At 36.5% G+C, this 69,967-nt stretch overlaps 9 protein-coding genes across 13 annotated transcripts in view; 3 read left to right on the top strand and 6 right to left on the bottom strand.

Moving 5' to 3' along the window:
• csnk2a2a (casein kinase 2, alpha prime polypeptide a) overlaps window positions 1-1,238 on the top strand; it is a 4,774-nt gene extending 3,536 nt beyond the window's left edge. Inside the window, exons 11-12 of the mRNA XM_043245915.1 lie at window positions 582-669; window positions 745-1,238. Coding sequence (XP_043101850.1) covers window positions 582-655 — 74 coding nt within the window. The 3' untranslated portion in view covers window positions 656-669; window positions 745-1,238. The remainder of the gene's footprint in view (window positions 1-581; window positions 670-744) is intronic.
• Window positions 1,239-1,885: 647 nt separating this feature from the next.
• On the bottom strand, window positions 1,886-9,117 carry LOC122349764 (uncharacterized protein KIAA0895-like). Its single transcript, XM_043245914.1, has 7 exons — window positions 8,933-9,117; window positions 7,270-8,047; window positions 6,152-6,295; window positions 5,938-6,070; window positions 4,693-4,998; window positions 3,568-3,665; window positions 1,886-3,465 (listed from the first exon to the last, which is right to left on the bottom strand). The coding sequence occupies exons 2-7, from the start codon at window positions 8,008-8,010 to the stop codon at window positions 3,304-3,306; spliced, it is 1,584 nt and encodes a 527-aa protein (XP_043101849.1). The 5' UTR covers window positions 8,011-8,047; window positions 8,933-9,117; the 3' UTR covers window positions 1,886-3,303.
• Window positions 9,118-9,697: 580 nt separating this feature from the next.
• On the bottom strand, window positions 9,698-14,026 carry nqo1 (NAD(P)H dehydrogenase, quinone 1). Its single transcript, XM_043243345.1, has 7 exons — window positions 13,871-14,026; window positions 12,295-12,425; window positions 11,377-11,544; window positions 11,130-11,260; window positions 10,939-11,052; window positions 10,733-10,834; window positions 9,698-10,387 (listed from the first exon to the last, which is right to left on the bottom strand). Exons 2-7 carry the CDS (start codon window positions 12,296-12,298, stop codon window positions 10,079-10,081), a joined length of 828 nt encoding a protein of 275 aa, XP_043099280.1. The 5' UTR covers window positions 12,299-12,425; window positions 13,871-14,026; the 3' UTR covers window positions 9,698-10,078.
• A 5,088-nt stretch (window positions 14,027-19,114) lies between these two features.
• Window positions 19,115-24,568, bottom strand: LOC122348149 (beta-1,3-galactosyltransferase 2). Of its 3 annotated transcripts, none has more exons than XM_043243415.1 (2): window positions 23,930-24,568; window positions 19,115-19,606 (listed from the first exon to the last, which is right to left on the bottom strand). In XM_043243415.1, the coding sequence occupies exons 1-2, from the start codon at window positions 24,000-24,002 to the stop codon at window positions 19,416-19,418; spliced, it is 264 nt and encodes an 87-aa protein (XP_043099350.1). In that variant the 5' UTR covers window positions 24,003-24,568; the 3' UTR covers window positions 19,115-19,415. The 3 variants fall into 3 exon arrangements, with proteins under 3 accessions (XP_043099350.1, XP_043099348.1, XP_043099349.1); XM_043243413.1 differs by lacking the exon at window positions 19,115-19,606 and adding an exon at window positions 20,894-23,566 and having other exon boundaries at window positions 23,930-24,072; XM_043243414.1 differs by lacking the exon at window positions 19,115-19,606 and adding an exon at window positions 20,894-23,510 and having other exon boundaries at window positions 23,930-24,054.
• Window positions 24,569-26,474: 1,906 nt separating this feature from the next.
• On the bottom strand, window positions 26,475-29,557 carry kcng4b (potassium voltage-gated channel, subfamily G, member 4b). Its single transcript, XM_043245359.1, has 2 exons — window positions 28,680-29,557; window positions 26,475-27,369 (listed from the first exon to the last, which is right to left on the bottom strand). Exons 1-2 carry the CDS (start codon window positions 29,541-29,543, stop codon window positions 26,563-26,565), a joined length of 1,671 nt encoding a protein of 556 aa, XP_043101294.1. The 5' UTR covers window positions 29,544-29,557; the 3' UTR covers window positions 26,475-26,562.
• A 3,672-nt stretch (window positions 29,558-33,229) lies between these two features.
• dpep1 (dipeptidase 1) lies at window positions 33,230-40,823 on the bottom strand. Its single transcript, XM_043243201.1, has 10 exons — window positions 40,551-40,823; window positions 39,886-40,012; window positions 39,660-39,792; window positions 39,146-39,296; window positions 38,597-38,666; window positions 37,798-37,974; window positions 34,842-34,926; window positions 34,589-34,664; window positions 34,305-34,440; window positions 33,230-34,182 (listed from the first exon to the last, which is right to left on the bottom strand). Exons 1-10 carry the CDS (start codon window positions 40,667-40,669, stop codon window positions 34,012-34,014), a joined length of 1,245 nt encoding a protein of 414 aa, XP_043099136.1. The 5' UTR covers window positions 40,670-40,823; the 3' UTR covers window positions 33,230-34,011.
• Window positions 40,824-42,625: 1,802 nt separating this feature from the next.
• Window positions 42,626-44,504, top strand: sult5a1 (sulfotransferase family 5A, member 1). Its single transcript, XM_043243522.1, has 6 exons — window positions 42,626-42,821; window positions 42,962-43,170; window positions 43,257-43,383; window positions 43,471-43,568; window positions 43,651-43,831; window positions 43,981-44,504. The coding sequence occupies exons 1-6, from the start codon at window positions 42,683-42,685 to the stop codon at window positions 44,163-44,165; spliced, it is 939 nt and encodes a 312-aa protein (XP_043099457.1). The 5' UTR covers window positions 42,626-42,682; the 3' UTR covers window positions 44,166-44,504.
• A 2,173-nt stretch (window positions 44,505-46,677) lies between these two features.
• LOC122349743 (haptoglobin) lies at window positions 46,678-49,846 on the bottom strand. 2 transcript variants are annotated; one of them, XM_043245886.1, is made up of 4 exons: window positions 49,705-49,846; window positions 49,457-49,545; window positions 48,792-49,060; window positions 46,678-47,579 (listed from the first exon to the last, which is right to left on the bottom strand). In XM_043245886.1, the coding sequence occupies exons 1-4, from the start codon at window positions 49,710-49,712 to the stop codon at window positions 47,019-47,021; spliced, it is 927 nt and encodes a 308-aa protein (XP_043101821.1). In that variant the 5' UTR covers window positions 49,713-49,846; the 3' UTR covers window positions 46,678-47,018. The 2 variants fall into 2 exon arrangements, with proteins under 2 accessions (XP_043101821.1, XP_043101822.1); XM_043245887.1 differs by having other exon boundaries at window positions 49,708-49,729.
• Window positions 49,847-55,899: 6,053 nt separating this feature from the next.
• Window positions 55,900-63,050, top strand: LOC122348224 (trace amine-associated receptor 13c-like). 2 transcript variants are annotated; one of them, XM_043243518.1, is made up of 4 exons: window positions 55,900-56,073; window positions 56,165-56,259; window positions 59,919-60,276; window positions 61,364-63,050. In XM_043243518.1, the coding sequence occupies exons 3-4, from the start codon at window positions 60,063-60,065 to the stop codon at window positions 62,236-62,238; spliced, it is 1,089 nt and encodes a 362-aa protein (XP_043099453.1). In that variant the 5' UTR covers window positions 55,900-56,073; window positions 56,165-56,259; window positions 59,919-60,062; the 3' UTR covers window positions 62,239-63,050. The 2 variants fall into 2 exon arrangements, with proteins under 2 accessions (XP_043099453.1, XP_043099452.1); XM_043243517.1 differs by having other exon boundaries at window positions 55,900-56,259.
• The last annotated feature ends 6,917 nt before the right edge of the window (window positions 63,051-69,967 follow it).

The following is a 69,967-nucleotide window of genomic DNA, read 5'->3' as shown; positions in this document are numbered from 1 at the left end:
TTACATGCATAATAATTCAAATTTGTTTAAAAATAGTTTTGAAAGAAGTCTGAAGGCTGCATTTATTTGGTCAGAAATCTAGTAAAATATAGTAATATTGTGAAATATAATAAATAAAAAAATTGTACCTTTAATATGTTTATTTCAATGTTTTAAAATGTAAGAAATGTAATATTTTTTAAAACAGATATCTTTAATATTAAATTGCAATTATATTTTATAATATTACCTTTTTTACTGTGTTTTGGTCAAATAAATAAGTCTTTGAGAGCATAAGATGCTTTTAAAACACTTTGCCTAAAGCCTTTAAAGGGTATAATGCATTAGTTATTCATGATGTATGATTATAATACATTTATATGTTTAAAACGCACACTGTAACAACGAGTTAGTAAGTGTTAAAAACTATTAACTGCGGTTATAATTATTCATCAAATTGTAAAATGTTTTATAAGGAGCATTACAAGGCTTTTACACTTTTAGAATGCATTATGCTTTGCAAAAAAAAAAAAAGTAATAGCATTTTAATTTCTCCAAATTTTCATCCTCTCTAAGTGAAATCGTATGACTTTCCTCTGCAGATCCTGTGCTGAAGGGACAGCCTCTGTCAAACTCAGAAGGCGCACTGGCAATAAGCAGCTCAACCACAACATGATGGGCTAAAAGCAGGTACGCGATGTCACAAAGCTATCTAAAATGCCCTTTTTAATCGTTTCACTCATGGTGTTCGAATCTCTCTTCTAGGAAAACCTTTTTACCTCAACGTGTCGTGCAGAGACATGCTGCCTTTCAGGTGTGATGCTTCAGTTTACTGGAGCAAGAAGTTATTAAGCAACACAAGACTTGTACAGAATGAACACAACGGGCCGTAGTCCCTCTCCTACATTCACTTTGTATTAGTGCTGCTTGCCATCGTTATCTAGGTACCAAACTGGTGTTATTCTCCCACACCCCCCTTTTTTGAGTTGGACATCTCCATTTTCATTTTTGGAACAACACTGAATTAAGCTATGATATTATGACTGGGAAAGAATGCCTGCTCTTTCCCCATGATTCTCAGGCTGTTGATGAATGATGGGGGGTTCCCAATCCTGGTTGCATTATGTACTGGAAGATTGTGTTGTTCAATGACTTGCCCTGCTGATATGAGCTCAGATTATAAACTATAGTATTGTCAGGTATGGAGGCTTTACTGCAATTTATTGAAAATAAGATATATTAAATGAAACTGTTTTTAATCCGTCTCACGTTTTTTTCCCCTCACCGTTTTCATTTATTCAAGTGATAATCAGCTGTGAATGATTGTGAAAGAAATATATTCGTATTGTTAAATACTTTTAGTAACAAATTTGTCGATTTTACTGGATAGAAATATTAATATATTGTTAACAATTCATACATTAAAGTGTATTAAGATACAGTGATAATTCAAAGGAATAAAAATGTGATTTTTTTTTTATTTATTTATTTCTTCGTCTGAGCCTATTTTAAGAAGCTTAGCTTTGCGTCATTTGCTCATAAATAAATGGGTGCCATCAGAATGAGAGTAATACGCAGGACTCCAGACCATCAAGTGGTCTCGCGAAGTAAAAACCATCTTTGTCGCTTTTAAACATTTCTTAGTAATTTGTGCTTGATGCATGCATACCTTCGCTGAAAAAAAAATCATTGTTTTCAATAGCAGTCTGACCTTTTAAGCTGGAGACACCGTTTTGACCTTAAAACATTTTGATGGGCTTTTTAGTTTTCAGCATCTGATTGTGAAGGCACCCGTTTAAAAGACATCTTCAGCAGTACTCATTTTCAGGTGAACCGTTTCTTTAATTACGACGCGCTTCGCAACGTATTTCGTCTTTGAAATTAAGCACTCAGTGATTTTAGGGACTTCAGTGTACAATTTTAATAGGATAACATCAACTTATAGTGAAGTGTGCAATTTTCGTGCAGTACTGACAATGATTATAAATACAAACGGATATGTAATTTCAAGCATATACCATGTAGCAATGACATGACGCATGAGTTTGGAACCCATATAAGGCACATCCACATGACCTCCCGTTTTTTTTTCTTCCTGAGTCCATCACAATCTTAATATGCACAGTGAGGAAGCTGGCCAGCTGGACTGCTTTAGACAGGTACAAAAAGCAGAGGTTGCAGTGGCAACTCTTCTACAAAGGTGTCACGTCACATTAGCAAAGGTAATAAAGACCACCAAGGGTGCTCTCAGAAGAACACTGATTATCTCCAGATAGAGTACTGGCCCTGATGAGGAAAAAAATAGTGCCGAAGGGGGTGATTTTTGTTTTACAAGTGTAATTTTCGCTTTCATCAGATTCTCAATTTATAAAACGGAGTCAGCCTTGGTGTCTCTTTGCATTGCTTGCTATACTAAGTGAAAGAAAAAAAAAATGCATTTGCTACTTGTGTATAAAGCTAAAACCACGAACATTCAGTGTTTAACATGAATACAAGAGGTAAACAAATAATAAATAGAGAAACTGAAAGACTAGTAGAAGTGTTCATAGGTGTGAAACCTCATAAATACTGTGAGGGTAAATTTGATTTAGTGCTCACATAGTTCTGGCTCGAACGTGATATTAATCATTTTCATAATGGGACATGCCCATTATATTGAGAGTGCAGTTAAAATGCTACGTGACCTTTTTTTTTTGCTTCTCACGAATGTAGTGTTCGGAAAGGAAAACTACCGTACTGCATACAGTGTAGTTTACTAAAACGGTATGCAAAGCAATTTGTTGTTTACATTAAAAAATACACATGACGTCCAATCGTCATAATTACGACTATCTTGCATTGTTCATTTGCTAATCGATCAAGAGAGAAATGATGGTCGATACCGATTTTGGATGAGTCGTAACACTAGAAACACAAGGTACTGCACACTTTGACATGATTTACTACATAATTCATGTATTCGGTATATTTGCATACCGCGTATTAAAAAAAATAGTATGAGTATGGTAGCATGCCATTCCGAACACACATTGAGTTTGCAAGAATCCAAACATGTCTTTCATGCCTGACAGTCATATGGTTTTAAAACAGACAATCATTGTATTTGTAAACAGACTTTCTGAGTAATATGGCACTTAATGCAGCAAATTACCACGTCGATCGTTGGACACAACCATGCTGTGTGTAATACTTTTTTATGGATGATCATCACGGATCACGTTTTCATGAAAAACCATCCAAAATTATGTTGTAAAATCACATTTTTGCAGACAGTTTTTTTTGGCCTGGGAAAATCGAATGGTTTTGATGCTTTTTTGCAACTCTTTATGGAATGAGCTCTTGAAGCTCAGCGTCGCTCAGTTCGTTCACTGTGACAATGTGATCGAGGTGTTGAAGATAGCGTTCTTCGTCCTGCATGAAATGAGGAATCCTAGTTCCATTTAGAACAGCCGAATGCCGAAGTCTGTCCACATCTTCATAGGAAACCTAAAAAAAACAGTACATAAATAGGTATATATATTCATTATTAACTCAATACATTAACTGAAAAACAAATACTTTAAAAACATTAGTGTGAATAAGACCTGCCTTGCCAAGAGCAGTTAATATCTTAAAATCAATGTTCCTTCTGTGGCGTAAAATCCTTAAAATTCCATCGAGGTAGACCTGATCTTTACTGAAGCAACCTGCATACACACATACACATGTGCAAAAACGTATATAATACAAATTCAAACGGGTATAATAAAACTAGATAGTAAAGATTGACAAAACAATGCTGGCTTGAGAAATCCTGGCCAGAAAGTATATTGAATATCTTGAAAGTTTTAAGCTTGACAGAAAGAATTACAGTTTACATGCATCTTGCAGACGTATGCATGCCACCTCGGTAGGTGGTTTGTTTAGGTCTGTCGTTAACATGTTGCTAACAAACATCGTTAAAGGTGCTGTGTGTAGGATTCACGCCGAGTGGTTGAACTGGGTATTGCAGTCCAAATTCAAAATATTGTAGACGTTTTTTTTTTTTTTCCCCCCAGCCCCACCTACTCAGATTTGGCAGACATGCAGGTTGCCAGATTCCCGCTCACACACCTTTCGTGACTGAAATGAAATGCGCTGTTTTCCGGCAACTGGCAACCCGGGTTTCCGAAACACGATTGGGTGAACTGGCAGTGGGCGGGTTTAACAAACCAAAACAGAAACCGACATTCCGGGCCGGAAGGCACATTTATAATAACAGGAGAATAATTGACTGTAGCATTGTTTTTCAGATAAACAAGTATGTAAACTTGTTTGCAGCCATTTAAAAAACATGCTATGGTATTTTTATGCTTTAGTTGAGTCAAAATCCTACATACAGCATCTTTAAGCAATTTAAATTGTACTGTTAACATTCTTACATGTCTTAGCATGTTGTTAGTATGCTAGCATGTTTTGCAAACATGTTTAGATATAGTTATGCCTCATTCGAGTGCTAGGATCTGTTATAGATAGATACTGCTAACATGTTTTAGCACATTACTAGCATGTTTTACTATGCAGACATGCTGTTAACGTTCTCACATGTCTTAGTATTGTTGCTAGCTTTGACATGTATTAGACATGGGTGTGTCTCAAATTCTAGTAATAGATAGATCAGAGAACGCCGGCTTTCTCAAGTCAACACTTCACTTCTCAAGAGTTTCTCAGTTCTATTCTTAGCGATTAGTTCACCTGGTTTCGAGGTATCTGTCTGTCCTCGTTTGGCGCGGAGGCAGTATTCCCAGCGTACAGCAGGATCCTGGACAAAGCGAGCAATATGGCTGAACAGTTGGCTGAAGCTCATGTTTGTGGCATGGTATACAGTATAGTATAGCAGAGCGGCTCGCCAAAGGAAGGGCTGTTTCCGTAGCAACACGCTGTGAAGACTAGCGAGCCCCTCTTCGGTAGGATTAGCTGGTTTCAGTCCAAACTGCTTTCTCCCAACAGAAGTGGCCCATGGCTGCATGCTGTTATTCACACCCCGTAAGTAATGTGTGCCTGAGAGTGAAAGTCATAAAATTGCTGCAAGGGCAGGATTTGTACACAAAAGACTATAACATTAACATCAAGAACGATCGGTTGTCAACTAGATTCAAGCGGAAGAACGTCAATACTGTATTTCTTGCATAGCAAGATCAATGTCCTAACCAGCTGTGACCGGATCAAAAACAAGTGCCCTGCCAGCTAAGACCAAATGCAAAAGTGCTGCACAATGTGACAAACTGACAGCCAATCAGAACATAAATGTTACGTGATATACAGCACAGAGTAGATTTGACCACTTACAGTTCCATCATCCTACAATAACTGCTTTGAATGCATTTTTGGTTAAATTAAAGGCTTATGCTGTCGTGTATAAATGTAAATATTGTCGTATTTTATTCTATGGCATAAAATACATCAGTATTGCACCTTTGCAGATTTATTGTCTGGAATAAGGTGGCTGTTAGTACAATAACTGTTGTTTTCACTAGTAATATTACCAAAATGGGAATACAAAGGTCATCTGGGACCCTAAACGTCAGTTTGCCAAACAGGAAACTACATTTCGAGGCAAATATTGTTTTCTTTTTTTCAAAGACTTAAAGGGTTGTCGAAAGCATAATGGTAGCGATACATTAACGTGTATAAATAATAAACTTTGTTGTTCACAGAGGTTATTTTCTGTCGTAATCCAATTGGGTATTTTTACAAAAAAACAGGGTGAAGTTAACATCTGGGCTGGCCTACAAAAACCACATCTTCACAGCAACACTCTCTTATGAAGCAGTATTTGTACCTAATAAATTTCACTATACAACTACACAAATGCAATACGAATGAAACGACTGAAAAAAAATGATGCTTGACACAGTCACGCTGGTCAGGACAAAACATTTACGAATCGGTTTAGTATTAGTGCACGAAATACAATTTGAAGTGTGTTAAAGTTCATACCAATCTCGTGTCTAAGCATGCCCTCAAGCCAGTGTTGTCGTGCTCCGGACAAGTTAATAGTTAGTGTTGGTCGACATCTCTCCACCATCATTACCGCCTGAGACAGAAGCTCATCGGAGAGACTTACCACCACCTGGAGACAGAATCAGAGATCACTTTTACTGTGTTATGTGGCAAAACACTAACGCACGGACACTTGGATATATGCACACACCTCACCGACACAGCCCTCCTTCTGCAGGTACTTGCGTGTGGCAGCCCACACCTGACTCTTCGGGAGCAAGCTGCCTCCTGTGACCTCTTCAAAGTTTTCATAGGTCTCAAACTTCCTAAGCACACACTCCATGATTCCGACCGCCTACAAAAAAGGCACGAGATGAGACAAACGGCAACAATTTTTTAGAACTTTACAAACAACATTAAGGCTATATTCCATTCTTTTTGTTAATTAAAATTAAAACCAAAAACAAAAAGCTTGTTTTTTAGTTAAATGGAACAAATAGACATTATAAAATTAAATGCATTTATTTTTTTAAATATTGCTTAAATATTATATTTATTTATTATATTTAATTATTACTTATTTTATTTCAGACAGCTGTTATGCAAGCGAGCATTTCACTGATTTACAAAAATATCTCAAACTAAAACAAATACAATAGCATCTCGATACTAAAATATCACCGATTATCAACCCTAGCGACCTGCCAAAATAAACACTTAATACCACCAAATAGGCAGAATATTCGCGCAAGCTTTCAAGGCATCTTGTTTTATTCAAAAGCTAAGGCAGCACTGTACGTCTGTTGCCGAAAAGGTACTGACGAGCTGATTAAAATGGAGAGAAATATAGAAAACGTAGATAAAAGTGGTTTAAGCTAAATCAAAATTCTGTATTTTACTTGTATAATTTAAAGCGTTCATTAGCTTAGCAATGTGCAAACATGTAAATGCTACAGAAATGACTGTAACCGGAGTCCCTCATGCGCTATTTATATGGCAAACAGAGTTGCTCCCTACATAGAGCGTTCCAAATCGGTCTCCTTTGAGGTTTCTATTTGCATTAAGATGCTACCTTAAGGTCACTTTTTTTTAAACATCTGCAAAAATTAGTGGGCAAAAAAGGTCCACTGTCTATTGCCAATAGGCTAGTAATACGTGAAGCAACACTCTCACAGAAACCTCCTTCAAACCAAGCTGCCTTCTGTTGGGCGATGTGACAAAACAGCAATATCTGAATAAGGGTAATCTACATAAAAGTGTTCCCACTCATGTGTTCAGCTGACAGCAAGGTGGCTCACTGGACCTACACATTTTTGACTGTAAACATACCTGGCACAGAAAGAGACTGGAGCCCTCTCTGTATTTCTCCAAAACACTGACAGGCTCAGGGGAGGTGTACTCAAACTGGGGCTCATACTGATAGTTGGACTTAAAAAAGGTCTGACGCTCCTGTTCCAGGTTTAAGGGACGAAGAGCCACAAGCAGGCACGGCCCGCGAGGTGTCGACGGTGAAGGAAGTGGAGCGATGCCCCTGGCAATGTGTGGCAAGGAGGTCGCAGGTCTCATTTGACCCCTGGCAGCACGAGCGGCCGTCGTGGAGTTCACTGTGCATGTGCTCTCACTCCGGCGGAGCCAGTTCCCGGGCCCCAAACTGAGGCTCGTTAGGCTTCGCATGGGTGGAGAAGGGCCACCACTGCGCCACGGTGGCTGTATCACCTTCTGCGCTGGCTGCGTTGCTCTAAGCCGCTGTGGTTTTATTTCCAGACTGAGTGGCCTTCGGCAAGGTGGCGGTTTGGAAGGTTCCCTTGGCTGCGCAGTTTCTCCTTTATTTCGACCTTCTGTCTTCTGGAGCCTTCTTTGAGCCTGGGAGCAGCCGTCCCAAGCGGGACAAGGCTGCTCGTGAGGCCCATTGCGCGTCGATTTGTCTCTTTGGGTGATGCTGCTGGTCCTGGCTCTCGCTGGTTTGGGTTTCTCTGGGCTGGGCTCTGGTTCTAACATTTCTGAGACATCCTTTGCGAGCTCTCCTCCATTAGCCTGCTCCATGCAGTTCTCACCCAGATCCAGCACCATCGCTACATCCACGCCCTCGCCCACCGATGCTGCGCACCTGAAGGGAAAAACATACAGTACCTCCACTTCCTGATTTAACAGCACACAATAAAAATGGTATGTTTAAAAAGATTTTACGCAAAAACAACTGACTTTCGTAAAAAAGACAAATCTCGCTATACTGAAGATGAATGAATGAATGAAAGAAAATTTATTTAAATAGAATTTGATTGATTCTTATAATTAAGAATGCAGTGCAGTTTTATAACCTCATATTAATTTAGAGACTAGATGTGAATATTTGTACTTTTAGAAACAGGAGGGACTTTTAAAACATACAGTAAATGTAAAAAAACATTTCAAACAGTTTAAAACCTTGTTGAAAAATGAATGAATTAAGGAATAAAATTTGAGTGAATAAATGCTTATTTATTTAAATTTACTATAATACTGTTTATACTACCACAAGTCTGGCTGGATATCATACCATCAGTTCTACAACCGGGATATGGTTTTGCTTTTGGACAATAAAAGTAAACTACACTTTTACAATTCTGAAAGATTTTTACACATTTTGTAATTTTTTTATTTTAATTTTATTAAATTATTTATTAATTCTTTTTTTTTTTAAATGTCATAAAAGTGCATTTATTCAAGTAGCAATTTTATTAGATCTACTGGTTATGTGATTAAAAAGGTCTCGATTCATACAATAAAATACACCTCTTTACTCAAAAACCAGCAGGATTCCTATTTCAGGCTAATTTTAGAATAATAAAGTGAGCTCAGAATAGCAAAGAAGTCAGACTACCGCTTAAAGACAATTATGTCAGTGCATAACTGATGCATGACATCGACAGCTCTTGACAATACACCGCCGATTCGCCACCAATGAGCCATTTTAACACATAAAACAAATATGTATAAAAGACGCAACACATACCGCGCAGCGCTTCTTTAGAAATAAATTAACTTCGGTTCATTTTGGAATTCCGTCCATAATATCGGCGGCGGCTCTTCAACTTCCGTTCAGTAGGTCAAACGGCTGATAACGGGGTATAACGGTACATGACGCCGGGAACACTGGGAGTTCGGGATGGCTGGGATTGCGTTGCAGCAAATGACGCGCTGGCGCATCTAAATGACCTGCTCGCGTCGCGACGCTTTGCTGTCAGTGTGCGTCAGCACGTAAAGGGAGGCCGGGGCAAGTTGTCACTTTACTTACAGTAAATGTTTCTATTTTTAAAAGAATGACTAGAATTGACTTTTTTGTGTTGCCACATGCATATAAATATGTAAAACATTTCCATAATGATCCTAATTTGAAAAATGTAGACTCGTTGTCACAGTCTAAAGCAGCACTGATTAAATTAGGCTACATTATGATTTGGGTAATTAATGAATCGACTGAAATTACAGCATGTGTCTATCTCTGTCCTAAGAACACAGTTCAATCTATATATTGACATTATCAAGTAATTAGAACTCTGAAAGCTTAATTATTTGATTTTAATACGTATACGTGTAGGTTGCAGTCCTGTCTTCTGATTAAAATGTAAAAAAAAGTTTTTTATTTGTGTGTTCATTTATTTACCTACCAGTTGCTATATCAGTTACTTAAAAAGAATACATTTATTTACAGAAACAATAAATAATAGTATTAACAACTTTTGCATTTGAGATAAACAAGGGAAGACAGACAACAAAGTAGTAGTGTCATATATTTATTTTTTTATTTTTTTATTGCACCTTGTACATGAGAATGAGTTTCACAAATTGTAATATCCATATACAGCCTATCATATAAAATCCACATCCACAAAATAGCATCATTAAATAATTTGATAAACATTACACCAATGTAAGTATGGCTATGAAAAAATACTAAGATATTAATAATGCGAGATTTCTTGATTAATATTTAAATAGTAACATTAATTTCTTTCAAGCTTATTGCTGGTAGGTAAATGTTGGTTATGGTTATAAGGCTGGATGCTGTAATTAGAATAATTTTATATTAAACGCATTTGACCTAAAATTCCTTCATTCGATAAATTCCTTGGATGATTGACTTGCGTGACTGGATCCTTTAGCTTTGTTTAGCTTTGAGCTGGTTGTCTGGAGGAAGCGGTTTGCCTAAATGCTGTGCAGTGGTAATGCCATAGGACTCAGAGGCATACTTTTCCTTCACCTCCGGCCGTAGGCAAAATCCTCCTTGGAAGGTAAGGTCAAAGTATTTGGTCGGCGCAAATGAAAGAGGCTTTTCGGCAAATACACCACTCAGCCTTTCCCTCCATGCTTCTAACATGGCGTTTCTGCCATCTGGAGGCGTGTGTGCTGGACACCAGAAGATCTGGGGGACGAGGACCTGAAAGCCACAGAAACGCAGCACTCCATTCTACAAGAAAAACACATCATCTGTTTTTTTTTTTACATGTTAAAAATGGTCATATCATAAGTTAGTTCTGTGTAAAAGGCAAAAAATTATATTATATCTTGCAGCTTTGACTTTCACACACGCTCAAACAGCTGTTCCAGGTCCATTTTTCCTATTTATTTTCCTATTATCTCATTTTTAACATCTGCGTGCAAAGTTGATTCAAAAGTAAAAATAAACTTCATTGGGCTAAAGTCTAAAAATAGGCGTCATTTCGTATTGATTTAATGTGTAGCTCAAATCTGAACATTTAAGAACAGCGTGATATCCCTTTGTATTTAACAATCCTTTTATATCTTATCTCACCTGTAAAGGCCAGAGGGCAACGTTGACGTCTCCATGGAGGCCATCTGGCTTATACATGGACTCTATTCCCCCAGTGGTGAATGAAAGTATGGCCTTCTTATCCTGGTGTGAATAGTGAATGACATTTGAACTCGTTTTGATCACCGAAAACAGAATCTTTTAACGTCAAGCATGCGAAACAAGCTTTCGACTCTAAAGATTCAGACCTTGAAAACGCCGTTATCATACAACTTCTGCATGGTGAAGGCAAATCCTTGAGTTAAGACTCTGTCTATCCAGCCCTTCATGATAGCAGGTATGCTAAACCAGTAGAGAGGGAACTGCAAATATAACCCAAATCATATTATTTTCATCGTGAAATGTAAACTGTAATTGTGCATCACTCGGAAACCATTACCTGAAAGATAACGAGCTCTGCCTGCTCCAACTTGTGCTGCTCTTCTGCAATATCATCACTTAAATGACCATCCTGCCATGCGAGCATCATCTCCTCATTGTATATAAAGTGCTCAGGATTCTTCACGTCACCTGCAATATTGACAATAAAACGGTGCTCACTAATAACTGCAACTGAACCTATACCACGTGCACTTTGTATTTAAGGTAAAGTATTTAAGCGGGGAATTGTTTCAGCGAACTCCCACCCTTAATATCCTCTGCAGTCGCGGAGGCTTTGAAGTTCATAGCATACAGATCCGAGACTAGGACTTTGTAGCCTTGCTTTGTCAGAGCCTGAACCGCTACATCCCGTGCAGCAGCGTTGAATGAAGCGGGACTCTGGTGGGCATAAACAATCAGTGCTGTCTTCTGTGCTGTTTGCATACATACATAAAGGGAAAAAGAAAGAGTTCATTGGTGTTTGAGATTATTTACCCACAAGATATACTGTCGGGTCTAGGCTGAGAGATGACAAATTTACATTTCCCTTATCATCTTCTGGTCTTTGTTGACCAGCCAGATTACACAGGACTTTAAGATAAATCTGCACACATACTATTTCATAGTATTCATTTTAAGTAAAATATACTCATACTCATTATTACCCTAGGGCTCAATTTAAGCTGCTTCATTTAATTCCAAACAGCCGAAGAATGCTAAAAACTCTGCAAAGCTACAGCAGTTGAAGTCTTGCCTTTGATCGTATTGCAACGAGGTTGAGATTATTACTTGAGACAATGAATTTTTTCAAAGGGTGAGCACTGGCCTAGTTGCTTTGCCTGCTGAAAATTCTCTCACTTTAATGTCATTTCAAACCTATATGACTTTTATTTTGTAGAACATAAAAGAAGATATTTAGAAAATCGTCGTGTTGTTGTTGTCAATGGCCACCAAAACTGACTGGGTTACCAACATTCTTCAAAATATCTTCTTTTGCGTACTGCAGAGGAAAGTCATAGCGCTTTAGCTGATAAATGACAGAATTTTTATTTTTGGGCGCACTATCACTTTAAAATATCGCTATACAAATTGCTGTAATCGGTCATTTACAGTAAAGCACCGACCAACTGATTGAATCATTTAAAATAAATTAAAATGCACACGTAAGAGTATAAATTACTCACCCATTTCTCTAATTCTGCCCCAGGACTGAGGAGAGAAGCCTGTCGCTTTACAATGAGCTGCTCTTATAAGCTTGCCCCAGCCCTCGCGTGCACAGCGGTGTCTCCGATTTCGGTCTCTGTTATTGTATAACCTGTAAGTGGGCAGGAAAATTGATTGGTCATTCTAGATAAGTGAAGAATTACACCTGAGCAGACAATCTGCACACCTTGCACATGCTTCTCGGTGTATGCTAATTGGTTGTTCTGTGTAAAGTGTGATGTAAAATAACATTAACAAACATCAGGCTACAGATTGAAACGATTTTAAGAGAAATGATACTAAATTATTTTAGCACTTCACTTCAAGTTTCAGCTGATTAAAAAAATTTCATCTGGAGCTGTCAAATCTGCTATCATAAAAGAATGACATTCAAATTAAATGCAACACTAAAAAACACCCAAACCGGTTTGTCAGTGAGATCGATATCTGTGAGTAAGGGAACTGAATATCAGGTAGAGCAGGAAAAAGAAACCAGAGAGCAGGAGGTGTGGTTTAAATGGTTAGTTTGTTGTGCGTTGGCTCAGTCAAACTGTAATAGAACCTCAGGTGTAAATGCAACCGAACCCATTCCCAAAAGGGAACAATAAGTGTCATATGAGACAGAGGTTCATCACATGGTGCCTGCAAATTTCCATCGGCGTGACTATCTCTTTGGCTACCCGGTTTTTTAATCAGTTCCAACTCGAATTCTTTTATTATGTTCGTTTCACTTCGCAGCCACACTATGAAGTCAATCTTTAATGAAAAACACACCCAGACACAGCCATTTCTGGTCAGGTGAAAAGGCAAGAGGGTTAACAACACTTTTTAAAAAACATAATATATAGCCTGTATATTCTGTACATATGCTAACATATGCACATCCTTAAAAAAGCTACTTTTTTGTTTAGAGAATATGGTAAACGGCTGTTTAATATTGTTACAATACGTTTTTTATTTATTGTGCATTATATCATTACCTTAACAAATAAATGCTGTCGTTTTGCTTAAAAACACTAGGTGTCCTTCTTTGACAATACAGTGAGAGAGTGGGGGGAAAGTAATATAGTTTATATGTCTTCTATATATTGGTGTCATTCAGCTGATGCTGTAGTATGATATTTACACTTGTTTAAATATTTAATACATTTCTGCAAGTATCGGATCTAACCTGCTTATAGTCAACAGATATTTCTCATTTTATGTGTACGAGCACGTCGTAGCTACAGATAACAGAACACTACAAGCTATTTTAATAATCACTCGAAATACGCATGCAATTTTAAAAAGGATAACGTTTAAGAATTATATGCGATCTGGTTCGGACTGAGCATGCGCACACCAAGTTGTTTACTTGAGCCACAAAGTTACAGCTTTTATAAACACCCAACAAGTAAAACGGTGCATGAACGATGACTTTAAAAAAAATACAACTAATAAATCTGGTAGAAGTATACAAAGAGTTGTCGATTTTATGCACATTTCTCAAAAACGCGTATAAGCAAACATCGCGATAAATACATGCACGTATTAGTCTTAAAAACAATTATTACTTACTTTGCATTTATGCAAAACGCCTCGTATGTAGACTGTGTCGCTACAAAGATGTGCCTTTTTCTCTGTTGACCAGATTTACGATTGCAGGGCAGACTGCGTGCGGCCGATGGTTCTTCACGCTGATTGGTCTAAATGCGGGCGCTGTGTCATGGTGGGGAGAGTCTAGCATAAAGAATAAGGTTCAACCTTGATTTTACAGTATCATGTGTGACCTAAATGTTGCCTAAACCTAATCTAACCCTGTCATAAAACCTACAAGGAACATGTTTAACTTAATAATAATAATAACAATAATAATAGGCTAATAATAACAACAAATAGCCTAATAATAAGAATGTAAAAACTACAGAGTTGACATGTTCATACAATTTGGATAAAACGCACAATGTATCAACACTCAACTGAGGCCTTCAAAGATGATGTAGTCTTCTTTTTTCTTGTAGTCCAACCTGGAGGTTAAGAATTGTATGCAGTTCGTGAATTTAACATATATTTGTGATGCCCTTTCATTTTAAAGAAGGAAGCATTCATTTCAATATGCGGCAATATGGCACATCTTTAATATATTAGTGTTTAATATTAAAATAATATTAACAATGGTCACAAGATACAAAAGAACAAACTGAAAGCTGGTCGCACATTGCATAAAAAGTGCATTATATTTTTTTTCACATTGTTAATTCACATAATGACTTAATCTATGTTGGAAGAGTGTGAATAAGAAAATTAAACGGCAGACCAGGTGGAAGCATGCTCCCTCAAAAGTTACTGTGCCCTTCCCTTCCCCTATCTGCTGAACGTAATCAAAAATAAACGCACAAAGCCAGCAAGCATAAGAAAGCGTGTGCATGTGATTACATGCTTTTGTGATTGTCAGAGATTGCATTCTTCCATTCCACTTCCACTGCATTTCATTCTGTTGTACCATAAAAGACACTCTGGTGCATACACCAGCAGTAATGCACTAGTTTGTTCGCTGAAAACTGCCAATAAACACTAAAGAAGAAGAAGATAAGGTTTCGCGCTGTTGCAGCGTGGCACTTCTTTTTCAGCTTTGCGTCATGATCAATTCAAAACAAGTGGTGTACCACTGGGTTTAGGTTTCCTGGACAACATACACACATGTGCTAGTTCATACACACGGCGTTGCGAGTTACAGAAATGTTTAGCTAACGTGGCGTGCTGTGAAGCACAATGAGCCATGCTGAACTTGTGGTTACATGAATTAGCACACGCCAGGTTTCAAAATACAATTGCAAGGGGTGCTTGTGAAATTTTGGAGGGCGTTCTAGCCTTTAAGCACATGTATTTTAAATAATCATCCTGCTACAGTTATCGCTATGCAGTTTTTAGCAAGATTATTTTATAGAAATCTTTCATTCAAATTATGAATGGGCTATATATAGACTAGGCAACACTTCTTTTTATAAGCACTAAAAATCTCTCACTCATCTACGTTTATAGTGATCAGTTAGTGCCAAATTGTCCCCCACCTGTGACCGGAGACGCTGAAATAGGCTCCAGCCCATTACCTGCAGAGAAAGAATCAGTATAGGAAATGCACGTAGACACTTGCCATATCAACAGACAATTCAACAGATAATTTTTTTATTTAATTTAAAAACTGGTATGGTATTTAACAGTTTACATAAACTAGCAAAACTAGCAAAAGGTGCTAGCCAGATTAAAGTCCCAGTAGCTCCGGTTTTACTATTAGAACTATGCTATTTGATTATTTTAGCTACTTAATTCCATAGATATATAACGTTTATTCTGTTAAGGAACCACAAGAAACATGTGAATAAAAGCTGAGAGAGCTGTTGATTTTAGTATTTTACCGGCTTGTTTGTGTCTGCTGTTCTATACATGTTTGATCAGAGAGTATGTGTTCAATTCTGTATGTCTGAATGTGTTTCTTTACCTGTTCACTCACATTGGTTTAGCTACGCTGAATAGTTGTGTTTGTTCATGTCGTAACGTGTCCCTCGCGTTACAACATGTCCACGTGCGGCATTTTTCACATTTCACTTCCATTCTTTTGAGGTAAATAAATGGAACACACCGTAGTAATGAAAAATGTTCACACATTTGCACTAGATATGTGAAATTTATGTGGGAAAAAAAAAAAAAATATATATATATATATATATATATATATATCTGAACCCCAAGCTCTGCCACTAACAAAGTTCAGCCTCTGATTTTGACATTTTATGTTAGATATGTTTCACAAACTGAATAAACCTTTTTGAATTTTAAAGAATTAGTTAGAAACCACCTTTTCCGGACACATGAAATCACATGAGGTGTTACTGGTGTAACACATGCTTGCAGAATAAAATATGTTGTTTCATTCTCCTGCAGTGGGATTAAACCAGGGCCCGTGTTCATGAAAAATCTTAGCGTTAAGAGTTGCGTCTAGTGACAAAAATCTTAGAAATGTGGGTGTTTCCTCCTCAAAATGAAAGAAAAGATCCTAGTTAAAAAAAAATGTAATTCATCTTAATCCTCAAAAGAGGTCTTAAGGTCCGAAATTGTTAGGACTGTTGCTGCTGGCCTAAAACACGTCACATACAGACTGCTTATAGACCAATTCAACAGGTCTACATTCCTTTTAAAAGTGCATTCAAAACTATGTCGGTACAAAGCGATCGCAATAATTTGTTTAATCCTGCTGTTTACAATGTCAAATTTAAAATGATATCCTTGTTGCTCCGCGGTTGGGTGCTCGCTCTGGAACTAACATTAATTTATATATAATCGGAGATTAAAGCCAATAAATTTCAGAGAAACGCACCATAATAGCAACTAGCAAATCTTGCGCACATCTCCTGTCAGGTACGGTCACCCGGTGTGGTTTAGCGTGGAGAAGCACTCGATGAGAAGATAAAGTTAACTTTATTTTAATCATGCACACATAAAGGAATAATACCTCAGGCAGACAGGCAAATAAACTAAACCACATCAAACATCGACGAGATCGGACAAATGGAGCTGAAACACACAGGGAATAAATACACAACGTAAATACTTAATAAATGAGACACAGGTGAAGACGATAAAGACAATTAATTAAAGTAGGTCACAGAGCACATGGCACAGGACAAAAGCAACAACAAAGAGTCCAAAGTACTATAAATACTAGTGTTATTTTTAAATATTGTGCATTAAGTTAAATCATTGCTTTCTACTTTTGTCTCGATGAAAGCCATCACCTGTAACGCAAGACACTTAAGACAGTGATTCAGGGAGACAGGAAGAACAGCTGATCGTCCTGCAGAGACAAACTACATGTGACCATATGAACACCCAGATGTGTTTAAGAACTTCAGGATGAAATAATTAAAGCTACTTATGGCCAGGCCAGATACAGACTGATCACATATTAATCAATTTAGAAACAGCTGAAAGCCAGAGGATGTCCTTTGTTTCTATGCAGTACTGGCCATAATTCACACGTTACATTACTATTAGCATTAGAGTTATTACTATTAGACATATTATTATTTTAATGGTTTTGAAAGACATCTCTCACGTTCACGAAGTCTCTTATGCTCATTACGCCTCTATTTGCTTTCAAAAACAGTAACATTGTGAAATATTACGTTTTAAATGGTTTTCTTTTATTTTTATTTATTGCAAAGCTGAATTTTCTCTTGAACACTTAAGTGTCACTTGATCCAAAAATCACACTAATGTGCTGATTTGATATTTTGTAATTTTCCGTGTTGGAAACAATTGTGCTGCTTAATATTTTTCTGGATCCTGTGGTACTATATACAGAATTGATTCATTTTGAATCAATGGAATCAATGGATTTTCGAAATACACGTCTTTCCTAACGGTATGTCTTTACTATCGCTTTTAAAACCGTCATTGCTGAATGAATATATTAATATTCTTTCAAAAATAAAAAGACTGTCCCCAAACTTTTGAACAGTAGTGCAGTAGTTGCAAAATATTTCTATTTGAGATAAATAGTATTCTTTTGTTTTTCAAAGAATCCCAAATTTGACGGCTCAGATAGAGCATTCAAATGTTTTCTAGCGCTGTTCCTTAGTAACTAACACATTTTAAAATGAATGAAATCAGTAATAATGGCATATAGTGACTTTAGCATTTTAATGTACATGCGTGTTCTTTAAAGCTGCGGTGAAATGAAATGTACAATCTTGAAAAACGCTGTACAATCTGAAAATTAATATTTACTTAGATATATAGACTGACCCGGCAATGCAGGTGAAATGTAAACTAATCAGCTCCCTGGGACATGGGATACCGTTTGTCTTGGTTCAGATTAACCCAACACAAGACTGATATCATCCATAGTACAAACAAATGATCCTTCCTATCTCTCACACACACTGCATAAATCAGAGCCATCCGGAAGACTCGAGACATCCTGAAGACTCATTTGACTGTTTTTTGTAGATTTGGGCCTCAGTCATATTTAAAGGGCAATTCCAATTACTGTACACGTTTTTTGAAATAACTCAACTGTTACGTTTTTACTGTCTGTGTTCATGTCTAGCCCTCTGGGTTGAACTGCGTTGTCAAAAAGTTGTGGGTCCATGTGGTGTAATTGGTTTAATCAATTAACTGCCTTTGAGAAAATCGCATTAACTGTTATCGCATTAGCCACATTAGCAGCAGTTGCTAGTAAAGAATTTGAACTATGCTTCTAAGACTAAGATAAGATCTGTTGCTAATTTAGGAACTATGCAGAAGAAGTTTCAGTTTACGCATTATAAGCTTAGAGTTGTTAATAAAGTTGGTGCGCTCAGGAGTTGGTCAGTTGTTAACAAGGCTGACTTCACTGACTGAAACTTTGATCATAGCAGATTACGCTACTTCTTCCAGACACCTTGAGCTAGGACAGGGCGGGTCTACTTATTTCCATCACCTGGAATGAACTCCAGACAATTATACCTTCTTCGAATACCATGTCCATCACTGTCACTAAACCTGCTAAACTTCATCTTATTAGTACCTTCCAAATTTGAAACATGTACATGTATTAACTTAATTATATATATATATATATATATATATATATATATATATATATATATATATATATATATATATATATATATATATATACAGCTCAGTAGGTACACCTCCATCTTACACATATTTTACCACTTCTCTTTTCTTTTGGTATCAGTGAAGCAACAGACACTCTGGGCCTTTTTACACTTGGTCACTTCATGTATTTTCTCAGATTAACTAACTGATTCGTTAAAATAGTTCCATTTACAACTGGCCTTATAAATTGGTCTCAGCCAAACAGACGTAAATATGATTTTGTCCCATGCTGTATGCAAAGGTTTGTTGAGTTCACAGCAAACAAAAGCAACAAATATGCATACAGTCTGATATGCTAAATAAGATTAAAGACCGTAATAGGAGTGGCATCAGCACTTATGATATAAAATAGTCTCGCTACTTTTAGTAGAGCAACCGGTATGTCACCGGGCCAATTCTCACCAGTACCATATAGGGGTTTGCCAGGTGGCCAAGAACTTGCAGGCTGCATTGAGGACTAGGACCATAACACTCTCTTCATGCTGGAATTCCTGTGGTTGGGCTGCCCGGCTGTAGCGGCGCTGTTGGGCATTGGGCGGATCGGGAACCCCATCTGGGCTGGATGGAACCAGCGGGAACTCAGGACGGCTGGGTACGGATCAGCAGAAACTGGATACAGGGCGGGGGCCAGGTCAACCTTCACTACACCTGCAGCACAACGAGGACACCAGTTCACCTGTTTATTTCAGACACCTCCTTAGGCACTTATTTTGTGATTTGTTAATAAAAAATGCTCTCCAAGGCCTGACGCCACACCCACCGTGTCTGTTGTTTGCTCCTCCTGTCACAGTTACATTTTGGATTTATTATTATTATGTGTTGAAATAATGCTTTTAAAAAGTTCCTACAGGGACATGATATACTGTACATTAAAATATGCTATCAGCATTTCTTGTGGGGTGGGTGATATGGCGTCAGGGACATCTTAAATAGGCAGTATAATGTGTACTGAATAAGCTAATCCTAATGGCAGAACACAAACCTCAATCACAGGCCACATATTTTACATTATTATCATATTTTATCAACTCAAACTTTTGTGTTATATACACAGTGCAGACAATGTTTAGATGATTAGTAGAATAGAATCTAAAATTATTTCACCATTCAAAGTCTGTCGTTCATTTGTCACAGACACAATATAAATCATTCATGAAAGAATTATTTCATTACAGTAAACAATTCATAGTTTAACAGTTAGTTTACATTATATTTTTCCTGCCAGGACTTGCTCCTGACTCACCAGGATTTTACTAGGAAATCCAATAGTGTGAAAAAAGCATGTACATTCTTCATGACAACTACCTCTAAATATTAAAAGTTATTAGCATCACTCAATAGGATTCAGGTGACGACTTTGACAAGGCCACCCCAAAGTCTTCATTTTGTTTTTCTTCAGCCATACATAGGCGGACTTGCTGGTGTGTTTTGGATCATTGTCCAGGTCACAAACAGGATTTTTTTCTTGTCCTTCAGGATTTTTGCACTTCATGCAGAATTTATGGTTCCACTTATCTCAGTCTTCCATCACACTACCGCCACCATATTATACTATTGGCACTTTTTCTGAAATGCTGTGTTACTTTCTTATGCCAGACACACCTTCCAAAAAGTTCAACTTTTGTCCTACCTCTAAATACTAAAAGTTATTATCAGTAAATAAAGTGTGACTGACTAGCCTCATATCTTGCCTCATATCAATAATGGTACTGTCTTGAGTCCTGGATGAGCCAGAGTTTGGATGTTCTCCCTATTTTGGTGTGAGCTTCCCCCCAAAAAGACAAAGACATGCACCATATAGTTGAGGATGTTAGCCCTGCAATGAAATTACCTTTTAAAGACTTTTTTCTGCCTTTCGTATTTTTGTTGTGTTCTGTATAATATAATATGTGCTTTCTGTCTCAAACAAGAAAAACAAGAGTGTGGGACACATGGTATTTAAACAGGAACAATGATTTACTTGAACGTCATACACTCTTGATCTAGCACACAGTACAACAGGTCCTTTTTGTTTTGTTCATTTTCCACAAATATTAACAAACATTTTGAATATACGATATTCACGAAAGCTTTTTAAATGGCATCGCTTTCTTTCCAAAACCAATACATTTTGTTTAACAAATGCCTTAGCATAAATGGCGTCTCCTTTGCATACAGTAAAGAGCTCAAGGCTAAGGATTTTTTTTTTTACTGACGCAATTGGGTCGGTGGTTCAGTCTTTTGCTTGCCCAGCACACATTTTCGCTGGCCCTGCTGTAAAAAATAAACTTAATAACATGTGTTTTTTAATAACAACATTTTTGATGCAGTTAAATTGTACAATTCGTGATTCTGATTTTGATATCACGGTAAAAACCACCAGCCTAACAAAAAGAGTTCAAGCTTTATTAAAGACAAATGAAAAGTCAGTAAATAAGATCAAATGAACGCATTACAAACAATAACACAAATAAATAAACAGCTGCGCAAAAAACATAAACTGAATAGTCAAAAGTGAAATAGCATTGAATTATTTTGCCCTCTATGAATTAATAAAGATCATTCATTGTTAAAGGTATAAAATGTATTATGAACAGTTATGTTTCTTTTTTTTTCTTGATGAAAATAATCAGTTAAGTACCAAGTAATGTTAATTGAAATTATTCGTAATTTATTGCTATTTCTATAGCTACGTATAACATTTGCAACCAGGACACCAATGTTACCAAAACTAACATTAGCTCTGATAATAATATCCATAACCAAATATGTAGCAGCACAAAGAGAAATACTGAAGAACACGTTTAAAAAGTGTGTTCAGGTTTTTATTGTTTTTGTCACACTTCTCAACATGACGGCTTTCTTCTTCCGTGGGGGGTTTGGCGTCACAGCAACTTTGTTTCCAGGTGAAACACTACTAATGTGACGCCCGCATCTTCTAGAAACCCTGTATAAGTGAACCAATCCAATGATCCCAGCTATGTGCGCAGCATGCACAATAATTGGTATGGGAAATACACAGTATCACAGGAGAGACAGGTGTTTTTTCCAGGGAACGGATTTATTCTTTTAGGCTGCGAAAGAGCCTTCAATCCAAGTTGTCTGTTTGCAATAAAAACACAGAAAAGAGTATGAATGAGAGAGTGGTTGCTTGCAGAAGCCGTGCTTGCAAATGTTTATTTTGCTTGTTTGTTTTTTTCATATGGCTTCACGCCATCACTCCGCCCCCTGAACCTTCCCTTGACGTGTATCGCGTTCTCTCATTGGCTGAAGGTCATTGCTGATGCATTTTAATCACATTTCACATCGTAGAGCTGTGGGTTATTATTGATAACATGTCCTTGTCGTCGCTTCTCGCAGATCAGGCCTTTCATAACACACTACGTGACTGAGCACTGATTTGCCTCTGATTTTGTACGTTTCCAAGCAAAATCCGGGCTGAAACTGGCAGCGTGAACCCAAAGACACATAATTAAGGTGGGTTTTTGTTATAGCCTGTTGTCCATGCGTATAAAGACAGGCCAGCTTTGTTACAAGTCATGTGACCATTACGCAGATTTAGCTATTTGTTGTTAGCAATACGGACCAGGTTTCTGTAAATCCTTCCAAAACTCCACTTGGTCTCTCATGCTTCGTGTCGTTGTGGCGATGAGTTTTGAATAACGACAACGGTTGTATTCTACAGGGAAGACGTTGAACAAGGTTCCATCAGGGGGATTGGTCAAAGCAATTCCTAAATGAGTCATGCATAGACCTAGAAACACATCCTCTATGTAAACCGGTTTGACAAGTTGGGCAGCCTTAATAAGTTTCTCTGGCAGGTCTAGGGTGAAAATATACCCTAAGCCTAAAGCGTAGGGTGGATAAAAAGCTGGTTCGTAAACAGTTTTTGGAAGATACCATTTAGAATGAGGATCTCTCAGTACCACTGCATTCCTAGCCACAAGTCCAGTCATATAGCTCTGCTTTGGCACGGACAGAAGCATTTTGACTAAGGCTTTCACATTGAGAAACACATCAGAGTCAACTTTCATGGCGTAGGAGGCATTCGGGCAGTAAACATGCAGCCATTCTAGCATAATAATTGTCTTAATGGTGAGATTGTAGTAACTGTCCCAGAAATCACTTTGTATAATGTCATGATACTTCTCACTTTCCTGTAGCAAATTTTGTTGAAGAGTTTCGCTTTCTTCCGAAGCGGGGAGACCCAACAAAAACAATATGCTAACGGTCTTGTCCCCAATTAACCTCTCTGATCCCCAAGTTGAACGAACGGTGTCACGAGCAGCTGCATTGCTTGGAGCTACCGGCACAATTAATATCACAAAAGGGTTCTCCTTCTGGCACTTCTCTGGCTCATTCAAAACTAAATTATACGTGTGTGGGTATGCCACACAATATGGTTCCGGAGGCTTCCACGGTTCCGCAGAAGTCACTATTGGCGCCGCATTCAGAGAATCGTTGACCATTTTAATGGTATATTTCTCTGGAAGAAATAATCCAACCGTTACAGCCCAGGTATCTGAGAGTTCATTGGGGATGATGTAGTAGCACAGGAACAGGACCAGGAAAACTGTGAATATAAAAAACGAACGAAGAGATCTGCATCCACTACTTGATGAGCCATGACTAAAAAGAGAGGAAAAAAGACGTTTGACCTATCTTTTGGCATGTTGTGTATTGATGCATTCGTCTAAATATACTTCTGTTATCATTGATACACACAGTCACGCTGCACGAGGTATATATCAATCAATCAATCAATCAATCAATCATTTTTATTTATATAGCGCTTTTAACAACACAGGTTGCATCAAAGCACTGTACAGTATAAGATATATGATAAGGTGCAGGAGGTGGATACACCACTTCCAAAAACCCTTTGGAAATTGATTCGTTAACTATAGGTACATTTCCTACAGCTTACATGGAACTATATGCTATGTCTTGCAATTTCATATACAAATATAAAAAGAAGCATTAGTGCTTTACCTTTGTTTTTCACAGTCTTCCACCATATTTCCTCCGTTTGTAGAATTTCATACGCATTATCAAGCACTACCATGGCATGACACCGCGCATGGTGAAGTGGAAACCTGAGCCAACCCTACTTTTCTTTTTTTTTTTCTTTTTTTTTTTTTTTTGCATAACTAGTTCCACCCCCTACCACATCAGAGATAAGAAGGAAACAACATTGTCTATTATAATATGTGCCACATGTATTAGTGAAAAGCATCTGAATTGCACAAAGCAGTTACTAAAAAACTAAGATATGATTTTCCAATACATTAGTATAGTAATTAAAAACCATCAGGTCACGCTAAGAGATCTTAAAAGCAGAATAAATTGCACTGGCTAGTCAGATGTACGGACATGTTAAAAATACAATGTCTCTCTCCAGGGGTTGATCTTAATTATTTGTGTCATGCGCTAGGACAACACCATGGATACAATAAAAACATCACCATCTCAGAGTATTGTAGTACGCTTATTGAAGGTGAAGAAAGCGCATATCTGCTAATCTGCTTCTATTCATGTGTTTACGTGTTTTGTCATAGATCATGTTACTGAGTGACACAATTCTTTTGGAACTAAATCTTTTAACAAATAGGTGAAAAGAAAAAATGAGAGAATAAACGAAAGATTAAGCTAAATAAAGGAAGCATTTATAGCCTTTCAAGTGCTAGGGAAAAGCCCTATATCTTAATACTGTTTTATGATACTGTTTCTGAATAAATACATGTACATTTTCAACTTGAGTACAAAGTGTGCAGCTCGTTTCATACGGTTTCACAGTGAGTTTTGTGTCACACATTGGACCAGAAATATATATATGTCACACGTGGACTTATTTGCATATTCTCGTCAAATGCTCCTTCAACCCTAAACCACATCGTGACTATATATATATATATAAACAAGCTATTCTTTAGGTTAAAATGGCTTAGTGGTGTCGAAAATAAAAGGGTCAATAATTACAATATCAATATACAATATAATCAGCGGCAGTGGCAACTAAAGACTTGAAACATTTAAAATAAACATCACTGTTAATAGCTCAGATTAAAATCTAAGATTGATTTTCACAAAACAAAGCTTTTTTGTGTTTCAGGGTAAAAAGAATAAATATTAATAAGTCAATTTACAGCAAAAGTTTAAGCTGCGGTAACAGATAGGCCTACTACAGGGGCACATACAGCATATATTTTTTACATATATCATATCATAAAGGAAACATAATTTGTTATAATTGTTTTTAATAATGTAATTTATATTTTGTCTGTGGCTCCCTGTCGCCCTCTACTGGCCAGCTGTCACTGACGATGACAAACATATTACACATAATGAATAAATATGTTATTATTTGGCTTAACAAGAGCAACATACGTTATTGTAAACATATTCGTGTAAACTAATGTCTTTTAATACTGCTGAGAAAAGAAAGGTGACCCATTATAATAACTACACACTATAAATCATTACTTTAATACTTGTATTTTCATAATTTATTAATTAGCAATTTTTGATTTCCAAATTATAATGTAATTTAAACGCAAGTTATTCAGGAGCTGTCAGTGTAATTTATAAATTATTTAAATGTACATTAATAAGTCTTATTATTTAGACATGGCAATAGTTTGTTCAGTGTGTTAATAAATACTTTATTAATACATGTAATTCATGATTAAGTCAGCTAGTTATAAAACATTTAGTATTATTAGGTAAAGCTCCTTGTAAAGCATTTACAAAGGACATGTAAAGGCAACAAAGTGAATAAAGTTAAACAAACTCAACGCAGAGGGATATAGAACGCAGAAATATTTTTTCAAGATGCAATAAAAAATTAAGCGTACGGCTGTATACTTCATAAATAAACAACAAACCTCCGCAATTTCATAGTAAAAAAGTGTGCTGTATCTCTGTGTTGTGTTTGCTTGCTTTTCTGTTAAGAGGATAACTGATCCTTTAAATCTCCTTCATAATCGATATACTTATAAATCAACAACAAGGCATTTATAGCTATATATATATATACACTGATAAATTAATGTTGTAACAATGGCTTATAAACTATTTACTAATGCTTAACTAATGATGTAGTTCTAAACTGTTTATTTTTGTATACACACACACACATATGTATATATTTGTATATACCTAATGTTTGAAGATCTAAGCATTGTGATTTACTTCTAGACTATGCAAAATATTAACATTCATAAAACCACATTATAGTTTCTTTTTTCTTTTATATTGTACCAGTAGCTTTAAGCATGCTTAAAAAGACATCAATTTGCTGAAAAAATGAGTTTGAAGTAGATATGTTTTACCTATTCCATATAATAGGTACCAATAAGCTTATTTGGTTTGTCGAATTCTTGAGCTGCTTGAGTTTGTGTTTTCAAAAATATGCATTAATAAATTATACATTTCTATCATTTATTCGTACAGCCTGTATGCACAGATTATTTGTACAGACCCATTTTATTTTTTACGAAAAACCTTAGTATTTTCAATGGTGCATATAATTATTTTATTGACAGAAATCACATTCCGACAGATTCAGAATCGCATGTAGAAAATAAAACGACCAACAAAGTGCAAAGAGACACGCGAATCATAGATCAAATGTCAGCTGGCTGACCGGAAGTTGTGCCATTGCCCTTGTGTTGACTATTACTGTTATTGCTGGCCCAAGAAAAAGACGGTCTCTCCAGCACTCTCTGGGCGTCCTCTCTAGCATCCTCTTTACAGATCATTTCATGTTCACGCTTCAGCTCGTGGTATGAACGAGAAAACACATGGAAGATAGAAGTAGCCGGAAAAGCCATGATAAGGATTCCGCTTAGTATGCTGCTGAAGGCCACGACCTGGCCAGGTAAACTGTGCGGCACCATGTCACCGTAGCCGACCGTCGTCATGGATATGATGGCCCACCAATAGGAAGCGGGAATGCTGCTGAAGCTGTGGGGCCCAGCTGGCTTGCCCTTCGTGAATTCTTTCTCCGCCAGATGCACGAGAGGTGAGAACAGAGCCACAGCCACGCAGAGGAAGAGGAGCAGGAGCCCGAATTCTCGCATACTCCGCTGTATCGTAAGGCCGAGCGTCTGAAGGCCGAGCGAGTGCCGCGCCAGTCGCATCACATACAGGATTCGCAGGGCCCGCATGACTCGCAGAATTAAACCCAGCTTATCTAAATATCCACGGCCGCCGCCGTTGAGCTCGGCTTCTTCGGATTCATCTTCGCTATCGACAACCAAGGAAATGTAGTATGGCAGAATGGCTATGACGTCTATGATATTAAGCGGATTTCGGACGAACTGCAGTTTGCTTTGAGCCTGCAGGAAGCGCAGCGTGAACTCCATGGAGAACCAGGCCACGCACACCGTTTCCACTATGAATATGTTGCGGCATTTTTCTGTGCATTCGCCCTGTAAAAGAACAGCGAGGAGAAACCGGGTCAATGGTTATATTGAACAAGACTAAACCATGCTCGACAAATCTGTAAACAGTATAATAAAAGACAGATTTCAAATTGAAAATGATGTTTATTTTTATTATCATCATTTACAAACATTTGTTTTTAAATAATCTCTTTATTTTGCCATTACAGTATTTTATATTTTAAGGATGATACTCAGCTTTTTCTCTTTACCACGTTTGTTTTAAAGGCTGTCAGAACACCATGAAGGTAAGAACAGATTTGTTATGTTGGTATATTAGCATTATTTCAATTTATACATTTTATTATTTTTACTGTCATTTTTAATTAAATCTGTAAAACTTAAAATGTTGAAAAAAGTATTTTTTTTTATAATGCAGCTTTTATAAGCTTATGTACATTATGTACTAATCAGTTTGTCCTTTTTAGATATATATATATATATTAAAACTTTACTGAGGCAAAAATGTGTGCACCGTCTTTAGAAGTGATTCAGACCTTCAGCTTTTAGGAGAGAGAACTGAACTGAGTGTGTCAGATTCCAGCAACCACTGCCTGGTTCCTTGCCTCTACTCTCCAGGTTTCGCTCTCTCTGTCCACCTCCATTGTTATTTTATGTTCCCTGCTGTTCATGACCGGCCTCACCTATCCTGTAGCTCCAGCACATCTAATCGAGACAATGCAAAACAACCACATGCTTGGCTGGGACCTCTCCTGACTGTGTCCTCCTTATTTCTTCCCGAAATCCTTTTTTTTGCGTACTTTCAATATGTCACTGTTATCCCTGCATCTGATTTCTCCCGACAGTTCGATCTGACCGGATCAAGGCTGATGTCGCCTGCCCCTGTTCGTTCCCGGGTATCATGTTTGTTGAAACTACTACAAAAAACGGCTAATTCTAATTATTGAATAATAGACACAAATACATAAGAGTATTGTAAATATAATGATCATGTAAGGCTAAACTGTGGTGAGAACAAATAGAAAAAAGTGAGTGTGATCCCATTAATTCCTTATATTTTTGGTGTACAATCTGAAAAATAAAGGTATTTGATGGCCTCTATGCTTCTGTGCAGAACCGTAGAACATCTATCAAATCTTTCCATTGTACAACATGATCTTTTTAGTGGAAAGAGTTCTTTAGGTTGTGTTCCCCACGCTTTTTAAAGCTGTGCACCAAAAGGTTGGGGAACCCAAAATGGTTCTTATCAACCTTTATTTTTTAAGGGTGTAGAATACGCATAATGGTATTCTAAAGAGTGAATAAATCATATATAAATGGTGACTTTGTGCACTAACCCTGTTATCGTGATCAGGCATGGTGCTGATACACAAGCTGATAACTGTCACAGCAATCATGACCACCGAGAAACAAGCAAAGATTTTTCCAAGCCAGCCAGAATGAGGGTTTTCCACTATTTCTTGCAGCTGGTTCATGAACCAGACGTAGCCCTTCTCCCGCGCTAAAGGCTTCTGTAGGGACAGCCTTTTCTGCCTCCTCTCTTCCTCCTTCCTTTTCTTCTCTCCTACTTCTTCCACACGGGACAACAGCTTGCGCCGGCAGCAGCGCTCCATGTGAACAGGGTCAATGCCCCAATAGTTGAGTTCGTCAGACAGCGACACGGCGCACACCTGCCGCAGCAGCCTCAGTTTCCCCGCAGCCAGGAAGTTTAAGATGACCCGGAAGGCCACCGAGCTGCGGTCAAAAAAGAACTCTCTCCGGGCCTCATCGTAATCGTCACAAAGCTGGGCGATATCATCCGGGCCGCTGCAGTGACGCAGCTGTCCCAAACGAGTGAGGGGGAACTCCTCCAGTGTGCTCCAAGGAAACGTGTAGCGGTCTCCTCCGACGTTGATGAGGGCTAGTTTACTGTGGTCGACATCTCTGAAGGCCGGGATGTTGTCTAGTCTCTGGGCCCGTTGAAAGTACACGCCTTTGATGGTTTCGGTCTCTGGAATTTCCGTGAAAAACAAGTCAAGGCTGCTGTCGTCTGTGCTGACTGAGAGATTGCTAAAATCATGGTTGGCATTGCTGATGATGGGCATGGTGGCATTTGGGGATGTGGATGGTAAGCAGGAAACAAAGCACTGGAGCTCTCGGGGAACTGTTAAGAAAAAGGGTATTATTTTAGCATGGCTAATATCAACATATCTGTAATGCATTTTTTTCTATTAAGTAATTGTTCAGTGCAGTTGTTTTATCATTGAGACCGCTTAATTATGTTTCTGTGCGTGCAAATAAATGCTTTCATGTTTACAAGAGTAATGTTTTTCCATAAACTAATAAAAATGCAAAAAAACAAGTACATTTTACAAGAAAAAAAATATCATGTTTAATTTAATCTAATGTTACTTGTAAAATTTGCTAGAAATTTCTGGCTGAAAATTGAAAAAAAGAAAACCTTTACTTGTTAATTAAATACTTTAGATAAAAAGTGAAAAAGGGCAGGAGCTACAGTTAGTGTTCTCTAAACAGTCAGAGAATTTGATTTGACTATTGGAAATGACTTTAGTCGGTTTATTCAGCCGTGTTATGTAAGCACGCTTTCTATTTATCTAATAACGTTAAGGTTAAATAACATTTTTGAATAAGGGTAAAATCTGACACCATAAACTGTGATAACTCACTGGTATTATTCCATTTAAGAGACATCAAACAGGCAGTGCCTCCATTAAAGCAGTGTTTAGCTCTATGTAACCATATTATGCGTTATTTCACACATCCATATGAATAGGTGGTCCACCTCTTAATCTTAAACTCATTATTTTGTGCAACCTTTATTAAATGAAGCACGTTTAGCAGTTAAAGCATTTTTTGTGGTGTAATTTTTTTTTTGGTTTGTTAGTATCTTTTTAATAAGATGCATGCTTTTAAACGTAATACATACTTCAACAATAAGATGCATGCTTCTAAACTTAATACATACTTCAACACAGTCACAACATTAAATGCCTGTCGTTAAAAAAGCAATAAAAACAGCATTTTAACCACTTACCTGCTTAAATCAAGGATCCTGTCATCCTAATGGAACAATGTAAACGTCGTCCCATCTTGCAAGTAAGTTTATTGCAGTTGAGCTCTTCATGCGCGTCTCTTGCTAAAAACGTCTAGTCAGATGGACAGGAATAATCTGCCTGTCTCGTAAAGATCACCCTGAATCCCTAACGCAAGCGCCTGGGAAAAAGGTTGAGTGAAAGAAAAAAAAAACTCTGTGGAATAAACCCGATTATCTAACACCGGTGTCCTCCGAAAGCCCACTGCTGTTTATCTCTCTGCTTTTCAGATATTAAACACCGGGCGGCTGCGCGCGCGCGCGCGTCCACCTGCAGATTTAACTCGCCCTCGCTTTTTAATCACAGCAAATAATTGTCAGTTAAAACAGATTAAACGAACCATGCTGATATACGTAAAACCCGCGACTAGTTACGTTTGAATACCAGTGCACCGTATACAATGCTACTAACTCTAGTTTACTTTCTGGATTGCGTGTAACCGCCATGTTAACGTAATAAGCTATATGACTCTAAAAGAGGAATCATTCTGATTATGATTTATGAAATACATTAAAAAATATACTTTCTGCTAAGTTGATAAGGCACAACAGCGATGGAGAATAACTAAAACATGTAACTACGGTAAAATCACTGTTATGCAAACCTTACATGACTTATTGCTTTAGTGAAATATGTAGATTGAGATTCTCTGAAGCCCTTTATCCACAGACTAATGAATATCAGGGCTTAGCTGTAATCTCCTGTAGACAGATGATGGTGAGCATGCTGGGACAGTTGAACCAGTGGCGACCCATACTTGCCTAGGATAAACAATAACTTGTCATATCAAGAGTTTTAGAACGGTCGCTTTTTAAAGGATGCCTTTACTTCTGTAATCAAGTTTGTTTGTCAAGTTCAACCTGTTCCTATACTAGTACTCAGGTTACTTCTAATTGGATGAACTGGGCCTGCAAAAAGAAACTGGAGAACCTTATTAAGTGCTTTGACATCAGGGTCTCCTTACATTCAGCATCTAGGCTTTCGCGTTTCCCCTGTCCTTTGCAGAAAAAAAATGCAGAGAGTCGACGTATTTTTAACAAGATTTTACACTGCATTTAAAATACATGGATCTGTAACGCTAGGCGTATGCTAGAGGCTGCGAAGACGTTTCGAAGGTGCACAAAAACGTGTTCCTGTTTGCTTGATTCTGGGTAACAGCATCCTACATATCAGGGGAAGTTTTGGATGGTTAATAATTCAGTCCTATGAATGCTGGGTTCTCTCGTGAAAAGTTGGCGTGCCTGATTGTAATAAATGTGCACTTGTAGTTTACTAAGCCTTAAAAGTCTATTAAGAAAATCTGGAAATATAATATTAATTAAACAAAAGGCCCTCTTCATAATAATCAGATTGATTCCAGAATAAAATAATTACTCTCAGGCATATTTTTAAAATATGTGCTTTAAGGTACACTTACTTCAATGTTCTGACTATGTGACCACGTAAAGGCCTTGATTATTACTTGAACTGTAAAGTGATATTTAACATTACATCTACAGTCCATTTTGAAAGTACTAAACAATTACAAAAGTGCAATCACGAATATGTTACATACACATTTCAGTAGAAACAACATTATACAAAAAAAAGTTTCTGGAGGTTACTTTAAACTGTTTTCAGTTATTGTATTGAAGAGGACCATATTTCAACTAGAATCATGAAATTCCTAATCTATTTATGTATTACTTACGTGGCTCAACTAACTGCATGTAATGTAATTTTTTTGCATCTGTGTCTGTTTTATCAGCTAGCGAAAGTCGTATGTCCGATTACATAAAACGACAATTGCATAACTCTCCTCAATAAGCTGAATGGTCTTGGGCACAGAATATTCCATATGGCCTAATACGCGCCAACAACAAAACACTAAACATCTCTGAAACATTATGCGGCGTTATGCAGTCTTTTCACCAGATCCGTATCTTTCGGTGTATGGCCATGAAGCCTGTCCTGAATTTCCTGCTTCATGGCCACATATGTATCATGTTGCTTGTCAGAAAGGAAACTTGATTTGATGCTGCTCTGAAGAGGAATACCCACCGAGGTAGGGACAAAGCAGCTGACATATAAAACCAAAGAAAAGACAGCATTTTCACAGCCTCGGACTATTATTCAGTATTCAATATCCTGTTTTTTTTTATGGTTAGGTGTATCTAACCCGCAGGTACTTTTGATATCGGAGATCTCAGTACTGTTTCTAACCCTCTTTGGAAATAACAGGGGATGCTTTTAGGTGTTTCAACATTAAACAAAGGAAAACCTTTTGATGTTCGTCCAGTTCTGTCCTTTTTAACTCATCCAGCGCCTCATAATAAAAAGAACTGGTTTAATTATGAAGTATTATAAAGATATATTATTGTTAATATATATAAGTGATTACGATAACAATAAAGTATGCATAATTACATGCAAATAACCCTAAGACAAACTCTAATGCTAACCATATAGTCAGCACATTTATTAATATTACTTAGTACTTCAGTGTATATATACTATACTTATACTTATATATATATATACTATATCTGTATTTTAGTACAAGGGCAGCATTAATTAAGGATTTTGATCATTAAAATACAGAAACGTACTTTAAGTCAGCAGAACATTCATCTGATCTCATATGTAAAAAGTAAAGTAAAAGTAAATATATATAGTTTTTATATATTTTTAACCATGATTGTTTTGGCAAAAAAAGCGGAAGTCCAAATCGTTTTGTGGACATACCGTATGCAGCTCTTGTGACTTCCATGACTACTGTGCTGGTATAGACAGGCACTTAACTTGCATAAACAGGGTGAAAGATCTTCAAACATTTCTCAAACTATTTATTAGTGTTGTCAAAAGTAATTCAGCAGAATGCATTAAATGTCTTCCAAGAATCTTTGGTAAAAACATACAGAAACTCATGACCTAGCCCTTAAAAAATGCAGTTGTCGCCCTAAGGTGTTTCTACCTGATCTGACCCCCTTAGAAAATCATACAGAGACTTATGATGCCCACCAGGTGGAGCTTTTGGATAGTTTTTTTGTACAGTCAGCACAAGACTGACACACTGTGGATGTTGTCAACACAACACGTGCCACAGTCATTTGAATCGAATTTAAGCGATGCACAGAACTGAAGTGAACTTGGTTAGCTTTATAGAATTCATTGTTCTCTCTCATGAGTATCTGGTCATCTATTTTCAAATAAAGCTGCATATAATTTGCTGATTTTTCACCGTTTAATGAATCAGCAGAAAACCATCACCTCTAACGTGACAAATATAGAAACGTGGCACAAATATGGATATTTTCACTTTACTTTTTCAGTCATTGCATAATGCCCATACTTCCCTTTGTGTTATCTCATAGTTTGACACACGGAAGACATAAAGAATAGCTGTTCACATGTTTTACTGAATATAAAAGCCATTTTAAAATAATTATGTCTAATTTCTTTTCGTCTTCAGTCTGCACCTTTTAAAAACTCTAAAACGTTTCCTTACAGAATATCTCTACAATCCAAATCTTCATCAAAGATCCTTCGCTTATTCCCAGAAGAGTACTACAAGAGTAGTAGACAGTTCATTGAGGGGTTATAATAAATTGCTCAGTAGTGCCAGAGCCAAGACTAGTGGATAGAGAGATTTTATGCATGCCGAACTGGATGTTTCTTTATAACCAAAGTTTGTCCTGCAAGGATTTTGAACTTCTTTAAGAGGGATGGGTTTATCATCTGGTTTGGTACCATTTAGGTCATCTCTTACCTATTCAAAAACAAAAGTGACTTTTTTAGAATTTCTAGGAAACGTTTTAAACAGGGCAGTAGATATGAGTTACACTGAGTTTGAGACTAATGCATTCATGACTGTGTGTGAATTGTTCTTACTTTCTCCACCTCTCTGAACACCCTCAGTAGGTTTCTTCCCAGAGCATCTCTGATCTCATCCTCTGACCATTTGCGCCTAAGAAGTTCAGCCACCAGGTCTGGGTATTTTGATACATCCTCTAAACCAACCGGCACCCTGTTTAAGCCATAGCATTATTTATTAATGGTCATGTAAGAAGGTGATTCTCATCATATACAATGCACGCGTGGTTTACAAATATGAAATGTCATTGAGCAGTATTATCATTTGATTGAAATGCAGGTGGTCTATTCAGTTTGCTTACCTCGGCACACCATCATAATCTCCTCCGAATCCAATGATGCTAGAGCCAGCCACTTTCTTGATATGGTCAAAGTGATCTGAATATCAAACATATTAATGTATTGCCTTTTTTCACAAAGTGCTTAACGAAGGAATGCTATGCAGGGTTGCAGAGTGTATATATATATATATATATATATATATATATATATATATATATATATATATATATATATATATATGAAATAACCAAGGTTGCTTTCAAAAGGACTTACCAGCAACATCTGAGATGTTAGCATTTACACTGCAGGTTACGTAGTCGTTAAAAAAATTAACCATGACAATCCCTTCTTTTTCTTTCTGAAATAGAAACATTACATTTTCTGAATAATATGCAAGCTAACCGTGTAAAGCAAACATATTAAATAGTAAATATTGAGAATTTTGAAATTTTATTCAAAGGCCCAAACTGAGCAAAAAATACACAATTTGGTGCAATTGCAAATATTTACGTTGAAGGACATGACATGCCTGACAGAGAAATGCCAGAGATCATGAGTAGTGTAGTAGATAATGTATGCATACTATTGGTTTTCAGCAACGTTTTAATCATTTAGATGCCTTAGAAATGTACTTATTTGTTAAAAGGGTAGTTCATTTATAAATAAAAATCCTGCCGTAATTTTCTCGTCTTCAAGTTGTTACAAACATTCAAGAGTTTCTTTCTCCTGTGGAAAGCACAAGTACGTATTTTGATGGTAATCACTGACTTAGTATAGTATAATACCGTGTTATGAATATTGTGTAAATCAATGACTGCCAACTGTTTGGTTACCAACATTTTTCAAAAAGAGCAAAATATGTTCAACGTAAGAAATATCTCATAGAGGTTTGGAACAGTTTTAGGATGAGTAAATGGTGTTTACAGCCGCTGCCACAACGCTCTTTTTCTTTAGGAGAGTTTTTTATGCATCGTGTGTATTGTTGCTGGGTGGCCAAGGTCAACCCAAACCCATAAAAGTCCTGGAAAATTTGGTGTACACTAAGCCACGTGGATCTCAGTTCTCTTAAAAAAAGTGCAATTCTGTTTCTGAAGCATTCAGAAGCATTCAGGGGATTTGCTGGCATTAGTGGTTAACCTCTCAGTTCTGACTAGTTGACAACTATTTGTTAAAAAAGACTGACCGATTGTGTAATGTATTGTGAAACCGTGATCAAGGCCTATAAGCCGAGATGGGTGTATATCAGTGATCTAATTGTCACTGCTTGAGAGGTTCCGATCCAGCCCATTGCAGGGGTTACACGCTTGTACAACATAATTAATTAACACTTCACAAAAACCCATGCTGCTTAGTTACTATTGTGTGACAAGCCATGCAGCTTTCGAGCTACATGTCATGTTCCCACACAGTAAAAAATACATTGTGGAGCAAACAGGAAACGGACAAGAAAGAAGCAGGTCACATCCGCTACGAAAACAAAGTCTCAGCTTTCAGATTTAATGTGTTATCTCAACAATCAGCATTTTTGATAACAACCATTTAATTGCTGATATCAACAATTCGTATCCTGCGTGTGTTTAAATGTTCAAAGGGCGACAAAACTATTACGCATATCAAAATACATCACTTAAAATGGCTAATTATATTATAGTAGAAATATAATTTAATCATTGATGACATTAATAATTACATTGTTACTAATGTGAATTCATCATAGCAAGAATTCAGTTGTCACTAGTTGAAATTCACTAGTTAATTCTTGGTATCTTGGTGTCTGATATCGGGAATTAGCATTTTAACTAGTAAAAATTTTTTTTTTTAAGAATTTATAGTCTGCCTCGTCCTAACTTCCACAAAATTGTATATTAAACTTTGCCATCGTAGAGATAGTTTATTCCGATCCTAATAGTAATATATCTTAGGAATGATTATTAAACCACTCACTTATAGCGTAGAAGCGGCAGTAGTTTATGGAAAACCATCTGTTGACCAAAAGGTAACATGAAACAACTGATAGGGGTTCTGTTTATTCCACTTCACCTTAACAGTAGTTTGTTTCTACTTGAAAGTCGACAAAAGCTGGAACGGAAGGATATCACTGTCATTGTTATCCGCAATTTACATTTAAAACGAATCTTGTTGAAACGGGAAGGTGAACAGAAGGCAGAACAAAATGTTTGAGCTTAGGATGTTTGGGGTTAATTTTTACTCCAAAGTGCTGTTCGTGCTTTTTTACTGTTATACTGTAATAAAAGCGTTCTTCCTCAAAGATCTTTGACTTCTCCTAAGTTTTCTACACTGTTGATATCAAGACTTCATATAAATAAAAGTCAGAACGACTTGCCATAGACGTCAACTGAAATGAGCTGTGTGTCATCTGAAGTTTTGATCCGGTCAATATTTCTGGTTAATAATATTATGGCATTTCAAAACTCGCAGCTCGATTGGACTCATGGAAGTGTTTTATATTACTTTGGTAACTGTCGATGGTAATGAATAAATTCAAATTTGTCATAGAGACAGTGATAACTGACAGTGAGATACACAATGACGTGCACATACGAGTCAACGGGGTGATGGAAAGTTAGAGGAAAGGCCAAAAAAACAAAGCAGAACTCAGCCTGTGCGTGTCACATTCAGTTTCAGGTCTAAAGTTTCAGTTATATTTTTGTAGATTTCAAGTTTGTAACTCATTGTTTCTTTTGTGTCCTTTCTGCTTCTTTGGTTTTCCTGCTTTCAAAATATACGTTTTATTGGTTGCCATAGTAACTTATTATCTGTGTATTTATAGTCCTATAGCCTTCAGTTGTTGGTTATTGTCTATTAGTGCTGAGCAACGATTATATAATTGATTGCAATTAACTGTATATATAAATACACACACATGCATGTATATATTTAAGAAAATTCTATTTATATTTTAAATATATATATGTATGTGTGTTTTATATATATATATATATATATATATATATATATATATATATATATATATATATAAATATCTAAGCTTTAGAATAAATGTGATTAAGCTGTGATTAACCATGAGATTTTGCCTAATTAAACCATCTGGGTTTATCGTTTATAACATCTCTTTAAATTAGTAAATAAGTAACATATTACAAACTTTTTATGAACATGGAAGAGCAAGTGCGTCACAGTCTGTTCTTTTTGGGCAGTAAACTCTGTTGTGTAACATTTTGAGGTTGTAAATTGATGGTACACTCACCACTCTCCTGAGAACATCATCAGGAACATTTCTCTTGTGCTTACAGATACTGTAGGCAGAAGAGTGGCTGAAGATAACAGGAGCTTTAGAGATGTCCAGCACCTGATTCATGACTTTCTCAGACACATGAGACAGGTCAATCAACATTCCAATGCGGTTCATTTCCAAGATCACTTGCTGAAAGGACAAATCAAATCGGTCACTATATAAGAAGTAAGAAGTAAAGCTTTCTCAAAAAGCCGAAAGCAAGTCACGGGTGGCCTAAAAAAACACCACAATCTGGCCTGACGGTCTAGAGGATGTATCAAAATACCCAGAGTGGTGATGTACAGAACACATGATGAATAGCTTTACTGACGGTAGAAATTATTTGGATAGGACTTTAAATACAAATCACCAAAAATAATAGTTGACTTTATTAATAAGTAACCTAAGTGAAACAAAATTACAAACCAAATGTTTTTATAAAAAATATATTTTTAATTTAAAAATTCTAAGATCGAGTAAATACAAATAGCAAATTCAAATTTAAAGCAATATACATATATGTTGACTTCTATTTTGCACACACACACACACACACACACACACACACACACACATATATATATATATATATATATATATATATATATATAGTATTTATAATACATAATCATTACTATGTATGCATTTTTGGGAAAATAAATAATTTTTGAAACTTTTTTTTTTTTTTTGATGTATCTATAAATGCAGGACAGACTGATTGATTTGTCAGCTGATTGTAGAAATCTGACATTAAAGCATCTCTGTGTCTAACCTTGCCAAACTCAGACAAACCGTTATGCTCTTCAGGCTCAGATCCTGTGTCCACCAGCCAGTTATCTGCCCTAGAAGGAAGTGAGACCAAACCATGGTTAAGAAAACAATAGAGTTTTCAGCTGAAATTCTTCCCCTCCTCTAATCAAATGGGTAGGTGCATTATAGGCCTTTTATGTGGTCAGTTCTTTTGAAACCCAGTGTAGCTCCTATTTTACACCCACATTCATCAAAATATGAATTCTGTGGAATAGCTGCTGGTAAACATTCAGTTCAACATTCGCTTTCCGTTCTAATTTCCCGCATTGCCGCTATCGGCGTTATGTGGGTGTGTTACAATAGCACTATAGAATGCCTCTGGCACAGTTTTTGGACAGATTTATATGTACTTCCTTCCAAACATTTGACGCTGTTTTTCCCTCGTCTAGCTGGATCAACCTGTATGTACTTTTTGATGTTGCATGAGTTTATGCTATCATATCAGACTATCTTTTATTATTTAAAGTTCTATGAATTACGGTAAGCACTCTTCGGGGGAATATTCACTAACCATGGTGTGTTGCAGCTATGTGTGATAGTGAGATAGCGGACACCCAGTTGGTACATGGTGCGCAGGGTGCCTAAACTGCTGTCAATCGAATGTCCACCTTCCACCCCAATCAGACTCGCTGTCTTATTCTGTTCAAAGGTGTCCAATATATCTGCAACAACATTTTCATTTTAGTTGATAGTGAAAACTTTAAACAGCTACCAATATATATACGCTTCATCACTACCGCAATAATTCCAGGGTGCTTTAGGAAGGAATATGATGCTGATGGGTGGTTGTTACAGTGTTTGCGGTTATGTTGAGATCACTATGGATTTTTCAGGGGGAGGGGGGTTTCTTTCATTTCACCCCATTTACAAGCAGCATAATCTGAAATATCATTCATGTTGCAGCAAAAACGATAGCCTTGGGTATTCTGCAAAGGTGTCATTGTGTTCAACGCTGACGTCTGTTTGATTCACTTCAACTTATTACAAAGATCTCTACAGTATTTACTGCTGCTTCGCTGTATTACCTTGACTGCTGGCAGCAAATCTGAACACTTCTGGGTATTCATGACACATCCTATGGATTACATCAATCTGCTCCAAGGTCTGTCTGACTGCGTCTTTGTACTGGGTATCACATGGTACATAAGCTGCCCAGAACTGCAAGAGAAAAACAAATATTACCAAAAATGTAGTCTATTATAGAGAATATATGTATGTTGTTTAAATTTGTTTGTGTGTGTTTTTTTTTACCTGGGCTGAGAGGCGCCCTTCTTTGATTTTTGGGATGTTGGTATGTGTGATGTTTAGTATGTACAAGTTCTCAGCGTTGAACTCATTATTAAACAAGCTCCTCATCTGCCAGGGAAGGTCATTGTGCCTGTTTTATAAAAGTTTCAAATAGAATCAAAGATAATGAGATCCTATTTATTCCTTTCTTTTACAGTTTCAGAAAAAATGTGGAGCACTCGTTAGAAAAGGGCCTACGTTTGTATAAAGCATTTCGTATATGAGAAGGAATCCAAACTGATCTCAGATTCTGAAAGGGCTGTTTATATAAAAAACTTTTTTTTTCATTTAAAGATTATGAGGGCGCTTATGAGGGCGCATGACTTTTAAAAAGTAATGATATTTACAGATAAAATCACTGCAATATTCCATTAAAAATTATATATTTCATATAGTGAAATTTCTACTTAAAAAATATAAAATATAAAAATATATATATTAATAAGTATATATATATATATATATATATATATATATAGATAGATAGATAGATAGATAGATAGATAGATAGATAGACAGACAGATAGATAGATTTTTTCTTTTTTCAAAAGCCCTATTACGTAAAAATTTCATTATGAAATATACGTTGATTATCTTGTTTACAGTGTAGATAAAAAAAATAGACTTACCCATCTATAAGTGGAGTGTCAGCCATCAGTCTCAGGGCTTGCTCTTTTAAATCTTCTGCTACTGAGTTGAACGTGAAAGCCCAGAGCACTAAACACACAGTCCTGACCCACTCCATCATCGCCACACTGTTTACCCACTCTGTATCCTTTAATTATGAATTGCTCCTCAAATAACTCTACCTATCTCAGCTCTTCTTGTTTTCAGCTTGCTGCTTATATCCACAGATGCTTATCTTCTTCTTCTTCTCTCTGATTATGTGTAGAGATACTCTAAGGCTAAAAGAACAGTGTTAGGGATTAAATTTGCCTCGTAATGATGCTGAATATAAGTTAATGTGTAATTTTGGGTTGTAAAACCGTCCCATAAACTGGGAACTCTTCGTTTTTAATGCGAAAGGTGATGTAAGTGAACGTGTAAAAGCATAATGCGTTTTTTTTATTTTGTTGTTTAAAGTCCACGGAGGGCTGTGTGTACACATCGTGATCGCTTTGGCTGATGTTAGGCTCTCAACTAATTGAAAAGCAACACATAAAGAAATAACTCACACTTTTTGTGATTGAATTTACATTCATCGCTTTTCATGCAACGGATATGCCATATATAAAAGAGCATAGGTTGCCGCTTTGGTCACAGCAGTTGCTGTTGTAATTCTGTTGTTACAGTGTTAGCGCTGCAAAAATTAACACTTCACCTTTAAGCTTTTAAACTGAGGAAGCTTTATGACACAACACCAATAATAAGCAAGTGGTCAGAAATTTAGTCAAGGCCACAAGAGTGATGACTCACTGCTTCTGTGACGGCGGAACCAGCAACTCTTCTTTTAAAGTCAGCATACTATAAAGCCATTTCATAACATGGATAAAAAACACCTTGACTGGTGAACAGGGTGCTACAATCTTGAATTTTAACACAATTCTGTCATTTTTTCTGAAAGCGAGCTAGCATTTTATCATTGAAACAAATCATATTTGTTGCTAAATCTTTTACAAACAGTACAAATGATACAAATGACCTAAATCTGCTATATCTGTGAGTTGTTCCTCCCCAAAATGATATATATAGCGCTTTCAGTTTTCTCAAAGTATGCACAATTCTTGCAGACATATTTGAAAAGAAACCTTTGATGTACGTGTTAATATGTGATTACTTTACAATATAATGAACATGAGAAGGCAGTGTAACATCATAAAAAAAAATCCATTTCAGTTTGAGAGAAATTAATGTATAACCTGATTACTCTCATCACTGTAGCTTGGAGCACAAGACTGCTCTATTTTAAGCTTCACACGTATCACACTTTGGTTGATTCACCAAGACTATTTTCCCATTTAGGTTATCGTGTTTAAGATCAACAAGTTTAAGGTTAAAAGCTTCTTGTTGCTTAAGGTTTGTTGATTTCTAAACTCAAAATCTTCTACTTTTTTAATTAGTTCATTTGTTGACTTCATTTAATTTAGGTCTGTTTACTTTCATTTTGCTGCATTTAATCCAACGATACTTCAAAGCCAATGTTTAATCATTTGAAACAACATATTTTAAGAGTGTCATTACACAGAGGGGACCGTTTTGGGCAATCATGATGTATACAAGGACTTTCCTGGTGGTTTTAAAGTATAGGAAAATAATGGTTTTGGTTACGATTACCACATCCGTGTAACAATGTTCACATGAGATGGAATTAAAATTAACCACAATAACAAAATAAATTGCATTTGTGTGAGTTGAAATAGCAATTAAAGGTGAAATAAACAATTGCTTCTATTAAATGCAGTTTTGCAAACACATATGCAAGCTGTTTTTAGGTTTGCCACTGAATAAAAAGTCATTGATTGACTTCAAAAAAGCAACAAAGTCAAAAGGAAACCAAGCTAACCAATATTAATGTCTAATGATGATATTATAAAAAAACACTTTTGCTAGGCAGATTATATATCATAGCAATTTATTCAATAACCGGTTTCTCAGGTAATTTCTTACCTGAAAAATTCCATGCTCGTGTACTTCCCCTTCTCGGTTGGTGACATCATGCGTCTTCTGTTTTCTTTTCCTATATAAGCTGATAATAGAACGCCGTTGCCAGATCATCACGCTGTCTGTTCTTTATTTCTTTTGCACTCGCGCACAGACAGACATGGCACGACTAGATGTCACGGAAACCTTTCATAGCATCATGTTCCCTGGGCACATGCATACTAAAGACTCACTGAATTACGCGACCAACTTCGAGTTTCAGGACACAGATACTGTAATTGTCACCTACCCAAAATCAGGTAATAACGATTTTCATTTTTTGTCAGTTTTTTAACAGGCGTGCATTTAAATTAAAATAGTAAGCTACCTTTTTTTCCCCAAGCAAGACATTATGCCTTTCAAGAATTCATTTCACTTTCCTCGAATCCGTTATTTTTAGGAACCACATGGATGCAGGAAATCATCACTCTAGTTTTGAGTAAAGGGGACCCGACTATCGCCCAAACTCAACCCAACTGGGCCCGTGCACCATGGCTTGAGCAGTACTACTGCGACGATGTTCTAAAAGCCTCTAACGGACCTCGTGTTATTACGACACATCTGCCGTACCACCTGCTGGCACCGGCCCTGCAAAATTCCAAAGCAAAGGTGAGCAGATGGACCAACCAAAAATTAAGTTTTATCGCTTCTTTGTTGAATTTCCTTCGAAAGTGACGATGTTTGCTATTCCTCAGGTTATATATGTAGCCAGAAATCTCAAAGATGTGTCTGTTTCATACTATCACTTCCACAAGATGGCCAATTTTCTGCCTAACCCTGGCACATTCTCTAATTTTCTGAATCATTTCCTGAAGGGTGCAGGTTAGTTGATAAACTTACCAGTTCTCGGATTTGACTTCTTTTTCATTAGAACATAATCTAATTCATCGTGATTTTTTTTCCCGCCAGTGCATTACGGCTCTTGGTTTGACCACGTCAAGGGCTGGACCAGCCATGCAAAAGATATCCAAAACTTTCTCTACATCGAGTATGAGGAAATGTGTCAGGTAGGATGACTTCATGAGAATTCATTCATTTGGTGACCAAATAAACAAGACGTTTCAATTAGCAATTTTTTAATATCATCAGGATCTTCAAGGGTCTGTCCAGAAAGTGAGTGGTTTCCTTCAATGCCCTTTAACTGAGGATGAGCTGAACCTTGCTCAGAAGCACTGCAGCTTCAATAGCATGAAGGAAAATGCCATGGTGAACTACACTCTCATCCCTCAAGAGATCATAGACCACAGCAAGGGCAAGTTCATGAGGAAAGGTATCTAAACGCCTGTTTGATTTTTGCTTGTTACAATCATTTTTGATGACGAAATATATGAAAATGGAATAGAATGAAATGTTTGGACTTTTAAAAAAAGTTACATTTTATAAAGACAATCTTTTGAACGCTACAATCCTGTTTTTAAGGTAAAGTGGGAGACTGGAGGAATACATTCACTGAGGAGCAGAGTGGTCTTGTAGATGACGTGTACTCTTCACAGATGACAGACTCCTCACTGCTGTTTAAATGGGAGTGCCTTGAGAAGACTGTTAGGCCCTTAATGAGCTTTAATACTTCAGAATCCCACACACCTAGAACTGTACTCGCATAACTTCCATAAACATTATTCACATTTCACACTGAAATGCCCAGTAAGTGGGTAAGCTAAAGTATTTCAATACTTTCTGCTTTTTCTAAATGGTAATATAACTGTAAATATGTATTAATATATAAAAACCTTTAGCCTGAGACCTTAAAATAGATAGAAATGTTGCATTGTTTACATACTATATTACTATAAGTATAGTAAAATAAAATGAACCAAAATCTATTTTCATGTGACATCCTGGTTGTGTATTTTGCAATATAATGAATTCAATTGTAATTTGATCAATCTGTTTATATGTGGTCTTGACGCATGATGATTTATATAAACGTACTTTACAACGTCTGCTCTTGTGCTAATTGTGGTCATTCTGAACCTGTTACCAAATGAATTTGAGCTACGGCTGGGACAATGGGTGACCAAAAAGTGTGGCAAGCAAAATGTCAATCTCAAGGAAGTTCAAGCTAGCCGAGCTCATCAGATGTTCGTGTGAGCGAGAGGCTAATCTAAAAGGCCAGATATTTAAAATGTTATCATCTTTAATGAAGAGATTGAAGTGTTTCGTGGCGGGGTACTGCACCTGCTGCACTTCGAATGATTGATGGCACTTGAAACGTGCATTTGGAAGAAAGAAAGAAAATTTCTAGCCGAGCATGCCAGACTCTCATGTTATGCTCTGTACAAAGAACTGGCACCCTGTGGTTCAATGTTTATTAAAATTCCCATCAAGTTTTGTGGATTTAGTATGAATATTTGTGCCTTGAGGTCAGACTTGTGCGATCGAATGTTCTCTGCAATCCGAAACATCATTCCCCTTACGTTATAAAAATAAGATCATATATTGATCATATATTTATTAAGTTGCTTTTTTGAATATAGTAAAACATAGCTTATCCATTTAAATTCTATGCATAATGTATTTTATGGCTGTTTTACGTAGACATCAAAGATGAGGACAAGAATGTGGAAAACTGTAGGCAATCAAAAAATTTCCAGGGCTGTAGTTTCATCTTGACACACTGAGAATATCGTATGTGACATTTGCATTTCCAGCCTGTCTTCTGCAATCTATGGCCATTAGTATTGTAATTACTGAAGAGGGACCTCAAAACAGTCTTGGCAAAGGCAAAGACATAAAGGCCTGTAAGAAACATGGTTCATTTGTTTTTAATCATATGGACAGTGGAAACTTTGCAATGGAAGAAGGGGAAAAAAGGACAGACTATATAACTCTTGGATGACTAGATTTTCACACAAATCCCTAGGGACTGTTACAAACAGGACCTATTTAAAGTAAAAAAACTAAACAAAAAAACAACTATATAACTTTTGATTTTGATCTTGAAGTATGGCATATTGTACTGCTGCTGCGTGCAGTGACGTCACAAATTGTGCTTCGTAAAGGAAAGTCCCCAAAATCTGTTGCCTGATCCTCCTGTGCCACCTGCCTCAACAGGTTCAAATTCTCTCATATTAATAGAAACTCGTTTGTCAAGTTGAATTTCGTCATGTTCTCTAAAAGCTACCTGAATACAGTATTTAGGTCCTTTCTTTTTTACAAAAGAAGTGAGAGTTAAATGTCTCAACAGCAGATTTAAAGCTGCCCCGAGGATGATTCTTTATTTTAAAATAGAATTATAAAATGTAGAAATAAATATTACGATTAATTTGAAAAAAACCCCCAATAAATTCACAAATTCAAATAAATTCATAATTGATTAATTAAATAGTGTTACTCCACGCCAAAATTAAATTTTTGTCATTAGTCACTTAACTGTCAAGGACATAATTAAAATAGTCCATCTGCCATTAGTGGTTCAATCTGTGTTTAATGAAGAAAAACTAAAATAATGACTTTATTCAACAATTCATCTCCTTTGTGTCCACTGCACACAGCCGCTACACAAGGATACACTGTTTTCACAAGTCTCCCACTTTCTCCCTTTAATTTTAAGTTATTTACTATGATATTTAAGAAGATTAATTTCAAGAATTTGAATTGTACTTCTTAAGAAGACTCAAGAAGACTTTTACGATTTTGAATGTTTTGTGGACCTGGCCTCTGACTCCAGAGTTTGTATATGGGACATGTGAGTTTTAACGTTGAGTCTAACACATTTAGGACATAAACATGCACAAATATAATCTATTTCAAATTACCGGTGGAAAAAAGAAAGAACTTAAGTCATGATTAATCTAAGCCGTGGCTTATGTGCGGGGTGTGCAGCTATTCAGGAGCAGTCAGGATTTTCAGGAAGTATCAGTCAGTTAATCTACTCTACGTGCTTCTTTGGTTTGAGAACGATGGGCACAAGATATGTGCTTATATAACCTCACCAGCTCCGGTCTTTAAGTGTTCTTTACAAAAGTAAAGGCTATTTGACAGCATGAGGTGGAAAGTAAATTCTGCAGCAGAGCTTTACATTTTTAATAAGCTCAAATGGTATGTGATGTGCTTTTTCATGTTTGCTTAAATAAAAAATGCACACAGTAAAGTAATAAACCATTTTATGGAATGTGCTGTAAAAATGGACTTTTATTGCATAATTCAGTATGACATTCAATATCGTAATTTTATTATTCAATACAAAATTTGTCTTCTCGTGCCTGGGGAACCACTGATGTCTGTGAAAGTTTAATTTTATGCACTTTAATAAGCAAATCATATTTAATTTATCCTAAAAGAAGCAAGCGTGATTTGCATTGTATTCGTATATCTTACAGAATTGACACTTTGAAGGAGTCCCACGGCGGTTTTGCTTGAAAAACTGATTTAGACGTTCTGACGACAAACATTTCTGTTCTGTGCAAGGTACAAACGAGTGAAATGAATTCCTATTTATCAAGCAGTTGTTCACGCTACTGCTGCTGTGCAAACAAGCGACTTAGGAGTGAAGCACGCCTCGCCTGAAATTCTTGTGAATCACCTCTCATGACGCTGTGAATCCAAGGCAGGTAGGCAGAAATCTTTGTGTAGACGGCGTGCTCTTCTACAGAACAAGCCTTGTCGAAGGAGAGGATGCCCGCAGCATACACCGCATTGGTTCTGGGGTTCAGGAATGCAAGTGCGCCCCCTGCATCGCCAAAGCACACATTTTCCTGATGCTTACTGGGTCCCGTGCAGAACTGTTTGTCATCCACGTTTGGTGTACTTGCCAGAACCCTTGCCTGGTAGTTACCTTTGCATGACCGAACAGGCAGAGAGAGAAACTTTAGTACTGGAGCAGGGGTAAAAAGTCTCCCCCAGCCCCATCCCGCGATGATGCCTTTCTCTTCTTCTTTTTCTTCCTGGTTATCTCCGATCTGAGGAAGTGGGATGGGCATTACGGACTCGCTAAATTTGACCGGCTCCTTCAGTTTGATCAGAGCAAGGTCATTGTCCCATTCGGATGTGTTCTGAAAGTCTGGATGCAAAAACACCTGCAAGAGAAAACAAAAGTCAATGATCAAACGTACTATGCGACAATTACCTCCTCTTTATTCTTTTCTTGAGTTTGTTATACGCTGTTTGTCTTAAGCCACTCTAAGACGTTATTAATTTCATAGCATCATATGCTACCAAGTTTGATATTTTGTGTGACACTGACAATCACATGTAATTGTAGTTTTATTTTATCTTCTTTCTAAATGGGAGTCTAAGCATTCCTTTGAACCATAAGGGACATAGGAAAATTATCAAATTTGGCATACTTATTTGGGGTCACTTTGCATAATAATCTATTCAACTTTCTCTATAGGTCTCTACGAATTGTATAAAACCACCACTAGATCAAACATACAATATTCTTTTGGTTAAAACTTTCAAATCATTTGTCCTAAACACTAAATTCACCTCATGCTGATCAAATATGAAGACTTTATCCATTACAGTAGATGAAACATATTCTGTTAATTTTTTTCCACACTCTCTATTTCTATAATATTTGACATATCAGCACAGGCATTTATAGTAAGTTCTGAAGCCACCTGAGAAATTGGAAAACAGCGCCACCTATTGTTACAACATTTCGGATAACAGTTTATTTTGATGGTCTCTTATGAAAACTCAGTTGTCAATGAGTAACTTTGCTCCTACATGTCAGCTAACATTCATTAGAGTATAAGTAGACTGTCTGATTGTTATCTGTTAACTCTTTATTGTGATGATCTACCAAAAGACATTCTAGTTTTCATGAACCTGTCAAAATAATTTTAACCCTAACCCTACTAGTCTACTAACACTCTACTAACACTCTAATGAAAGTTAGTTGACATGTAGGTGCAAAGTTACTTATTGAGCTCATAGTGGACCATCAAAATAAAGCGAAACCAAAATTGGTAAGCTATTCTTTGTATTGTAGCACTTTAAGTGTATAGTACATAAGCACTTGGTTTAATAATCTGAACAGAGATTGCTAATGCTTTTGTGTCTTTATATAATCAAATATATGAAGAGTTTTTTTCAAACAGATAATGCTGTTTTTTTCAAGTTGTTTTGACTGGGTTAAAAAAATAACTATAAAATACAACTAGCTAACACTATAAAAAATATGATAACAATAAAAAAACTGTATCCGTTTTTGCAAAGAAACTCTTTATATGGTGATATTGATTTAGCTAATTAGTTCGGTTTGGAATTCAGTGAGCGTTTACCTTTTCCACGGCTATTTCTGTAGAGGCGTTGGCATGAACACGTTTGCTGATTCCAAGATAGACTTTTGGAATAAGTGGTTCTCGTCCTCTGGTCTGGCTTTGATTCTTTCCTACAAATAAATTGCGGCCAGCAGTCAGTACCCACTGCTCAGATATCAGGGCTCCTCCAGCAAAACCTCCATCCAGTATGTTCTCACTGAGGTACACCATTGCCTGCCAGGGGACGGATGCCGTCAGTAATCCCCCCACCATTCGTTTGGGGCGTAGGGCTGAAACATAAATGAGAATGAGATCTCTGTAAGCAAGTGTTGGTAGTAATTTGTGTGCTACAGCTGAACATAACTAGTAACTAATGCATAATTGTAACACATTACATGCTTCACAACTATGTTTAATATTTTATGGAAAAGAAGTGGTGCTTGGTAAAAAAAAAAAATTATGCTCGTTAATGTTTTCAGAGATTTTTTATGTTGCAGTGCTGTTGTAAGTTAATAGGATTTTAGCCTGTATGTTACAGTTGCATTTGTTGCATATAAAGTACTTGGAGGCCAATGGCACATGGATGTTATATATGTTATTATAATGTTTTCATAAGCACTTTAACTAGTACTGCTTTTACTGGAGCTGATTATTGGGTCATGTCTGATGGGGAAGGTCTCTGTTACCCGGAACAAGTTCTCTGACTCTATCCACAGCAAAAGACGCATCTGGCAAACAAGTAATCGTGCCCAAGAGCAGCACAGCTACAGATAGCCTAGAGACAAGAAAGAGATCATCAACAAGGTATAATCTGTTCATTTCAGAGGAACACTTGTTTGAACAGATGTTAATTAATAATGCATTGCTGTGAAATTGCGAATCCCAAGGTAAATTATGCAAATCATCATTCAAAACATATTTCAAGGAGACTTACCACCTCATGATGAAAAAGTTTTGCAAAAGGAGCTGTCTTGTATTATATTGTGGTCACTGAGGCTCTGTTTTTTTATATGAGGTTGATACAAAAAACTACAGATTACCTAATCAGGGAAATTTATCAGTGCTTGAATGTTGACACCATCCAGGTTAAAGGTAGATAAGAGGTTAAGCTAGCAAAACTTTCCAAAGGCAAGCACGTACGTCCTAATGTTCAGTTTGCATTTAAACAGATGACACTTGTGTGATTTTGTAATCCTACAAAAAAAGAAAAGCAAGATCAAAAGGAACAAAATATGTTTGCAAAATGATGCACACTTTGAATAATAGATATGACAACAAATGACAGTGCCAGTAAGTACAAGTTTTGTAAACTCCAAAATCAGGGTTTTGCAATGTGCAATACAATGTCGCAATAAGTTTTAAAGAAATTGAGATTAAGCAAATAAACATTTTCTTTTGGACTTCAGTAAGGAATAAAATAAAAATAAAAATGACATTTGACAAAAATGTCTTTGACAAATTGAATTTGATGTTAGAGGTTATTGTTTCCCTGTTCTTCATAAACTCCTGTGATTTCTGAAAGTAATAATAAGCTGAATTATGCAATATAATCACACCTGTTCAGATATATTCTTTGAGTAATCTAAACGAAACTTGCACTCTAACATTAATCTTATTGGTGCAAAATCTCTTTTTCGAAAAGAAATCCATCTTGACTTTATTGAAGTTGAAGAATACTCAAGGAACACTATGGATGTATGAATGCATTTGATTTACTCTAAACAAGTATAATACAAAAGGCTAACTGAAATAATTCTCTTCATCATCATTTTATTTATATTTTGTTTGGCCCATTTTATTAAAGCCAAGGGCAAACTTACTAAAGAATGTGGTAAAATGCAGTCTTGAGAATCAACAAAACATGAACACAGATTATATTTTCTGGCAACCCTAGATAAGTCTCATTTGTTAAGTTTAGTTAATGCAGTAATTAACAATTAACTAACTATGAGCAATATTATTTTTATAGCATTTATTAACTTTTGTTAGTACATTGCGTCTAAGTGCATCAATGTTAACAAAGTTAGTTTTTTAAAATGTATTCGGAAATGTAATATTCCTCAAGTCAGAAACTGTAGTGCAACGAGAGTCCGTTTTAATACTAAAAGTAGGTAAAAATGTGTTTGCTCTCATTTTCAGCCTGGACGGAGACGACTGAAATGGACTTGTTTCAATTCCACATGAGCAGTTTTTAATAAGTACTCGCTAATTACTTGCATGACACCCTGCAGTGCTAGTGTAGTAGTGTAATGGTCAGGGAGATTAGGACAGATAACGGAAATGTTTTGAATGTAATGAACTATTAATGACATGCGGTAGGCTATGCCATCTCACAAGTGTATTAGAGATGGAAGTGGGTCATATCTTCTGTCATTAGCCTGCAGCCAAACTCAAAATATAACCTTTCAGTTAAAGGCCTTACTTAATCATAAATTAATTGAATTATGAAAATCATAAAAAAAGGTTACAATTCTTTATTTCAAGTTATGCTATCATCAGTGATGGGCAACATAACATTTAGGTTCATAATACTTTATTAATATTCCGAAATGTAATTAATCTTAATTTGATAAATAAATAAAAGTACCTCAAAGACTCCTAGCTTTACTTTAAAATGTGAAAATTTATCAAAGAACGAAGATATGGCCTCAATGACAGAGCTGGGGAAATGCACCCATTGTGTAATCCCATTAGGTGCTTACCAGCGTGAATGTTTTTGACCAGTATTTATTTTGGGGATTGGCAGAATGTGTTCATACATTTTGCCAACAGGAGAACAGAAAGTACACATACGCCTAGTCCTAATAGGGTTACTGGCACATTCTGACATATTTTTTTCCAGTCCTGTACACATTTATTTTCAGATGCTAAATGCAATTTGATTCCAGAGAGGAGAGGTTGTTAATCATTCATGATATTAATGTTTGGCCTAGTCAGTTAGTACTTTTCATTTAATCTTTAGAGAATAATGTTAGTGCATTTTAAGTTGCTTTTCACTTACTCAGACATGCAAATCATCTGGTCCTGCAGGAGGTACTCTCCGAGGATTAAATTTAAATATGCACAACTTTCTGATTCTGTTTACATATTCTATTAGACACACACACACAGATTAAATGACATAGCACTGACTCTCAGAACTCTCACGTAACATACACGCAAATATTAACAACTGCACCAAGGTGCAAAAAGTTTTTTTTTTGCCTTTGTGAGTGTGTGCTCCATAGTGATCTATATCATAGCATGAGCCATAGAAGCCTGATGTATAAAATACACTCAACTAAATAAAAACACACATGCTTCGTTTCACTCTGAACACTTAAAGGGATACACCACCCCAAAATTAAACTTGTCATTAATCACTTACCCTTCAGATTCCTCTGAAGGCCAGCCAGGATGGTAGAGAGATTCCAGGATGGCACCAGCGGTGGCCTAGGAACTTTTAAACTTTTGGCACCCCTCAGGAACCTGACGATCCACTGCAATGTGATGTGCTGCAATAGTAGTCACATACACTTTTAAGGTGAAGGGTGACGATTCTCCAATCATACTTGCAGGAAAGAAAGCACTACTTCCATCATGCATCTTCAGTGGTCTTTTGGATGAGAAGAACACCAGTTTACAAGCAGACTCCACTTGGCAGATAACTTAAGTCTTCTGCATCCCATCCAGGAGCAACATGTATAGGTCTGAGAGATCTGGGTGAAGGTGCGATATTGTTTGGAGTTTGGAGTAATATAGCTGGTAGTGGGGAGACCTGTGGGAAGTAACCAGATATACCTAGGCTTCCTCGAACTGACTCCTGATCAGTAAGATCATCTCAGGATGGAGTTGCTATTCTCTGGGGATTGTGGGTTGTTATGAGAGTTTGTAGTCTGCAGGATTGATCTCCCCTTGAGCCACATCTGACTGCAGAGAAAGAGATGACGGGAGAGCTGTGACATGTGACATGATCATTGAGCTCCCTGTTGGTTGATCTTTGAGACAGCCACAGTGTTGTCAGTGCAGACCAACAAGAGCATGTCTTGCAGCAGTGGCTGGAAATGCCACAAGGCCAGATAGAAGGCCAACAACTCTAGGCAGATGATGTGCCAAAGCAGTCAAGGCCTTGTCCAGAGCCCTGAGACTCCATTCCCGTTGTGTGCAGAGACACAGCCCGCACTGGAGGCATTGTTCTAAGAGAACTCTGGCCTGCAGGAAGGCATGCAAAGGGGACAGTTAGCTCTTCTCCAGGTTGACCCAAAGCCCCAACTGCTGGAGCTCCAGGTATCTGTGATCTCACCCTGCTCTCGTGACTGGGCTATGATCGATCAAATACCAGTCACCAAGACAGTTGAGGATCCTGATGCCCCCTTTATATAACGAGTGCTCTCCTCCTTAGGGACAGTTAAAACAGAGGACCCTGTACTGCCATGCCTGACCCTCAAATGCAAACCATAGGAACAGCCTGTGTCAAGGAAGAATCAAGACATGAAAGTAAGGTTGACTTCTGCAAATCAGTCCAGGGGCTGGATGCATCTGATGATGTACTTCTGCTTCAACATCTTGAGCTTGTGATGGGAGAAGGAGTGATGCTGTCCTCGCCATCTCCTAAAAAAGATAAGATTCCCACAAATCTGGGTCCCTCTCCGATTATATGGTAAACCGTGGCCTGAGGCCCAGTGGTGGCAGGAGGATCATGCCTGGGCAGCTGTGGCAGATCAATCAATCACATTATATAGTGCTTTATATACACTAGACATATTGTGCCAAAGCACTGAACAGCATCAAATTCGGAGAATAGAGTGTAAGTAATGTATAATGACAAGATTAAGCTAAAGGCATTTCATTAATGAATGCAAAGCCGTCATTGTCTAGATCAGTTCAGTTTCAATGAGATCTTTGTAATCAAATTGCCAAAAATCACTAGAAATGAAGTGTGCTGAACTGAGCAAGCCAGAGGCAACAGCGGCAAGGAACCAAAACTTCTTCTTGACCGAATGGAGAAAAAAATACTTTGGGAGAACTCCTAAACAAATCAGCACTTAATTTTCAATCCAATTTTAAACTCAGCTATGTTAGATTGTGTAAAGGATTTAAAGTTGTATTTAAGTGTGTGTGTGTTCTGATTCCTGTGATTTCATCTAGGTGTTCTCGTCTCTACTGACAGTCAGGGCTGTAGACATCTCTTGGTGCTGATCTACCATCTGATCTGGATACAGAATAAGAAAGAAACAGACTAATATTAGCGGTTCTGGCTGATCTAAATAATACAGCCTAACAATCCTTTAACATATTTGACATTTTTAACAAGCATGCAGGACAATCACCCTATTGGGCGTTACAATAGTCTAACCTTGAGGTCATATTCGCACCAGAGTATGTGAGAGGAGAGGGGAGAGAAAGTGAACCTAGCTTAGTAAAAGTCAGAGAGTGGTGGTTTTCCCTCGTTTCCAGAGCGCTCCATCCTGAATACAATTCATGCCAAAGACCCGTAATATAACTGCATTTTTAGCCAGAATTCTGTAAAATACTGTTAAAAGCAGGAATGATGCTGACAATGTTATTAGCTTGGCATATGGTAGGAAAAACATTTGTACACTAGTGTTCCAATAAGCCACTTTAAACGCTCCTATTATTTTATTCTCTTCTTTTAATATGTTACTAGAACACTTAAAGTAAATGAGGAGGTAACACACTGAAATTCAATATAGAGTACCTCAAGGCTCAGTACTAGGGCCGTTACATTTCATGCTTTACATGGGAGGTATTATCAGGTGACATGGTGTCAGCTTTCACTGCTATGCTGATGATACGCCGCTCTATATTTCTTTGTGGAATTTCTATATTTCTTTCACACTAAATTGGGAAACAAATGGAACGTATAGTCTATATAAAAACTGAATATAATTTCTTACTGCTAAATTCTGAAAAACAGAGGTGTTGATTATCGGAACCTAGGTGTGCTGTTTGATAGCAATCTTTCCTTTGAAAAGCCATGTTTCTAGCATATGTAAAACTGTATTTTACCATCTCAAAAACATAATTAAATTGCGATCATATTTTGATGTAACCATGCCATTTTAACAGCATTTTACGCAGACTGTTTTGTCAAACCGCTTTACACAGAAATCGAACTGGAGCTTTTTATTATTTATTTTTATTAAGCCGAACGCCGTATCACGTGATGTACTGAGTAAACTTAGCATCTATGAAAACACATGAGGATGGATATATGTGATGCTAACGTTAAAAAGTACCAGTTTGCAAATCTCCAAACATATTAATATTGTTTTGATGTCATAACATGATTCTTCAAGTAAATGTGCAAATATTAAGCTTTATTAAACAAAATTTATGAAAAGGAATATAATGAGTCTTACTGCCTCTAGTGTTCATTTCCTTTGGAAACTGCACTGATGTACTTATTGGTACATATTTCATGGCTCTCTATAAAGTGCACCAAGGTACGTTAATAACATGAGACCAAGTAGAAAAAAAACACTTGAAATGTACATATATTACAGTAAAGGTATTTAAAAAATATTACATATACAAGTGTTTATATGCATTTTATTAAGAAGGCTTGAGGCATTCAGAAAAAAGTGTGAAGATGAAGGCCTTCATAAACAATATAACCTCATCTGGTGATTAAGCCACTAATGATATGCATATCCATTTAAAAAAGTCAATAGTATAAAAATATACATTTTATTTAAATTAAATTTTACATTTAAATTATATTTAAATGTAAGAAATAAAAATACAAAATAATAATATCTATAGGTTTTTTGTAGGTGTATTTATGCTCGTGTGTGTGTTTATTATGAATGACGCGGAAAAAAAACATGGTAAAGAGAGATTGAATGAGGCAGTGGCCTTGGTGCAGAAAAAATACAATGGGTAAAAACTGTGCAAGGCTAAAGGTAGTCAGGATCCACTGATTCACATCAGCTTTTCTGAGGTTGGTGAAAGTGGCCGTTTCATAGCAAATGGACTACTGTGAGAGAATAACGCAATGAGAGGAGGAGGAGAGTGGAATGCATATGTAGCTGTAATGCTTGAGCTTGCAGCTGTGTTTGAGAGAGAGAGAGAGAGACAGAGAGAGAGAGAGAGAGAGAGAGAGAGAGAGAGAGAGAGAGAGAGAGAGAGAGAGAGAGAGAGAGAGAGAGAGAGTTTTAGACAGACTAGGTCAACAAGGAGTGAGAAGCTGCAATATATAGAGTGGGAGGAAAACATGGACAGCGAGACAAAGGAGGGGATGTAAGAAAATTGGGGGAGGACAGAGCTCTGATAGAGATCATTTCAAAAGCTACAAATAGAGGTGATCTTGCTCTTCCATGTTTGTGTGAGAGAGTTGCCTGTTTTCTAATGGGAGACTTATTAATCTAGAATCAAATCGGACTTTATTGTAGATCCTGACTGGAAAAAGAAGCAAGAAGACGCTTGACAGTGGGTATTATCTTGTTCTTTTGCTGCTCAAGACAGTTTTCAGGAATAGAACATACAGGTAAGAGCATTAAATCAAAATTATTGCTGTAGATGAAAACAATAATTATTGTAAATAAGTGTGTGTGTGTGTGTATGTATGTTATTGCACAAGACACGTTTCTTAATTTTTTGTTGCGTACAAGTATTCAGTTACAACATTACATCAACATTAAATCTGCATGCATAATAATGATAAAATGTAAAAGAAAAAGGAAAAAAGTCCGAGAATGAGTATAAAATTTCACTTTCTAAAATATATTTCATTTCAACTAACAATTTACTCAAATGAGGAAATATGCTTTTTATTAACATATGACATAAACTATTACAATATTCAGTGTGACCTTTTCTGTTCTTTTTTCATAACTACTGAGAATAAAATCCACCATTTGCAGTTGACCAATCATAATTAGGGTCAACTTTAATAACTGTTAGTCTATGGTATGAAATATCTTCTCAAAAACAAACTCTTGAAAGCAGTGCATTACACATTTACCAGTAAACTAAATTGAAACTAAAGTGAGGTGGATTGAAAGTGAAAAAAAAAACGCAAACAAGTTGAATTGGGCTAAAAGATTAAAGGCTGGACAGAAAGATTAAGACAGACACACATAAACAGACACACACACGCGCGCACACAAACACACACCGAGTCTATGAGAATTACAGGACCCTCAGGGCTTCAGGGTCCAGCACTGGTCACTCCATTATTCCAGTTGACTGTCTACTCTAGCCCCGGACACAGGGGCTGGACCTAGTCTGTCTGGAACTATAGGGTCATCCATAATAATCTACTGCTGCACACGACATCCTAAAGAATACTGTTTACAGTTCACTTCCACCATCACTCACTTAAATTATGCACAATATTTAATGTGTTTTGCTGAAAGAGTGCTCCAAAACCTAGCTGCTTTGCTGTCTGTCTACCTAACCCCTTCAAAGGTCACACTTTATTTGGAAAGATCACACTGAAGTTCAGTTCGCAACTGATTTTTAATTTGCTAGTATGAAGAGTTTGATATTAGCATACTGCTAAGCTAACAACACAATACTCCAATAAGCATAGTATACATGCACACATTAATTAGAATCAGCCCTATCAGGATACTTTTATATTATTGAAAGAAATGTATGTTTATAATCAATTTTCACTTGTTGCAATGCATCATGGGACGGTTTTCTTTAAAACATGCATTTGATGCCGTTTTAAAATTTTGTTCAAAGCAATGTCTCTTGAGCTATAGATTATTTATGTATAATTGCATACAATATGATTGACAGTCCTAATTGCTAAATATGTTTCAGATTTTTTTTACGGCTGTAAGTAATAAGCGGTTGGAGAGCGATGCTAAACTCTTATTAGGTTAAGTGTTCACTTGGAAAAGGAAATACCGAAATGAATTAGAAACTGAATGAATAGGAAAAGAAGGATGAATTAATTGCACCTGCTGAATGCGCAGTTTATTTGTAAGCACTATCTGCTCCGATTCGCTTAATAAATGATGCAGATCATGCAACGAAACAAAAAGATCCAGAAAATCTAGGGTGAATGTAGTTTATCCTTCACAATTCAGAGTCACATTCAACACAGTCTATTCCAAAACCTAGTAAGCTGTCTATAAAGGCAGCAATTGAAGGCACCGCAAGCACGGTCCCACCCTGAAGGTGAACAGCTATGTTGTTTGTAAGACATTTTATTTTAAGACGCATTGAAGACAGAATTACATGTTTATGACAAGAAATGTTCATTTACTTATATTACTTATATATTTAATCGATCAGAAAAGTATTGAGAAAAATAAAGTCTCAGTTACTATTTTTGTGCTATATGTATTTTTTTGTATGTATTTCCACAAGTGTATTAAGTGCAAATAGCAAAAACCAAAAAAAAGTATGTTATAGCTCTGTGTGTATAGTATATGCGAGCATAAGTTGCAATTCACTTTACAGCCACTGGTGTCGCTAATAACAAGCATTCCTGAATTTTTCTCTAAATATCGCTTTATTTCTTATTTTTTCAAAAACTGTTGCATGTTACATACTTATTAGATTAGTATGTTATTGATTGCCATACTTTTTTATTTTAATAACAAAGGCATATTATTAGGTTTGGAAACAAAGACATATTAGAGTTTCAGCAGATTATTGTCACCAAATGCGATGTGAAACAAACCACAATCGAAGTTTTACGTTTGATTCTGATCTAACAGATCTAATTCATAATGAATTACACACTGCAAATGCAATGTCCTGGGTGGATTCATTAGAAGAAACCCTGGCCTACTTCCTGCTAAATGCATTTGTAGTAAAAGATGTAAAACTTTTTGACAGATACTGAGAGAAAGAGAGTGAGTGTGTATGAGTTTGGCTGTGTGTGTTGGTGTCTAGCTGAGACGCTGTCATAACTGCCAAAAAGCCCCAGCAGAGCTTTCTATTTTAATGTTCACATAATATTTATCATGCTAAATTTCCTTTAGTACGCTGAGAGCTGAAGTCTGACTCTCAGTAGGGTTCTGCTTGTTTAAAAGCACTGAAAGCAGTCACGGCTAATGTCAGGGTTCTATTTGAAGAGATGCTGCAAGAATTATAAGACCCGAACAGATGGCATGACTGCCATCATGACCGCAAACACCTTTCTAAATGTTATATATTCATAGGTTTTTATTTAGGTTCATGTATTTCTGCATTTTCCAGAAACAATCCAGCCAAAGCCACATTACCTAAAAATAGAAGACAACATAAATGGTATCAAAACAAGCCAGCATTTAAAGTTTGTCCTGAATTTCTGTTCTTTGTATTTATACTATTCGCATTGCAATTCTCAAATTAATAACTTAATTTAGGAGTTTGCCAAGCATTTTAAACCAACAGCAATACTGTATGCAAACATCTTTAATAGCTCTTGGGACACATTTTTTCCATTGATTACATTTAATGTCTCATAACAACAGTGGAGGGATTTTTACACCCTTTTTTTTAAGTCTTTATTCATAATTTTTCTTTCACTTTATCTATTCATGCATGGTATTGAAAAGTGTATCACAGGAAACACTGCAAAATTCATTGTCTCTATCAGCGTTTTTGTTCTTGTACGAAAAAAAAAATCATTTTTAAAATACATTTGCTAAAAATGACCTTATTCCCCATGTGTCCAAATTGTAGTATCTTTCTAACAAGATTGTATGCAAAACATAATGCAGTACTACCGCAAAAAGGTCAATATGTATAAAAATGCACCCATTAGGCTACTGTATAAAAAACAAGCCAAGCATATGTAGAAAACCTACTAATATTAATTATATTAAGAACAAGCATTGGCCAAATGCTCCTACATTTTTTTGTATACTTGTCAGTATAAGCTACCTACTGTTAATTCAATTATGACAGTACCATACTTAATTTAAAATAAGTATAAATTAACGAGACTATTAAGACATTATTATCTTTAATTGATTGTTAAATATGTTTGGCAATCCGTCTTCTGAATATTCTTCCTCTTTATATTTGCCCTTACCAATTCTACGTAATATCAGAGACTGATTTGTATGCATATGCACATGCTTGTTATCATCATGCAAAAACAAGTGTAGTACAAGCTTTGATTACAGTGTGTTTATGTTGCCTTGATTATGTTGAACTATACAAACCATGCAGATTGTTTTCTCTGCTCTTTTACAGGGTTGCTATCCACGGCTAACAAAAGAAGCACCCAACTTGACTTCTTTACATATCACTGCCTGACAGAGGCATGAAGATTGTTCTAAGGCTTCACTATTGGCCATCTTTAGTGTACTCGGATAACCAGGACCTCAGCTTGGGATAATGGAGATAGCTAATCAAACAACAAGTGAATCTCTAGGTGCAGGACAAACGCTGGCACCTCTTTGCACAGTCCGCTGCTGTGGACTACTAAACCGAACACTGGCAGTCATGTTCATGGTTAGCCTGGCCTTTGCCATTGTGGTGGGAAATGTGGTGACGCTTACGGTTTTCATGCAGACCCGGCATTCTCGAACACCGCAGGGCTACCTCAAAGGTGACGACAATTACTTCAAATATGGAATAAGTTCAGAATGATACGCAAATGTATCTCTGTTCTCTTTTTCTCAGAAATTTAACTAGAAATGTTGAAAGGATAGATCACCCTCATGTTGTTCCAAACACATAATAGGGTATTTTTGATTCATCCCGTAAGCTCTCGGACAAGTGTCCTTACTCGATCAAGGCCCAGAAACATAGCAAGGACATCTCTAAAATAATCCATGTGACATCAGTGGTTCAACCCTAATTTGACGGAGCTACAAGAACATTTTTTGCTGACACAGGACAGCATATGCTGCTTGCGTTCAGTGTATACTCTCCAAAATGGCACCAGGGTGATGTGGAGAAGACAAGCTATTATTTTCCGAACTAAAAATATTCTTATAGCATTGTAAAATTACGATTGAACCACTGATGCCACTTGGATTATTTTACCGTTCTCCTTGCTATGTTTCTGGACCTTGATCATGTTAGGATCATTGATGTCTCTGGAAGGGTCAGAGAGCTCTAGGATTCCATCAAAAATAAGATTCCATCTCTTAATTTGTATTCCAAAAATGAACAGAGATATTGCATGGTTTAAACAACACAAGGGTGACTAATTAATGACGGAATTTATGGTGAAACTGTACCTTTAAACCTTTATACATATAGATCTTTCTGACAATGCATAGACAGCAATGCAATTACCACAGTCAAGGTCCAAACAAGTAGCTTCATAAAATTAAGGTTGAACCATGATGTCCTTTCTGGGCTTTGAATGTGATATTTGCGTTACTGTCCATGCAGGGTTAGAGAGCTGCCAGATTCCATCAAAATATATCTTAAAGGGATAGTTTACTCCAAAACGAAAATTTTGGAGTAAACTATTCTCATGTCATTCCATAGCCATAAGACCTTTGTTCAAAACATAATCAATGTAATCAGCACTGTAATCATACTTTCCTCCTCCCACAACCACACTTTTCCAAATTTATCCTGTGCAGCACTCAATTATTACCAGCAAGAATGCATACCTCTAATGCAAAGAAAAGGTTTGGCGAATTCTGAGCAATTTGCTGTACTTTATATTTGTCTTGCAGTGTCTCTGGCCTTCGCTGACATGATGGTTGGAGTCTTGGTGGTGCCATTTTCTGTATACACTGAAATCTCTCTGATGGTGACCAGCACTCCACCGCTGTGGTACCAGGGCATTTCAACAGCCTCACTGGAGGGTGGATCAGGACCTTGGCAACCCTGCATGCTGATAGGTCCAGTTTTCGCTGGATGCACTTTTGTCTCAATTAGTACCATCTTTCTGATGACAGTGGAGCGCAGCGTGGCAATCCTGCGTCCACTGCATAAAGACACTCTTGTGACAAGGCATCGCACCCTGTTCCTAATTCTCTTGTCCTGGGCTGGCAGCTTCTTACTGGCGATGGCTCCACTCATGTTAAGCAACAGCTTCACGCTAGAGTACAATGAATGCAGCCGCATGTGCAACTACGCACCCTTACTGATCGGACATCAGTTGCCTCCAGATGCAAACATCCTTCTGCTTTTTCCAGCCTTTGACTTCAGTTTACTAGGAGGGACATTAGCCGTCAATATCCTGTCCTTCACCAGTATCCGCCGATACTCCCGTAAACGGAAGCTGCTCTCCGAGGGAAGTCTTGGTACAGATGCGGGAGCCGGCGGGTGTCCCCACAGACCCTCTTTTTCTGATATCAAAGCAGCTAAAACCATTGGAATCCTCACCTTTGCCTTCACAGCCTCGTTCTCTCCTATCGCAGTATTTGTGCTGGGAAACGTAGTGGGATACACCTGGTGCAACTTCTCCTTTTTTGCATTTTGGATCCTGACAAGCAATAGCTGCTGCAATGTGATTATTTATAGCGTGCGAGACCACCGTTTTAGGAAAGGGCTGACTCTGCTCTTTCAGCGGGATAGAGCGCAACCTCACCCAGAGAAAAGCTGAGATTTTTTGGACAGGACCTGGACAAAGGCTGGCGCTGACTTACCTACAATCACTTTCGCCTTGAGAGATTAAGAATTTGCTTTTCGGGACCTCTTTCGCAAACGGATCAGGGACGACAATAAACATCATTCCAGGAACTGTGGCAGTTGTCATTATGTTTTACGGAGAATTACGGTCTTTATTAGCTTATCCCTGCAGTTATTTATTTTTTATATATACAAAATACAGACACATGCCTTATTGATTATTTACTGTATTGCATATTCAGCATAAATCTGTAAAATATGTACCTGAGACATTTTTGAATGCAATTTATAAAAACTAATTACATTTTTAAAGAGGTCTATTTGTACCTAATCTGGCTCAAACAAAAAAACAAGGTAGGTGCAACTAAGTAAGTCCCCTTAAACAAATCACATGATCGTCCCATGTGCAATCACATGTTCAAATCACAAGTGAAATGTGGTTTTGGAATGTTTTTATGTTGTGAATGTGTGAAACACGTGATCACATATGCGGACGTGTTTAGCATTTCGATTTTTAGGATAGATTTGAAATATACTTCCTTTTGTTTATAAAAAAAAAAAAAAAAACAATATTATAGATTCTTCTTTCCATTTTTAGATTTCCTTTAATAATAGAAAATTATTAGAAAAATAAAATAATTATTAAGTGGGAAAAAAAAAACAGTATGTATGTAGATAACCTTTGTAACAACTAGCGGACACCCTCAACACTGTGAAGTACATAATCAGTGCTATATTATTGATAGAATGAGACTTCAGAATTTTTAATAAACATTTTGAAGCAAATGTATCCCCTGTGTTCACTGAGTGTGAATAATAGTAGGTGACAGGGCTAAAAGTCTGTCAGTTTTCTGTTTAAATATTCACAGCTTCAGAACCACATAAAGCTGCTCAGAGTACACACTGACTGCCTCGGGCTGTAACGTGTCCCTCACATTCAAAGGCTATTAAAATAATAATAATAATTAAATACACAACACTATGGGCTGATTCTACAATGGAGAAACACCACTGAAAACATATTTTCTCTTTGCACTTAACCACTTGTCTACTTATATTTTAAAATGCCTTTTAAAATACATTTCTGAATGCCTGTTTAGACGTTCGGAAACTCAATACTTTTATCTGTGGTATTTCTAATTAAGTGTTAAAAAGCAGTTGCAATTCTAAAAATATACATCACTGCACCAATAAAATGTGCAATATCTAATTATCATTAACATTCACCTTACACGAGAGGTTAGATTAGACTAGTTTGTTTAGAGCTTGTTAATTTACTTTGGCTTTTTAGGACCTGGTAGTGGGAGTAAAATGTATAGTGTTGCAAATTTTGTTGGCACAGAGTCCATTTATAACGTAATTAAAAATACTACATTTAAATGTGTCATCAGTTACACATAGGGACTTCTGAAAACACATTTAGAAAGTTGATATTAAAGTGCAAAGTATTATAAATTATTCAAAAAATATGAATGTACAATTTATTTATTTTTTATTTATACACATTTGATTCATATTTTTTTATGCATGAGTAAATGATAAGTATTTTTTAAATCATCTTTGTTTTTTGTTTATGTACGTGTTTTAATCTTTTTTTTTTTTTTTTTTGGATTTTCGTTTACCCAAGATAATCGATATTTACATGAATGATAGGATGATAGTGTTACATGAAGTTAATTAAATTATTTATTGTAATGTTTTTGAAGGATTTGATTAACTTGGTTCATTCAGTTCTAATTTGTTTGGAATTTGCTTTACTTAAAACTGTTATATATTTATTTATTTAAAATATTTCAGATTATTTGATTTACTTTGGATTATTCATTCCTAATATATGTTACGGTCTCATTTCAGGGAATAGTTTCACTTTGTTATACTCGTTATATTTTGTAGAAATAACCGATAACCGATAATTCTTTAAATCTGAAAGCTGATAACTGAATATGTTGGACAATAAATCTAAGTCCAAATTATATCATTATTATATCATTTATTATATAATTGTTGAGAGCTTTATTATAAAAGTCTTACCATTAAAGCAATAATGGTAAAATAATGCAAACAAGTCACTGAACAACATTAAATTACTTTAAGAATCAAAATGCACATGCCATAAACAAAATAGCCTCCGCACAGAAAATAAAGAAACAATTTTAATCAAACCATAGTTAATGTGTGCAGTTTGAGCTGTATATATATATATATATATATATATATATATATATATATATATATATATATATATATATATATATATATATATATATATATATATATACTATTGAAAAAAATTCTGGGAATTTATTTATAGATTTATTTATTTAATTTATAAGTTTTGATTACTTTATTGAGTAATTGGTAGCACTAGCTATTTGCTTCATCATTTCTTAGTGTTATATGTTGATTTATTTATTTATTTAATTGTATATTTCTTTATTTATTTTTCAAATATTTTATTTGCTAGGTAAATTATTCCTTATTATGTAATACATAAGACATTGATCTTATTTAAAAAAACTTTCATAGTATTATTTTTTGTTCATTTATCCATTAATTCAGGTACATATTTGGTTAATTATAATCTGACTCTTGGGGAAAAAAAACAAAAAACATTTTGCACACATTTTTAAAAAAGCCATCGTTAACTGATTTGGTCTGTTTGATCTGTTGGTCCCACCAACACTCTCAAAAATACAATAGCTGTCATTGGGGTGGTACCTTTTCAAAAATCTATTTTGCCAATATCCTATTATTACATTTTTAACTGAACTTGCAACTGTGCTATCCAATAAATGCGCATGGCTTGTCACCTGCATTGTCGCTCGCGACAGAAGCATGTCGTTAATAATAATAAAATGAATTAACTAATTAAAACTGAAGGTGCTTTTGACTGTGTGGGAAAATGAATGTCAGTTGTGAGTCTCGCGCTAAGCGTGTTAAGAGTTGGCAGCCCTGTATAAAGCCTGATAAAGGACTATTATGGCCAATACCAGGGAAACAGCTATATGCTGCCACTCCAAAAGTGCCACCTACTGGAAGAGAATGAATTTGCCTTTTCGGTAAACCCATCCATTTTCATGCAACTTGGTTTTATACAACAAAAACAGTGGTAAAAGAGATATAGTGGAAAGCTAGAATGCCATAATATAAGTGTAAACTTAAATATTTTTTCTGTTTTAAGTTAACATAATAATTAATACTTAGACCCACCCCTTGTCTTTACCATTTTATAAAATATTTGGTCCCACTGTATATTTTGTCCCTTATACCTGTGTACTTAGTGTAACAGATCGGCCAGGCTCCACCTTCAGCCAGTCACTGCGATACCGATCACCCGGACCTGTCAGATCATTGCTCAGATTGTGTATCGAAATAAATACAAACTTTTTATATACCTGTCTGAGGCCCTTTTGTTACACATAGATGTGTGCGCACTAGCATGTAACCAGTTTATGATGCAACCGTAGCATGCAACCACACTTATAAAGTGGAACCAAACCTTTTTTTGTAATAACCTTTGTCAATTTTAATTGTAAATCGTTTAACCTAGACATTAACCTACCCTACCCCATCATGTGGTATTAATTTTGTTCAGCTCTTTAAAAAGGTCTACACATTTCAGCATTTACTGCTGTTATTAATATTTTAAAAGACAGTAGTGTTTAATTAATCTTACAAACCCCACGTTTATCATATGCAATAAGAAGGTACTTGTCATGTCTTAGTAAGACTGCATATTGTCATAAAAATTTGAGCTAAATATTTGATAATGGCCTGCAGTGTTATGCATTTGTGTGATTTTGATTTAGGTGTTTACAGCAGTCATTTAACGGTTGTAAATCTTAGTTGAATTTTTGCATGTAATAGTTAACTTTATTCGAATATAAAATGTAATTTATTAACAACAAAATTGTGGCCAGTGCAAATGCTAACTTTGACGAATCACTAGCGACAGTGGTTGGTGAGCAAAAAATAAACTTTGTCTTTAAAACCTTTGCTTTCGAGGTATCTCTGTAAATTTCTTTGGCACTTCTGTCAAAGGGTAATAAGCTGGTAAAGTAGATTAACTTATTGTAGAGCGGCGGTCTCAAACTTAGTTCCTGGAGGACCACAAACCAAGTTTCTAGTAATCCTGAAGGCTTTTAAAAAGCTTGTTCCAACGTGTTTAATTTGGGTGGCAGCTAATGTCTGCAGGGCTGCGGTCATTCAGGAAGTCTGAGAACACCGTTGTAGCCAGGAGAACCAAATATTGTAGATAATAGCAATACTGTAGCATGAATTTCAACAGTTACTGAAGGGCCAGTATTGATGGTCCAGTTGGCTTAATAAATGGTCAAGAAACTTGTTCAAATGTACATCCAAAAAAAAATTGATGATATATATACACATTTGAAGATATCACTTTCAGACATACTCTTCAGACTTCTCTCTCAAGATGTTTTATATCTATTCAATAACACACTGAATCTCCCGAAGCAATGACAGACATCTGCTCACCATCAAAAATCATGGCAAGTATTCAAATAAATACATTCAGTTAAATAAATAAAACTGAACATAAAATGAAGACTATGCAGTGTTTCAGCTTTACATTTGATTACTTTATTCAATTTCATTAGTTGAATTCTATTGCATTGAATAGACTTGAACTTAATTTCACGTGTATTTTTTCTGTTGTATCTGTCCTGTTTGCAATCTTGGTTTTAGATGTGTTTTTTTTTGTTTTTTACTTACAGTAGTTTACATAGTATTATGGCTGTCTCTTAATAGTCAACTGTTAGTGGACAAATTCTATTAAGTCACTTGTTGGCAAAAAAAATAATAATAATTCACAGGAAGCGGTGAAGTCATGCAGTCTGTGATGGACAGATTGGGTGGGACATCCAAACTCCAAACACTTCATCAATCATCAACCTCAAATATGGCTTATCATCTGAAATATAGAAGTAGTAGCAACTTTATATGGCCGCTCAATCGAATGTAAAATGCGTGCTATTCAAGTGTTTGAGTGTATCGTAGACGCACAGTGCATGACCTGTGGAGGCGGCGGAGTGGTCACTTGCTTGTAAAGTACTTGTAAAGTCATTTGTTTTAGTGACGGAAGCTCCACAGTGCAACAGCACGACAGTGACAAGACAAGACGTTGATAATAAAAAATAATATACAACGTAAACGGTACAAAACAGCCAAAAAAATGTACAAAAATTTGCATACAGGTGTGTTATGTGGAAATGTGAAATGTAAATAAGTATGTGTGGTAAACAAATAAATGTATAATAGTGTTGTGTGTGTTCCTTGTTTATTGTTAACTGGTCATGAAATGGATTGCCTGGCCATTCTGGTGTTAAGTGCTCTGCGGCGTCGACCAGATGGCAACAGTTCAAAGAATGAGTGTGCTGGATATGAGGGGTCTAGAGTGATTTTGACAGCCCTTTTGCTCACTTTACAGTTTTTGGAGAGTGGGTAGAGTCCAAACTACCCTCTGTAGTCCTCTGAGGTCAGAATTGGGAGCTGAGCTGAACCAGACAGTTATTGAGAGCAGAGGACAAATTCAGTGATGCCACAGGAGAACTTCAACAGCTCCTGTGGAAGGTTAAACTTCCTCAGTTGGAGAAGGAAAGATAACCTTTTTAACAATGGACTGAATGAGTATGTCCCATCTCAGAAATACCAGTGTCCAGGAACCTGAAAGACTGAAAGACTTTAAAGTGCCGTCCATGATGGTCAGTGGGGGGAGTCCTGAAGTCCATGATCATCACTGCTTTGAGCTCCAGGTTATTAAAGGAACACTGTACTTTTTTGGAAAATAGGTCCATTTTCCAACTCCCCCACAGTTGAGTTTTACCATTTTCGAATCAATTTAGCCGATCTCCAGATCTGGCAATAGCACTTTTAGCTTATCTTAGAATAGATCATTGAATCTGATTTGTATTAGTATTCAGCCACGGTAGCTTTTCTAAAAGAGGGTGAGAGGGGAAACCGTGCCGTTGGTTGCAATTCGAAATCTATAAAACGCTAGATGCCGCTAAAATGTGCACACTGCACCTTTAAACATGTTTAGGCCCCGTTTACACTAGTGCATTTCAGTAATAGGTCATCTACATATACATATCTGTAGTTGTATGTGCATGAATGGTCATGTGTAAGGCAAGGCAAGGCAAGGCAAGTTTATTTATATAGCACATTTCATACACAATGGTAATTCAAAGTGCTTTACAAAAGAGGAAATAAAATAATTACAAGATTTAAATAACAATAAAAGAAATTAAAATAAAATAAAAACACTGATTTAAGATAAATTGAATTTAAAGCAAAAAGAGATTGATTTAAAACAGTTTAAAATAAAAGAAGCAAAGTAGCACAGTTCGGACGCAGCACAATGCTCATTCTGTAAATGCACAACTAAACAGTCTGGATTTAAAAGTGACTAATGTTTCAGCACATCTGATCTCTTCAGGAAGCTGGTTCCAGATGCGAGCAGCATAATAACTAAAAGCAGATTCTCCTTGTTTGGTGTGAACCTTTGGTATTTCTAACTGATGCAAACAGATAGATGATACATAATCTTTCCCAAGCATTCCAGTAGGCTACGCAAATATTTTCATAGCATGAGTGGCTTAAAATGAATAAAATTAGCCTATCAACGTAGCTGATATTGAAAACAATAGCAAGCAAGAGTGGATTTGTTTCCATTTCATAATTCGCACATCATTGTTTTGGTTTCTTCTTTTAAAAGATGTATATAAATAATGATGTCTGCTAATATGAACAGCTCATTTGCATGCAGATGCAGAAAGAAAGCATGTTCAATTGCAGTTTTTTATCCAGACTTGGTGTGTTTCTAAAATTAGGCACCTTTAATTTGTGCTAATCCTCACAGGGGTACAAAAAAATGTTGGGCTGGTCTAATCACTGTGGGATTCTACTATCACCCCGCTACTGCCTAGTCTTATTCTGTTTAAAGTGTTTTTTGTTGTTTTCAGGTAGTCGGCACACTCTTGTTGTGCCCAACTACACTGGAGATGGTCTGTATTTGGAATGAGGCTGGTGTAAAGTTAGAGGGGTCTCCTCTGGTGCCTGATCTGGGATCAACTCACAGGGAAATAGAGGTAGTTGGAGATTGGGATCCCGGGCCTGCAGCAAATTCTCCTGTTTTGGCTACTCCAGAGTGTGGTTTTCCACTTATATCTAGGACATATTCGATTTCATTCTTGCTGTTTAATAGGGCAGTTAATTCTTAAGTTGCTTTTTACTGCATTTAGTTCATCAAGCAGTTTTTGAGATTTCTTAGATGCAAAAAAAAGCTGCCTGTAGGCGTTGGAAACTTTGCTTGAAAGGGACTATGGTCAAACTATGGTTTGATTTTAGTGTTTAACCAACCCTTTCATTTGTGAATGGCACTAGTATGACTCAATTTACTTTGAACCAATCCATGCACACCAGTTTTCTTGTCGATAGGACAAATGGTTACGCAGTTATATTTTTTTTGTCTTTTATAGCACCACCAAGAGGCCAAGCGTAACTTTCAACAGTGAGTTGAACGTTAAACTTCATTCTGCACTGGTTTGGTTCATAGGATTAATCTAGGACTAGTTTACAAAATCATCTTTTTCAAAAAATCAAAAAAATGATCTCACAATTAAATCTGAGGCATTAATTTTGTCTGCTATGAACCAAGGATTCCAATGACATAATACACTTGA

The sequence above is a fragment of the Puntigrus tetrazona genome, chromosome 7, assembly GCF_018831695.1.
Source record: "Puntigrus tetrazona isolate hp1 chromosome 7, ASM1883169v1, whole genome shotgun sequence".
Taxonomy (NCBI): Eukaryota; Metazoa; Chordata; class Actinopteri; order Cypriniformes; family Cyprinidae; genus Puntigrus; species Puntigrus tetrazona.
This window is presented reverse-complemented; position numbering and strand designations above follow the sequence as displayed.

Bases quoted from the DNA above. Each gene is read 5' to 3' on its own strand.
- kcng4b (XM_043245359.1), bottom strand. From the start codon at position 29,543: ATGCATTACAGATATGTTGATATTAGCCATGCTAAAATAATACCCTTT. The intron at 27,370-28,679 runs GTTAGTGCACAA...GTTCTTTTACAG, and splicing joins TGCCTGATCACGATAACAGG to GGCGAATGCACAGAAAAATG.
- dpep1 (XM_043243201.1), bottom strand. From the start codon at position 40,669: ATGATGGAGTGGGTCAGGACTGTGTGTTTAGTGCTCTGGGCTTTCACG. The intron at 37,975-38,596 runs GTTAGACACAGA...TTGTCCTTTCAG, and splicing joins GTTTGTCTGAGTTTGGCAAG to CAAGTGATCTTGGAAATGAA. The intron at 34,665-34,841 runs GTAAGTCCTTTT...TTTGATATTCAG, and splicing joins TAACATCTCAGATGTTGCTG to ATCACTTTGACCATATCAAG.
- LOC122349764 (XM_043245914.1), bottom strand. From the start codon at position 8,010: ATGGTGCTGGATCTGGGTGAGAACTGCATGGAGCAGGCTAATGGAGGA. The intron at 6,071-6,151 runs GTGTGTGCATAT...TTCTGTCTCCAG, and splicing joins AGGAGGGCTGTGTCGGTGAG to GTGGTGGTAAGTCTCTCCGA. The intron at 4,999-5,937 runs GTATGAACTTTA...TTTCACTCTCAG, and splicing joins CATGCTTAGACACGAGATTG to GCACACATTACTTACGGGGT.
- LOC122348149 (XM_043243413.1), bottom strand. From the start codon at position 23,955: ATGGTGGAAGACTGTGAAAAACAAAG. The intron at 23,567-23,929 runs GTAAAGCACTAA...CTCTCTTTTTAG, and splicing joins GAAGACTGTGAAAAACAAAG to TCATGGCTCATCAAGTAGTG.
- LOC122349743 (XM_043245886.1), bottom strand. The intron at 49,061-49,456 runs GTAACAGAGACC...TTTATGTTTCAG, and splicing joins AGTCAGAGAACTTGTTCCGG to CCCTACGCCCCAAACGAATG. The intron at 47,580-48,791 runs GTAAACGCTCAC...TTTCTCTTGCAG, and splicing joins CAGAAATAGCCGTGGAAAAG to GTGTTTTTGCATCCAGACTT.
- nqo1 (XM_043243345.1), bottom strand. The intron at 11,053-11,129 runs GTAATGGTTTCC...TTATATTTGCAG, and splicing joins CAGAGCTCGTTATCTTTCAG to TTCCCTCTCTACTGGTTTAG. The intron at 10,835-10,938 runs GTCTGAATCTTT...TATTCACACCAG, and splicing joins ATGATAACGGCGTTTTCAAG to GATAAGAAGGCCATACTTTC.
- LOC122348224 (XM_043243518.1), top strand. From the start codon at position 60,063: ATGGAGATAGCTAATCAAACAACAAGTGAATCTCTAGGTGCAGGACAA. The intron at 60,277-61,363 runs GTGACGACAATT...TTTGTCTTGCAG, and splicing joins ACCGCAGGGCTACCTCAAAG to TGTCTCTGGCCTTCGCTGAC.
- sult5a1 (XM_043243522.1), top strand. From the start codon at position 42,683: ATGGCACGACTAGATGTCACGGAAACCTTTCATAGCATCATGTTCCCT. The intron at 42,822-42,961 runs GTAATAACGATT...CGTTATTTTTAG, and splicing joins TGTCACCTACCCAAAATCAG to GAACCACATGGATGCAGGAA. The intron at 43,384-43,470 runs GTTAGTTGATAA...TTTTCCCGCCAG, and splicing joins TCATTTCCTGAAGGGTGCAG to TGCATTACGGCTCTTGGTTT.